Here is a 72,089-nt window from a genome sequence, read left to right on the forward strand (position 1 = left end):
ACCTAATTAGGGCTATTACAAAGAAATAAAAATTAATGAGCCACTATTATATGACCCTTACTGCATTTATATCGCAGCTTGTTCGCAAAGGAAATGGTCTGCTCAAGCCCTTAGCCTTGACAGCATCTGGGAGTCAGCAGCCGCTAACTGAGATGTGTAGCTCAGCCGAGGAGACGCGCAGACCCCGAGTACGCTCTCAGTAGAGCCTGCAGCGAGACCACAGCGAGAAAGCGCACCAAGAGTTTCTGCTGTGCCGGTAGCAATAGCGAAGCAACTGACAGGCGGCCTTGGCCAGTTTTGGGTGTAGTGGCTGGACACTGAGCTGAAGCATTTCAGAACAACATTAGTTCATGCAAAGGACTGCATGTCCTCCGAGCAAGGCAACTTTCTCTGCAACAGATGTCTTTTGTGGGTGGGTACCAGGCTGCGCATTTGCACTTTAAAGGCATTCTGGAGCAGTTAGATCATCACTGTGTGGCTGCCTGCAGGAAGGAAACTGGTGTCTGCCGTGGTCGTGAACTCACTCCCTCTTGCGGGTTGATCCAAATGTCACCCACACAGCAGACCACAGCTAATGCACTTCCAGTGCAAAAAGCAGAGAGCAGGCAGAGCTCCGTGTATCACTGGCATAAGACATGGTCTGTCCCATTTGTTGGCAAGACCACTAACTTTGGACTGATGTTTTAATTTCTTCTGAATGGAGAAGTCTTTTCTTTAACTGCTTTTACTACTCACTATGTTGCATTTCTTTATGATATGAATTGAGCTATATATTTAGACAATTGTTAGAAAACTAATTCCAGAAGAATTTTTAGTGACTTTCAGTTTCCAAACCAATGTCAGATTTCTAGCATTTCAGTCATTTTACAATTGCTAAAGCCAAGCATGGGTGAGTTTTGCCTTTCACAGTTTCGGCTGTCAGGCTTCTTATTTCTGCTATAATCTTAATCAAAAACGTTTTGGTCTGATTTTTATCGGAGCAGCTCAAGATTTCTTTGGGTCTTGTGTTCATATTTTAAAATGGGTATAGGAGGTGAGTATATTTTTCCTGTTCCATTATTGATCTAAATTTGTAAAATCACAGCTTTCCTGTCACACTTTTTGCACTCAAATTCTAAGATAATAGACCCAGACACTTCCCATCCAAGGCTTCACCCCCTGGCTTCAAGGGTCTGCAACACACCACCACAGCGTTCAAGCGGGAATACTTTACTCTCAGCTTTCTACCCACCTTCTCTGGACTCTTAGGCTAGGCTGTTATCTTCATTACACCTCTGTAAATCGGGAGCAACACCACTGATGCAAGCTGTTGCTGCTGGTTTAAGTGTGATTGAAACAGAGCCTTGTTGGTGACTTGTTCTGCACGCTTGCTGAAACCCCACAACAGCAAAGTACTCAGCTGGCATTAGATGTTCAGCCTCAAACAAGCCTAAGGAGAGGTTAATCACCAAATAATATTCTTGTTCTGGGAAATGTTCCAGCATAAGCTGTTAGTAAAGGTTTGTGCTGGTCCAGTTATGCCCTTACTTGAGTTTATGCTGAAGATTCTCCTTACTCCGCTCACTGTCTGTCTGGCTCTCTCACAGTTCTTGTCTTCTTTTCCCCGCCTCAGTCTCACACCTTCTGGCACCTGAAGAGTCAGTGCCCCAGGACAGCTTAAACTGTTCCAGCCACAAGTGGGAGAAGCCCCCGTGCTTTGGGGGAGGCCCAGGAGGGAGGGGCAGCCGGCAGAGCAAGCCCCTTCTCGGGGGTTTGCGAGGCTGTTTGTGGCTGTTGCTGTAGCAATGGTGAAATGCTAACGAGGGAGCAGGGGACAGTCAGCTGTGTCTCTGGACTTAATAATATGATTTCATGTAGGACATCAAGCAAGAATTCAATAACTCAGCAACTCAGCTTTAGGAGTCTAAAGGAAACCAGATGAAGCCATGGAATTTTTTTTACAATATCCAGATTCTTTCTGCAAATCACCTAGTTTTAGAAGTATTCATCCTCCCCGAGTCCTCTGAGGATCAGAATCTAATAAATGTGCATATTTGCATGATTTTTAGTTTAGGCTCGGCATGAGAGCTCTGGACGCCCTTTATTCGCAGAACAAACACTGTCTTATGAGCCAAGTGAGATTCACTTAATCAGTCTCAGCTTTTAACCCAGCTTGCCAAGATTCTTCCCAGTAGCTATGGCATGCAATAATCTTCACCCATTTATTCAGTGACGCGCACACACACCTCAAATACACACACACCGCAACTCAGAGATCCCGATCTCATGATTGCTGGCTTTCACTTCAGCAGATTGGTTACCAGACCTCGAAAACCCATTTCATACAGCCAGGCAAATGCTGTAATATATTTATTTTAAAATTTAAATACTTATCGTAGTTCATGATGACTTGCTTTTAATATACCGTGTTCTTTTTTGTTTGCTTTTCTCAAATATCAAGGAGAATGTGTATTAATACAGAGTGAAGTATCCACCTGAATGACCTCAGACTTTCACTTAATGCATTTTTAAAGTTGATACCTATGTGAATTTTAATCTGTGAGCTGTAAAGTATAACATAACAGTCATATAAACAGTTTGGAATTTCAATTTTGGCTTGCTATACATGTTCCCATCTAGATTAAAAATATATATGATCTATGTAACAGAATTTGTAATTACTATGCAGGTCTAATTTCAATTTTCCATACATATTTCATGAGTAAGCTCCAAGTCAGGATTATTTGGTGAAGATGGTCACGGAGCTACTGAACAACAAAGGCAGGCAGGCAGCCACCTGCGGAAAACACATCCATGGGAAACATGGTGGCATTTGTCAGTTGAACTGATATTTATAAATCCTTCTGTCACCTGTAGCGAGGGGAGAATATGGTACATCCTTCCAATGGCCAGATGGTTACTCCACATATTATCAGTCAGGATGAGATCTGCATTAATGTAAGCAGAAGATTAAAATTTTGTGATTCCTCCAGATGAGAGAACATTTTAAATCTAAACCAAATGCTGCCGTGTTGGCAAGGCAGAGCTTACAGCCCTTCTGACACCAGCGCTGGGCTGGATCCAGAGGCAGAAGGACCCTTCTCCTCCCAAACCCCTGCAGTATTTCGTGAGGGAGACGCACTCTGCGCATGCCGTCGCACATGAGTCATGCCAGACTGGTCTCAGCCCCGGGACGCGTCGGCAGCGATGGCACACGGGCACAGCACGGCGGGCACTGCGGCTGCCGAGTGGCAGCGAGTCACCCGAGAGCAGCAGGCAGAGGGTCCCAAAGGCACCGCGTTTGGCACCCAGGGCTGTGCCGGCTAGGAGCTGGCAGGTCCCGCCTGGCGCTCGGCGTTTGTGAGCCGGGAGTGAGCAGCCTCAGCGCATGCGTACGAGCCGCGTCCAGCTCTGCGGGGACCTGGGGACACGGGCTTGCTACAGGTTGCTGGTGTGGTGGCAGGAGGCCTGGCGTGCACAGGAGCGACTGGCGTCCTAGTAGTCTAGAGCTCATACAGGTGATTAAGTCAGGCTTATTGTTTAAGTTAGCATTTTTGACTGGAGGCACTTAAAACCTATGAGACGACTGTGTCTTGCCAGATCCCAGGTTTCTGTTATTAATCTCTGCAATTGCCTTACATTTACTTCCGTGGGTAAGAGATGTCCCCAAGGCATGAGTATAGACAGTATTCTGGAGCATAAAGTTGAAGAGCTTGAATTTCCTGCCCCTCATAGGCTCTTAGGGCTCAAATATGGGTGTTTCTCCTGTGTCTCAGGCAGTTGAGGAATTCAGCATTAGGGTCCAGGCTACGGTCCCTGTTCAGTTTAGTGCCATCTGTGAAGCTCCATTAATTTCTGCATTTTACTACATAGATTGATATAAGATAAAGCCAGAAGTAAACAAATGATTTTTTGTTGATATGGGTACGATGGGAAGTAGGGTGGGTTATTCCATCTCAGTCAAGACTCTGGACTTAAAGCACTGCTGGTTCTCGGTAGGTCGTCTAGTTTCATCCATGCTGAAGCTGTTTTCTCTCCCAGCCATTATCATGTAACTAAATCTGGAAATAACAAATGACACAGGGACGGGCTGACAGCTTGGATTAGGCTTATTCTTAGGGTTAGGGATCTGGAATGAAAGAGTTGATGACTTTAGTTTTTAGATGACCCTTGTTTGGCCCATGCCAATGATAACCCGGTCACCTGCTGGTTGCTTTAGTTCTTGTGTCCCAGGGTTCAAATATAATCACTTAAGTGCAGTGCTAGAGTTAATACCAGGGCCCAGTTTTGTGGGATCTGTAGATGTCAGTGTATGATTTGTTGTACGACTGACTGGGACAGAATTAGGCACAAAGTAGCATGAATAATAAGTTTTCATCTGCTCCAAGGCTAGGAGTCAATAAGATAGGACCATACTGGGATTAGTATTATGGTTAATGTTGAGGTTCATGTTTGGAGGTGCTGAAGATCTGACTTTGTTATTGGTTCTTACAGGCTCCCCTGTTTATCTTGAGAAATGTGTGACTGACTGACTGATGGTTCATCCTCAAGGGACTGCCTGTTGCTGAGGAGCCTGCTTGGGTGCAGCTGTGGTCCATGTCTTTGACCACACAGGCCAGACCTTTTCCGGACCTTTTCCAGCATTGCTATCCTCTTTTCAAGATCTGCAGTGGACCAGAAGCTCATGCAGCATTCAAAGACACAAATGAGCAAAAGGTTGGTACAGTTACATTTTCTGACCTCTGTTCCTTCCCTAGTTGTCCCTAACATGGCATTCGGTTGTTGAGCATCCCTCCCTCAGCTGGTAATGCCTCTCAGAAATGGTAAGTGTCAGTCTATAATTAGGGAGTCTGTAATCCATAGATTAGTGGCTCCATGTTCTAAAGTCTCCATCTGTTGTACACACTGAAATCATTATATCTCTAGTCTCAGTCTCAGTCCTACTCCAGACTTCTAAAATGGTTTTCACAGGATTTTCTTTCTTGTGCAAAGCAGCTTGTTCATGGCTGTCACTTGGTGGCCAGGCACTAGAGCAGACATTGCACAATGGCCTCTTGTCAGCATGGCACAAGCTGTGGGATGCTCCTCTGTCCGGGCAGGAACGGGGCTTTGGAATGCATTTTTCTGCTATGTTCAGATATTCAGCCCCCCTCGACACAGAGCAGATGGCACATTGCCAGTTACTAGGGCTTTTACTATGTTTAGACAATCTCCCAAACAATGGAAAAATAATGCCATCCAAATGGGCTGCAGAGACAACACAGAACCTTTTAACGTACAGTCTTACTTCCTTTTACACAAGCCATGAGTACTGGCCATGCCTGTCCCTGACAGATGCACAGTCTGTAACACAGCCCGATTCTTTATTCACCAAATTCCTGTTTAATAATAAAAGACTGGACAAAATGGGCGTGCATCAAGGGTAGCCCAAACAGCTGCAGCCTGATTGTGGCTACCGTCATGCTAGGGTACTTTCTACCTGGGGCAGGGGGCTTGAAGTGCTGTCACGTACTGGGGACCGACTCACACAAGGCTCGCCTTCTCTTGACCATAGTATGGATAGTCTGTGACTCCTTGGCATTGTCCCATCCTTTTATTGTCTTGTAGCTGGAGGCACCTTGCAGCTGTCCCAGAGAAGCACCCAGAGAGTTCTGGACCCAAAATCTGGTGTCACAGTTCTTGTTATTGTCATAAAAATGATCTCTTGGATGGCCATACTCCCATGCATGCACAGGAGATGGCAAAATTGGGCATAACAGACGTTGACATCTAGGCTTACCATTCTGAGTTGTATGAGTTCAGGATGCTGGTTTCATTGCACCGTATCTTCATTCCTTCAGCAAAGTACTCCTGATTTACATCAGCAGAAGTTCAGGCTTGGAGCTTACGTGGTGGCTTTCCTATATCCCTACTGATCTGGGTCCAATAAGCAGCACCCTTCCTGAAATATATTTCTAATTTTATTACAAATTTTTAAAAGAGTACATGAGTCTCCTAGTCTGATGGCTAGGTAGCTGCACACCAATAGCCTTACTGTGCTTCATTTGGTAGAGTGGATATTTTGTACTGGCACAGGAGCTGTACTCCACTGCCTTATCTGGGCAGGATCTGCAAAGCCTTTCTGAGCCAGCCACACTGCTCCTGTCATGTAACAGCAGGAGGTTGCTGACAGCCATCTAGGGGGAAACACAGTTTGCAGAATTTCTGCAGCATCCATGGCCAGCTAGCACACTACTGGTATTTAAATGAAAAAGTCCAGTGAAGCAAAGCAGCCATTCTCAGCCAAGCAGGGTGCGATGCTCATGTGGAATCTGGGGAAATTCTGGGGTACAGAGCTACTTTTCTAGCCCTCTGACACCACACTTGTTCCTCTAATGAGTTTCAGCCGTGAGCTCAAGCAGCCAACTGAAAGGCTTACAAATGAATCCATTTTCTGTGTAGGTTCAATCATGAACCTATACAGAGTTGTCAGAACTGTAGATAAAAATAGTGGTAGTGATGAGGATCTTTGTTGTATGCATATATGCATTAGGAACAGCAAAGACCGAGTAGACCATATCCAGGAAACTAGTTGGAACCCTTCTACTCTCATTGGCATCGGAGTGACTGCCTTCTGGTGGATGAAATGGTGTTCCCCTTGTGTGTGAGTGGTACGACATTGAGCAGTATGGCCCATTCTTTCCCAAATACATCACGGTTCGTTTCAGTAATGACATTCTGGGCATAGGAGACTCTCCAGAGAAGCAATCGCTAAAGCCACACACCACAGACAGCATTTCTCTGACTTTCGGTTCTACAACTCGCAGTACCCCCTTGGAGGACTCTCCAGGATCTTACTTCACTGCGGACGCAGTAGAACAGTACAGACAGGAAACTTTTTCCAAATTTTTAACAAACAACAGCTAGTTTGTACGCATGCTTTCTTCTGTCAACTTTGTCCTTTAGCTAAAAAGTCCTTCTCTTTTTCAGCGTTTATCTACCTTGATATACTGACAGTGCAGACCCATGCCCTCACCATGTTGGTTTCATTAGACAAAACAAGCTAATCTTATTCCACAGGTCGTGTAGCGCACATCTATTGTATATGCCATATTCCCCTTGATTTAATTTTGAATTAGTGCATTTTAATATTAAATACCCTTTCCATTTTTTCTAGCCAGAGGAGGTGAGTCTGCTTGGCTCAAGTTCTTTGCTTCATTCATTATTTGAAGATTATTGTGCAAGGGTGTTGGAGATAAATACTTTTGAACTCTGTAATAGTAGAGATCTAAATCTAGATCAGAATTTCTGTGTCTTGGACCTGTTTAATGTGTTTCAGTCTTCTAAGAACACTTTAAAGATACAAGCTGCAGTGGATCTTGGGAAAGATAATGAATGGTTTGGGGTTTTTTTAAATAAAGAGTACATTCATGTCCTGGGCTATTCTGTGGCAATATAATATTCTTTAGCTTAGATTTGTTGGGGATTTGAGTGTAAAAAGATGGGTAGGTGTAAATACCTGGCTACGACTTTGCACTTTCAAAATGTGCTTTCCCTTTCCCCTCTAAGACCTTCCTTGGCAATTTCCTTACAAAAGCTCTATTTTGTAGTGCAGACAGTGCTGCCTTTCACCTCTGGGATTATGGGCTTCCTGAGCAGGGTTGCCTAGTATTTTGTCCCTCTGACAACAAATGAAGCACTGCTGTTCACTGCTGCCCCGATTCCAGTCATGAAGATTCTTCAAAATGAAACCATCAGCAGAAGTGGGACAAGTCCTGTCTGTTCTCCTGAACAAGAGAAGTCTGGGAAAATCCACGAGCATGCTGCAGCCAGGAGTTATCCTTGAACTTCCTCCCATGAATTCCTGCTCCTGGTGCGTGCTGGCATGGCAGTACTGTGGCCAGCTGCAGGATACCTTCATCACAGCAGTTCAACCCCTTTACGTGGCTGCTGGGCCATCAACACTTGCAAAAGAGGAGTTTCAGAGGAAATGCAGATCAGTGAATGACCGTGGCGTGTTTCAGAGAGGAGCTAAATGGCTGTATTGATGTGTGGCAACCGGCATGCCTGCTCTAAGGCACTGCATTCTTCACAATGCCCTTCTCTGGTAAAGTGGACAAGGCTTAAACAGGGAGGTGAAGCCCCCACATGCTGAAAAGGCAAGAAGCTAGTCATTCAGAACGGGGATGCTGTAAAAGTAGGGACCTGGTAGGGGCTGGGAATGCTGGGTGTTAGAAGGGGCCCTAGTGTGGCGACGTAAACTAGACTGCCTTGGGGTTCCCAGTGCTTCTTGTAGCCTGGGCTTTGACTGCTTCTCTTTTTCTTCATGTTCCTGCTGGCAAAGCTGAAGTAAAATTGCCTGGGAAGGAATTTTTTTCCTTGCTGAGTTGTCTGGTCTGATTTTGCAGGCTAGGCTTTAAAAACGGCAAATGTTTGCTCTGAAGAAGACAGCAGAAGGACTTGGCCGAGGCACCCCTTGGAAACGTCAGAGGAGACATTTCTTGCTCCTCCCGGGTGCTTTGTTGATGTGCAAAAATGTAAGGTAATGTTTCAGAAGCTTGTAAATGTTCAGCAACTGCAGTTCATTGATTTCCTCTGGAAGTTAAGTACTCATGAAAAATCATAAACCTTATTTCCGAAATCATAACCCTTATAAGGGTTAAAATGTAATGGAAGAAAACAGAGTTTTCTACTTTGTGGTTCTTCTGTCTCCCAAAGAAGATCACTTTCCATTAGCCTTGTAGGTAACAACAGAAAACGGCTCACTATATATTTTGAATGGAAGTTTTATTTTACTCGCCAGTCTAGACCTTTTGAGTAATAATCCACAAAGCAAGAACAGAAGCTTGAATTTCAGAGTAATTTTCTTTTCTCCTGACAGACCTGCCTCAAATTTTCTAGAGTTCTGCTTAGCTGGCTGGCTATCTCCACTCCACCCAGTGCTTACAGGAGACTCTGTAACAGCAACATCATTCTTTTTCACACATGGGAGTCATACTGTAATCAATATGACCATTTAAATTTAATTTTAAGCTGAGAAATTGCACAGATTTTTTTTTTTTGGGGGGGGAGGATTTCCAAAGAGTCTAAAGCCTTTCAAAGAGCATGACTTAAAATGTAAAATATACATATTTAGTGCTTGGGAATAACAGTGGAAAATATTACTAGCACCTGAGGATGGCAAAGTCTGGCAAAAAAATAGACTTGTTTCTGTTTTCCATTGCTACTGTTAGTGGTTTGGCTTTTTCTACTTCGATGAGCTTCTACAAAAGTGTTTTTCCAAAGCAGCGTGCTTGTATTTTATGGAAACTGGCCTTTCAGCTCTATTTGTGCCAGTCTGCATTGTTTTTCCCACAGATTTCTGTGTCAGTAGCGGGCGAGGGTTCTGCGGAGTGTGAACGCCTCCTGCAAGATCCAAAGAAGCATGGCCAGCAGGTCGAGGGAAGTGATGCTCCCTCACTACTCCATTCTGGGAAGACCCCAGCTGGAGTACTGCATCCAGCTCTGGGACCCCCAACGGAAGAAGGACATGGCTGTCTTGGAGCGGGTCCAGAGGAGGGACACAGTGATGATCAAAGGGCTGCAGCACCTCTCCTACGAAGAAAGGTGGAGGGAGTTGCATGTTGTTCAGCCTGGAGAAGAGGAGGCTCTGGGGAGACCTTATTGCAGCCTGGCAGTATCTGAAGGGGGCTTACGAAAAAGCTTGAGAGGGACTTTTTACACAGGGCATTTCATGTGATAGGACAAGGGGTAATGGCTTTAGACTGGAAGAGAGTAGACTTAGACTAGATATAAGGAAGATACTCTTTACTGTGAAGGTGGTGAGGCCCTGGCACAGGTCACCCACAGCAGTTGGGGCTGCCCCATCCCTGGAAGTGTTCAAGGCCAGGCTGGATGGTGCTTTGCGCTACCGGCCTAGAGGAAGATGTCCCTGCCCACGGCAGGGGGTTGGACTAGATGATCTTTACGGTCCCTTCCAACCCAAACCGTGCTGTGATTCGATGATTCTACGAAGAGGCAGCCCGAGCCCAGGCCGCACTCAACCGGCGGGCGCAACGGCGGCGTCAAGCCGGCCCTGCGGCAACAAGCCCGAGCTCCGAGGGACGGCCTCGGACTCTGCCCCGCCCCGCCCGGTGCGGCCCCGCCCGGCGCAGCCCCGCGCCAGGGCTGACCGTCCACCCAGGCGTCCCGGCGTGCACAAGGCTGGCGGCGAGGGCGAGCGCTCCGGTCGAGGAGTCGGAGGGCCGCGGGAGGCGACAGGCCCCGGGCAGACCGCTGCGGCGGCACGTGACCGGAGGGCGGAGCCCCGCCGCGGCGGCGGTAGAGGGCGGTGCTGCCCCCTGGCGGCCCCGCCGGTCGGAGTCCCCCGGCCCGGCCTGACGCTAGACCGGCCCCCTCCGCAGAACGGCCGGACCCCGGTACGGCCCATCCCGCGCACGGCCCATCCCGCGCACGGCCCACCTGGGCCGTGTCCCTCCGAAGCGCGGTCGGGGCAGCAGCTAGGGAGGGGCCGTTCGCAATGCCAAGCGAGGCGTCTGCCTCAGAACCAGCGGCGTCCTTCCCGCGCAGAAAAGCGCGTTTGCTGCCGCGGCTTCCCACCTGCCTCGGCCTCTGTGGGAGCTGGCGGCTCAAGCTCCAGTCGCAGCCTCCGGTGTAGAGGCGCCCAGCTTGGCACCGTGTGGCAGTGCTGGTGAGCGCAGAGCCAGAGACAGGAGTCGTCTCTGCCGCGCGGCGGGTCCCTCCTCAGGAGGCAGTTTGGCGGCCGGTCCCCGCGCCCCGTGCGCGCGCCCACGCCGAGGGGCACGTAGCGCGCTGGGCGCGTGCTGGCCTTCCCGGTGCCGGCGAGCTCGAGTCCACGCGCGTGCTGCGAGAGCGGGAGCGGCGGGCCGGGGGGTGCTGTCACGGCGCGGACCCTGCCGAGCCGCGCGACCGCTGCGCGGGCGCCGAGGGGCCGCGGGGACTGCTGCGGCTTTTGCTCCCCTCCTGTAGAATGCAGGCACTACTTAGTAGTATACAGAGTGCAGCGGCTTTAAAACAAATGTGTAAGCCCACGTTGCAGACAGTTGCTTCCGGCTGTGCTTGTGCAGCGTCCCTGCAGCAGTTAACTGAGCCTGAGCCTTGTTTTACGGTGAGAAATGCATAAAGGCACGTATCGGCACTGAAGAGCACTGGGAGACTGAATACAGTGAGATTCTGCGGCCTTTTTTGTTTTTTTCAAACTGGGGCAAGAGTCTAATACGGGTCCCCCCATACACTCTTCTCCCCTATCTAGCAGAAAGAAGTCAGCTTTTTTCTGCTGCACAGGCCTAGCAAAAAGGCAGTAAATTCAAACTTGGGCCCATGCTGGGAAAGCGGACTGTCTTCCCCTTATCAACTAATTACGTCAGGATGTCCACTAAGTCTTTTTAACAGCTTTATGTCCCAGAGTGTGCTATGTTCTGGTACAGCCTCTCCAGTCTTCCTCTCCAGGGGCTGCAAGCACGTCAGAGGGAGAGAGCAGGCAAGGAAGGTGTGTCTCTGTCGGTCCGCTTTAATGTGACTCCTCTCAACAGATTCCAGACAGACACTGAATATCTCCGTGAATGTAAAGTGAGATATTTTTTTAAAAAATGCTGCTGTTTTATTTTTTATACAAACTAAAACACCAGAGGTCATTGAATCCTATATTAAATACATAAATTAAAAAATAACCATTCATAAAACTTTACATACAATAAGGATTCTCTTCTACACGTTAATACATATGGTACAGATACATGTCCAGTGTTTATCAAAGGGTCATTCTGCCAAGTCATTTACAATTCTGTTCTGCAATAGACACCAAAAAATTTGGAACAAAAAGTATATATAAAAACACACAGGTGCTGATGTGAGGGAGGGCAGGGGAAAAGGAAAAACCCTTTGAATCACCAGCAATGGTGTGGCTGTTTGTTGAACCTTGCCCTAGTGAGAAGGAGAGCCTGGCCTATTCAGTCCTCGTTGGATGCCATGGAACGGAAAGCTTTGGGGGTTCATAGCACGTTTCCCACTGAGATGAGGGAAGGGAGTGGGAAAATAAAGCACATCTACAAGAAAGTCTACATGGTCTTCCAGGCACATCAAGAAGAGAAGATGGAGCTGTGAGCCAGGTTGGTAATACTGCGAGAAGCCCTCTTTCCTTCTGCAACCCCAATTGCCTGAATTAATCTCACCTAACTAGACCTTCATCTGAAGTGCTTAAATTGAAGGAATAGTGTTCAAAATCTCCTGACTTGGTCAGTGGAGAAAAAGCAGCAAGTCAGATTTTAGTCATGCTGACTTGCACTACATTATGTGGCTCATCTACTGCTTTGATGGTATGAATAGCCTGGAGTGCTGGTACTCCTGCTACAGCCTAGGACAGATGGATGGGAGGAATCCAGGGCTATATTTTCTGTCTTCAAAGGCTGCAATAAATTAATTTTTACTTTGCTGGCTGGTTTGGGAGAGGGGAGGTTGGCTGCAAGTGACTATGCTGAGGGAGGATTCTCAATACTTTGCCTCAATGAATGTCAGGAACAGCAGAAAGCCCCGGATAAACAGCTTCAGGACAGAGAAGGGAGAGACCCCAGAAAAACAGATCAAAAAGCTAGCTGCCCATGAGATGTAAAACTAAACCACGAGGAGTGTACCAGTTGTGGCAGCTAAACAAGCCTAGATTCAGTTCCCCATACCGAGATTGGAAGTATACTTTCATAAGCTATAGCAATGATTTACTATATACAATAGGGAATAGATATATGCATATATATGTACATATACATATATACTATATATAATACATGTATATATATATACACAAACATGAAACTCATTTTGATCTAGCTAACAGCAGAAAGTTTGTATTACTTACATGACCAAGTGTGTTTTAGGCATGGGTTATGTTACGCTGCAAGGAGAGTAAAGCAACTGTTGTTCAGCCCTCTGGAGGGTGTTAAAAGTTTGCAGACCAAGATAAGGTGTGGACTGTACCACCCCACCCTAAGCCCTTGGAAATAGAGCACCTGCATGCACGTGTATACGTAAGAGTAAGGGAGGGGAAATTAGGCAAAAGATAAATGAAAGAAGATGCGCACAACACAGCTCAGAGGCCCTCAGCGATGAGGCCAGTCACAAGATCAGTCAAGTATGTTCTGAAATTAGATACTTCTATCTGTGCCTTGAACCTTTCCTAGGACTGCCTGAAACAAACATTTCTAGTTGTCCTTTTTTTTTTTTTTTTTTTTTAACCAAAGCAGGGGTGGAAGTTATTGCACCATCACGGAAAACAGGTACTTCAATGTTTTAATTGCTGTCCCTAATCCTAGGGAAAACAAGTTTCCAGCCTGTATTTACTTGCAGGACGCTGCAGCCAAGTGGTATGAGATGCACTGGTGCTGCAAGAAGGGAAAAAAGTGTGAGAGAGTGAAGAGGGAATAACCAGAGAGGAAAACCCCCTTTTTGTAGCTAACAAGATCTTGTAAAGTTGCTTAGTGATCTAAAGGAGTGACAGGTGTGGGATGAGGCTCTCAAAGGGTCTGACTCCAGAGCTTCAGGACTGAACTGCTAGCAGCACTCTCAAAAAGCACATGTAGGTTCAGGCCAACCTTATCCACAGAAAAAGAATATGAACAAAAAGTATGCAACATACCTGTATTCATTTAATGTATCTGCCTACAAGCCTGTTTTTAAAAAAATGAACCAACAAACATACAGCTGGTGCAGAATTCAATAAACTCCTTGACTGAAACAGACTGCTTCAAGAAGATATGATTGTTCTGTAACTTAAATTATTTTTTAGGAGCAGGAAAAAAAAATCACTTGCTAATAGTTTCTAACCTTTGATGGAAGGCTTAACACAATCTCAGGGCATGCAAGAAATGAGGATGTTAGGAGTCTTTGTGGAGAAACGAAGCCCAGCATTGCAATCCAGTTGGGTGAATGGACATTAATGATTAAAAGCTATTCTGGCCAAAAAATATCTGAGGAGCAGGCTTCCTTGATACTAGAGGAACTTCATCCCTGCTATGGCCAAGGAACTGCTTTTGACCTGCTGAGTCGCTGTGGCAAGTTACTTCACTGCTTTGTGCCTCAATTGCTTCATCTGTAAAAATAAACAAGCAAATAAAGGACAGACTATTTGTAAAGCACTTTTAAAGCTTCTGATGGACAGTGTCTGTGCGTAAGATGTTGGTACATCTGTGAGCCCTGTTTTGAAGGTTTAAGTAATGCACAGGCTGCATTCTGGCCCTTAGTTTTCTATTTTGTAATACAGCCATCCATTCCTGCCAGTTAAAATTAAGGCTCCATTGTGGAGGACACAGCTCAGATAAGGAGCGTGCCACAGGAACCTGAAGTCTAAACAGGCACAACTCCATTTCCAGGGAGAGGAACAGAGAAGTTCAGAGGCACAGAGAAGTGCACTGTTATGCCTAGCTCATACAGCACATCGGTGAGAGAAGGGATGGCGGGTGCAGCTGGCTGCTCTGTCCCCAGCAGGCACAGGACCTTCGCAATGTGTGCTGCAGGTGTGACACTCCTCAGGGTTCGTTGCTTACTGACTATAGGGAGCATGGACCTGCGACGCCTCAGGGAGACACTAGGACCAGGTTCCAGGCTTTGTGACTAGAGAGGTAAGTAATGCTTTGAAATGCAAACCACTTCTAGTTATTATTAACTGTGGAAAAATCTAAACAGACTAGTGATAATTCTTCTTACTTCTAATAAGGATGTGTTCACACAGCTTTTCCCCATTTTTGGTTTATGTGTCATTGATCAGGAAGGCAGCTAACAAAGTCGGTTTGACAAGCCAAACCAAAACATTTGTTTCAAGCTGGGACAAAATAGTTTGGAAGTTGATGCTTTGTGGATCATACCACATGGACAAGGGGGTTGGCTTTTTTCCCCTCTGTCTTCCAACAGATTTCCTTTTTTCTCAGAAACTACTCTGTAGGTCCAATACTGTGGTCCTCAGTGTATTATTCAAATAGTAAAACCAAGTATGGTCATTATTATCTCAATGGCAGTCTATAAAGAGTGTGAAAAGTATCTGACAATAGACAAGCTGTTCCTCATGGAGGGAGGGTGAAGAGAGGTAAGGCTACAACTCTGTCAGAAATCCTCCTTAAACCAGACATCCTCTTCTTCCCTTCCTTTCCCGAGCAGAGTGGTGCTTTGTTATGATTGCAAGCAGAAAATGTGGTGCCCTGTCCTGCCCATCCTGCAATAAGCCGGACTGCATTTTTCCTTTCTTCCCCCTACATTGCAGCTGTCATTGTTCCTGAGGTTAAAACCAAAGATGGAGAGGAGTCGTCCCTGCAATGAGAAAGCCAGACAGTTCAAACTGAATGCTTTGTTGCCAGCATCTCGCCACAGCTCGTAAGGGTTTCTCCTGTTCTGTCCTGTTAACTTTTAATCCATTTGTGGGATGACAGCGTCACATTTAAACGACTGCCCTGCACAGCAGGGATAGATTTTTCTGTTGTAGCTTTGGTTCCATGCCCAAGACACACTGACTTGATCAGCCGAAAGTTGTTCCTTCCCATTAAGTTCTTCCTAAGTGATGTAGGTTCACAGTTTATTTTTCTTCCTCTTTTGTAATTTCAACGTACAGAATTCCATTAGATGCAGCATATGTCATAACTTTAGACAGGAACTGTCAAGTAACAAATCTTGAGTGATGGCTTTAAAATACAAGGTGGTTGCAGTCTTGGCTACAGGTTGTTCATTTTTATACTTTTTAAAATAGGTGTAAACAATGTTCTCTTCATCGGGGGGGTGGAAGCATTTGCCTTTATAAGGACTTATCTGTGTGGTCGGGCACTCTAAAAATAAAAAGAAGAACATCTGTATCAGATAGATAGAGGAACTTATCGCCTACTTATCCCAGCTGCCAAGAAAGTTGAAAGTTGAAAAGGTCCGTTCTTACAGGTATCAGTATTAATCTGTTTCTGTTTGTCCATATGAAAGGCATTTGTAAAAATTCTGGGTATTTTGCCAAGCCTGTCCATTTAACCCTACAAAGTACAGCCGACTGGTCCATGAAAGTCCCCATGGGCATCTTCAGATGAATAGTTATGCACCAGTGTAACTCTTCAACCAAAGCTGCCTAAAATTCACCAGTAATGGGAGACATGACAGCAGGTGATATGCTTGTGGTGTCAGGGCAACCTGAGAACTTTGGCTAATGCAGCAATGAGGCAAACACAGACCGCTCCTGTTCCGAGGAAGCCTGTGGAAAAGAATCACGGTTCTCAGGTTTGAAACCAGGGAAAAAAGGGCATATTTTGTCTTTGTTGTCTCAGCATTCAAGCCTACATGGTAAAAGCCCCTGAGTGCAAAATCCATGCATACCAGACTTCATTATGTGACCACAAATAAGTGGATGTGTATATTCACAAGCACAGAAAAAATTGCAGGTAGGAAAATCCCACATAAATACAGATTAGAGAGCTTCTGGTCTGGATACTATATATTACTGCACATCGTTTCATTCATGCTTGTCCTTCCTTATCTGAAAAGTACAGCAGTGAGTGCTATGCTTGCTCTGAGAAAGAAACCAGAAAGTATCATCTGTAATTGCACTGTAGTTTGCTCTCAGATAGTTAAAAGGGCGGTAAAGGATAAACTTTACTGACAATCAGCAAGGCATGAACAAAACCAAAGACCTTTCATGAACAAATGGCTCCCTAGGTACATTTCAAGGATACGTTGTGCTTTTTTGTTTGTTTTATCAAGGATGTGTTTGAAGTCTCCTATGATAAGATTAACAAAGTTAACTTGCATCCAGTGGAAGTAAAACAATTTTGCAAAGATCCCCCTGATGGTATGTATCAGGGGGATCAGTAGTTCCAAGAACCAAAAATGCTGACAACACGCTCCCCACGCCATGCTCACCCTTGCTGAGTTACTTCAAATGTCAGAGTCACCTGGGTAGGCAGGTGATTGTTAAAGTGAATCGGAAATACAAATCAATGTTAGTTATTCTGATTCTATGTATTCCAGATTCTGATTCTATGTATTCCAGCCTCAGAAAACAGAACCTTGCTAAAATCCCTCTCAATCTCACCAACACCGTTTGCAAATTGTTTCTGTCTCGAGATTCCCCCTCAGGTATTGAGGGGTTGAGGATCCTGTGGAGGGAAATAGAAGAGGTGAAGACTGGGATCAGGCAGGGGATGAGGAGCTAACAGGAGCTTACCATTGCCTTGTTTTTGAGGAATTGCTACAAGACTTGATGCTTTGCACTTGTAGAGTGACTTGCGTTGGTAAAACACTCTACAGATAATCATGCTTGCTGTGATGCTGGGCCTGCTGCAGCTGTCTTTACAGTTCAAGGGAGTTCACAGCAATGCAGATCCTCTGGAAAAGTATCGAGTTTATATATCCTCCCACACACCTCACCCTTAAGATGTTTCCATTTTCATAGTCAATGTCCCATTCTCTACATCACTATACCTCCACCACTGTCATGGCTACTTCCTCTGCCATTCAGCTCATAGTAATCCATCTTCTTGTTCCCTACCTGACATTCATAGCCAAATACGCAAAAGCAGGATGTGAAAATGGCAGAAGAATCATTCCTCTCCTGGGTGGTCCTAGGAGTAGCAGGCTCTCCAGGGCTGTAAACCCCATTTCAGCTCTCTGATGCTTCTCGTTCTCTCTATGGGGAGTAGAGACACAAGTCATTCGAACTAGACCCTCGTGCACTCCTGGGCCAGCCTCTATGGAGCACCAGTGAATCCAGTGAGTGAAACTTTTCTCATGTTGGCACTGTAGTTAGAGCAGCCTTCCTGGAATTCAGTGAAGTTACACCAAAGGGATTTACACCTGCCAAACCTTAGATGTTGTTTAAAACAAGCAGAAAACTTATTGAAGGAGATTGGGCTGGGCAAGGGGAGGAAGTGAAATCTTGACATGGTCCCCAAGGGAACTATACAAACCCCAGCAATGAAATCAGCCTTGATGCTGCTCTGTTCCATTGCAGCCATGGCAGTCCTGCCAGCCCTACAGCGTGCAGGAAAATGCTTACGTTTCGCTTGACTATTAGTCCTACTGAATGAATGTGCCAGTGAGGAGAGCATCAAGTTAGTGGAGAGCTTGTGCTAGATGTGACCCAGCTGCCACATGCAGGTAGAAGAATGACTGCAAGTGAATAATAATAAATCTGCTAGAATTTTAGGAGGAATGTAGAGTTCTGATGTTGAACACCTCATTAGCTTTTCTAAACAGCCAATACCTGCGCTCACGTTAGGGCAAAAGGGCATAAATGTTATCAGCAAATGTGGAGGTTTTGTTGTATATTTTTTTAAGGTCCCAATTCTTCTCCTTTTATATGTGCAGTTCTCCCCTTCCTGCTTTGAGAAGGGGGAAGGAATGGCTCCTCTGCAACAAAGAATTCAGTCTGCCTTTGAATACATTGCAGAGCTAATTGTAAGGCTGTTAAAACACGTTTTTTCTTAGCATGCAGACACTGAAATGTTACAGGGCACTTGACAGATTTTCACAGGCTCCAAGACAGAGAGTTAATCAGCACTTCTGGAATTCTGATGTCAGAATAACTGAGGGTTTTTTTCTATTTTGGGAAATGCTTATTTCAAAAGATACTGGTATATACCTGCAATTCCTGAAAAGCCAAGCGACTCATCCATGTTATGTCTGTAATTCCCAGTGCGCCTTCCTTTCTCTTCCGCACTGGCATACCAAAACCATGCATACAGCCTTAGGAAGCATACATTGACATTTTTGTCCTGGGACTAGGGATTTCCTATTCTAAGTTCAGTTAAAGGTGGATTACATTTTTCATGTGAATCATCTTGTTCTTTTCTAATGAAAAATGTCCTATCTATAAACAAAAATTATTTTTATGCATTTTTGTGGATCTTTTTGGCATTTGCATCTACCACCGAGTTGATTATTTTAAACTTGTGAAAAAAAATCTTTTTAAAACTAAAAAACATTTAAAAAATCAGGAAGAAAACATTTCCTCATGAGTTCTAATATTAATGAAAATTTTAATTTGTATTTCTCAGGATGCATGCTCTACCGCAAAGACTTTACTGGGTGCTCCATCTTGAAAGAGATAGGATTAGGAAAAACTGTTCACTAGTTTAATGTCGTGAGTGTATTTTAATCAAGGTGACCTAAACTGAGCAAGTGATATCTTTTCAGGCACATTTTCAAAGACATAAGGACACCGCCCCAACCCCCCCCACTTTCTTCTTTTTCTTCCAACCAGAAGATACCAGCATTGCTGATACCAGCATTGGTAAAACTAGGATGTATGAACTTCTTACCAATTCTGTAGCTGTACCAGAAGAGGCAAATACTCAATAGAAAACCAATTCCATACCCACCCATACAGGTGGAAAATATAGGTGCAAACTGTATATACAGGAAATTTTGAACCTCTTATTGCCCCAGTTTTTCTCATATGCTTCATAAGGACTTTATCGTAGCTGTGATAGAAACGGAAAAAAGGACAACAGTATAGGCAAATGGGGAAAACTCCTGTAAGACAGGTTCTTGCAAATGTCACTATCAGTTCCTGTGAGTTTTCAAGGTGCACCTTAAATCCAAGATTCCTTTTTTTTGACTCTCAGAGGGAGTTGGCTGCTTGTTCTGGACAGTAAAAAGACAAAGTCATATAAAATTATTTGCTACTACTGTGTACTGTGAAATTTTGGCTTTAAAATTAGCTCATACATAATTTGGCCGTTTCAGAAGTTTCTGATTTTTTTCCCCCACTATGAATACACAAGAAACTGTAAAATTAAATTTTCACCAGTCATGGCCACTCAAAACATCTCACAGCTGCTGTGCTGTGTCATGGTTCCCAGAAATACTGCAGCAGGAACATTAGTGAGTACACAGTCATAACTTAATCTGTTTAATGTTCACTGGATCAAGGCAGTATGTTTTAAATACCAGCAAATCTATAATGATATTTGCCATTGTTTACAAGAGCCGCGATACTGATCTGTCCACATTCCTCTGATTCTTTCCTATGGTTCATTCCCCATTCAGCCCAACCTCTACATTGCTGCTTAGTCCATGAAAACATTCATTTTGCAGTCTGGCCAGCCAAAGAGACAGTGGATTCCAGTTGATGTGGGTAATTCCAAGAGCTGTCTCTGCATCAGCACAAAACTGTGAAAGAAATCTTTGATCTAGCTGAAATGAAGCACAAAGTAGGGGTTTTACCTCAGAGGGAAAAGGAAAACCCACCAAACTGGACCCATGCCACTTAGTTATAATCAATACTTTGACTTGCACCTGGAAACAAAGGCTGAGCTAGTACAAATGTGGAAGGGCATGGCAAACATCTTTCACACATATATTCTCAGCTTGCCTCAAGTGCAGGGCAGAAGAATTTATTCATCGACGTGGCTCAAGCCACAGCCAAGACATACAGTGAGAAATTTAATGGCATGGGTCTGTCCTCAAATCACAAAATTTTGATCTGTCATTACATGTTCTTGAGTCTTTAACATAACATTAACTAGGCTATGTTCTACTTCTGTTATCCTGGATCAGAAGAAAGAACTTCCCAGGCCACAGCATCCTGGTTCTGAAAGTGTCCAGGCACAGAGGGAAAAATATGAAGGCCACGCACATTATAGTTCCCCGATTTATTTCCCCATTTTCACATTGCTTTTTAAACTCTGAACTTTCAGCTGCTAAGCATACAGTGGCAAAGACTTCTTTACATCCTACATCATTAACTGTAACTTTTTGTTTACCTTATACTTATTACATTATAATTGCTTGCACTGGAGGAGACAGTGAATAGAAATCTATCCCTCCATTCTGTGACAAATTTTCTAGATCTCTTCATACCTCCTTTTAACAGTGTCTCTCTCTCTGAGCCAGAAAAATCCTTCTGTCTCTCTGTCTCCCCTCTTCCCATCTCTCAGCAGCTGATCATTCTTCCTTGCCCTTCTTTGTATCTCTACTACTGATGGGCACTGAGCTCTACATGTTATAACCTTCTGATCTATTTCCTGAGTGTCAGTTCAGAGCCCACCACAGCGTGTATATGGTTGAGATTTATAACTGTTTTCTGTCTGCATCACTTTGCAAACATCAACAGTGAATTTCACCTGCAATTCTCTTGGCTATGTGATACTGTAAAATTCTCGTCAGCTTTTATATTTACAATTCTGAATAGCATAGTATCACCAGCAAGCTTTGGCAATGTCACATACAAGTATGTTGGATGGTGTTGGTCTGACTGCAAGTCCCTGTGTCAACTCAGCAGTGTGACGACCCTCCATTGTGAACTATTACAAATTGACAGCAACCTGCTGAATTCTGACTCCAGACATACACAAGAACACACAAGGATGTGATCCTCAGGTCTGTGCAAGAAGTGCTAGCTTTAAGGAAATAAATAAAATAGTCTTACCTTTCCAAGAGGCACGTTGACATCAAGGCCAAAGAATAAAGGCAAGAGAGAAGAACAAGAATAGAAATAGAAACTGCAGAAGAAAAAGAAGATTGCGTAAAAACTAAAGGTTGTGGCATTGTAAGCGTCAGGATTATTTTTGCACTCTGTAGGACAATTAGAATAACTATGCATTCAGAAAACACTGTATTTCCCTAGTTACTTCTGTAAGTAGCATACCACCTCCCAGGCTTAGAAAACAGATCCCATTAATTTTGGTGATGAATTACAATTGGCACCATATTGAAAGCCTGAGGTATAACTGTAGCTATGAACCACCATGGTTTGACAGCAATCACAAAGCTGGATATCAGAAATAGCATGGGTAATATTTTAAAGTGTGTTAAAAAACACTGCCTGCAATCCATGCTGGAAATACCCTGGGAATATATATATATATATATGCGCATATATATACACATACACACACATGCATAATATCAAACCCTAATCATTAAATGTTTAAAAATCAATTTTTGGTTGTCTCATTTTAATAATGAATGCATTCTCTTCTGCGATGTGAACTTTTGTGAGTCAAAAGCTCTTTTGAAAATTGGCATTAAAAAAGTCTCCTATTTAAGGTGTCCATTTGACCATGGCATAAGTTTTGCTTTTTTTTTTTTTTTTTATTTTCATCACAGATTATCACCTGTTATTTTTCCAAGTTATATATTAGAAAGACAGACACTGAGTCCTTGTATCACAAAAATATTGGCAGAAAAGTGCAAAGAATTATGTGCATTGTTTTGCATTATGCCCACTTGTTTCACCTGAGGAGCATACATATAAATTGAAAGGGCTCATTAGCACTACTGTCATTGTACTAATATAGCCATTATTTCAAATTATAGTTTACACATGGACACTGATATTTACTAATATAAGTATATTGGCAAGGCTACCACTGGAGATGCATCGTACACCAGTCTGGCATTTCTAGAAAAGACATTATTGGTAGCAGTATGCTGTGCCCATGCTATGATCTTTTTTCAACAATCCTATCTAACCTATCTACAGGTAGCAAAACTCAATGTGATAGAGTTGGCCTTATTCACCCCAAAAATGCAGTACTTATTTTTAGAGAGAGAGAGAGAGAGAGAGAGAATGTGTGTGCGCGCACGCACGTGTGTGTGTGTGTATATATATATGTAGCATATATAAAGAATGCGCCTATACAATTCTTCGACAGTTCAGTTTGAGAGCAAAATTCTGGTACTGAATTTATATTGCATAGTCAATTACAAACTTCAATAAAGAGGATAGCATCAGAACCTGAGTTCTCTAGTCCCATCAGAAAAGAACAATCTTCAAATCTTCACTCAGTTTTGTTCAGTCCTTCCTGCTTGCTAGCCTCACCTTGCCTTTAAGGGAAGTATTGCCTATCTATCAACACAGCATTTAACAGCCAAGTAAAGGCTGCATCATGTGGTACAGTATCATTCACCATAATTAAAAGTGTTTGGCATTTATTTCCTAAAATAGAATGTTGCAGAAGAGACTCTAAGATTAGAGTCTGTATACACCAAAACACAAATTGAAAAGAAAGCATAGTAGAACACCAACAGGTCCAGCTGATTCAGCTGAACAAAAAGATCATGTAGTTCAAGAGAACTAGGTTATTACTTTCAAAAAAGTTGATGAGCATGCTTCAGAAGCGTAACAGAACCAACCTTTTCCTCCAGATCCTTAATTTGTCTCTTTTGGATGTCAGTTTTATCTTCTAAGTCTCGGATCCTCTGGAAATCAGAAAAGAAAGCATCTAGACTAAATTCTCAGTAAATTTGATCCGCTGAACAAGTAGCTTAATGTTCCAAGTGCCAAAAGCCTAGACATTAACAAATCCATTTCTTTGGGAGGGATAATCTTGTTTAGTACCATGACTCCATCCACTAACCCTGCCTAACCACAACTTTACCATGTGTACAACTGCTCAAAATATGCTACTGCGTATATGTGACTGTATCCTCAAATGCTGGGAATTATTATCAATAGTGTATCTGTTTCATATTATCGATTTTATACAAATCCTGTGGTAAACAGATGGAAAGCATAAGATCATGGCTATACTCTTTAGAATTATATCATGATTCATTAAGATTTCTCACAGTTTGATGTGTTGAAAGAAGGATTAAAGTGTTATTATTAGATCTGAAACTGTGACTGTATACAGTACTATGAAAACATTGATTCTTATAGACAAGGTGTATTTTTTTAGCAGAGTTAGGTACTTCTAGAGAAATGATGTAACGTATTACACTTTTGGCCCCTTGGGAAGACAGATCCCACAGAACAGGTCACAGAACTACTAAGTATGAAAAACATATTAAGTATGAAAAATGAGGTCTTGAAGCTCGGTATCTTTTCTCTATTATTCACGCCATGAGACAGCTGGCCAGCAAACAGCAGAGATCCAAAGGGGCAAACCAGGAGACACCTGGCAGCCCTGGCACCTGGAGAGCAGACGGCACCCCTGTGACCGTCCTCCTAATTGTCTGGAGATGAGATGACTAGCTTACGGCAGCTTTCAAATGCTACCTCTGCCTTTCCTTGTCTCAGCTTTTCCCAACCCCATCTGCAACTAAGGCTGGCTAACAGCTGTTCAAAGCCAGAACTGCTGTGGCAGTGTTAATCAAGGCAGTGGTCATGGCTGAAATCAAGAAGCTCCTTGTGCCACAAAGGCTTGGTAAGAAGTAAGGGTGGACCAGTCTCAGGTCTCCAACTCAGGATCAGGCAGGACTGTGAAAACTAAGTCTTCCTGTGAACCAGAAACCCTAACCACTGGGCATATGCGTTCTCTCTTATTCCCAGAAAGATTTGAGTAAGTTTAGTTTCATTGTGCAGTTGTCACATTAATCAGCATGCTGTGGCTGTTTGTCATTTTGGTCTGGGACTTCACAGCTTGCAAAGCAGCAAACACTGAATGTGAAATGTAGTACTATATCTCTGCAGTGAAACGTAACAAATTCCCACTTTGTGGGGACAGAGCAGAAGTGTCTGGAAAAAAAGAGAGTTCTCCTGTGTAACATGCACCAGAAGCATTCATACAGTTCCTCTTGTGCTCAGTCCAATAACTAGAGATGACCGTTTTTATTACAAAGCTAGATTCATGTGGATAGAATTCTGGATGAAAACTGTTTGGCTTGGAATTTTAAGACTCAAAATATGCCAAAACAATTGTCCACAAGCTAATATCACATGTGTTTCTGTGCACAGTAAAAACACAAAGTATGAAACAACTCAAAAAATGAGATGCCAGGCTCCCTCATGACCTGGAGCTTGCCTAAATTTGACCTCAGCTTATGTTCTTATACAGCAAAGCTGAGTAGATATGTATGTGCATGGTTCTTTTTTTCTTACCTGATGAGCCTGCTGGAGCAGCTCCATCCTCTCCTGAAGAATCTGGCAATCATATTCTCTGCTTTTCCTCAGCATCTGACGTCTTAGCTTTTCTACTGCTGTCCTCAGCTCTTCCTGCTGTTTTTCAGTGAGTAGTTCCCCAAACTTTATCACCGTTTCTTGCTGCAAAGCATTGTACAAGGTGGCTTCAAGCTCCTGGATCCTCTGGTTGATGCAATACCAAAAGCCAATTAGAGATGAAACATTGTTTAAAACACAGTGGGAACTGGGGGGTTGGTGGCAGATTCAGGTGCCTGCATGAGAGGTGGTCCCTGTACTCAAGTGTGCAAAAATGTGGAGAACTCATAAAATGGTTCAGTGTTTTGACAAAAGGATATGAACTTTTATTTTTAAGATATTTTAATATTAATTTTCACTGAAATCCCTCACTTTGGCTTTTTTTTTTTAAAGCAGTTACAGAGATGATTAGGAGTTGGATAGAATTTTCATACCTATAAGTGGAAAGATTAGTATTTCACCAATTCTAAAATTTTGACACATTGTGCTAAAAAACAAAAGAGAAAAGATTGAAGGTCACTGTCGAACTACTTTGCTCCTAATCCTTCAATCAATGAGCATTCTCTTCGTTCTCTTGACGAACCAAACTTGCACAGCCAGTTACGAGACCTATGTATCAGAATTTGATATAGCAGTGTTTACAGCAGGAACTCTTGCTTTTTGTGGCACATTGTCTTCTTGCTATGTGCAAAACTGCCAAGATTCCACATCTGAGCTCCAGTTGGTTCTACTTACTCCAGTTGGACAAGCTGACATTAATAAGCAATATATACCTTTAACTGACAAAAGAGTTTCAGACTTCAGGAGACCTGCCTTTTTGTGACATGAAAAAGCTTGGTGTCGTGTCGAAGCGGTGCAGATTGCATGGTAGTACATTAGAAGAATGGGAAAAAACCCAAATAAATAAAAAAAGATATTAAGAAAAAAGCAAAAACCACTCTTCCTGATCCAACAGGAGTCTGTGTCCTGTTGCAGTGCTGGCCAATATGTGCTGTAGAATTTCCTTTGTACATACCATGTATGCTTGGTCAAGAGCTTGCTTCCTGTAGTCTAATTCTTCCTCCAAATAACCTTTTATTTTGCAAAATTGCTCCTACAATGAAAGATCATTTGGACAGAAAAATGAATTAAGTTACTCAAAACACTTTGGGAAGTTTTATTAAATCAACTACAGATATCTGACTCAGGCAGGACTAGAAGACTGATCTTCAGCTGACAATTTGCAGAGTTATTAATATCTGACTCAGCTAGAAAAGAAGGAAGGGAAAATGGCTGTGGATTGCTTTTGTATAATACATCTGATCTAAGTGTAACTAAATCCATCATATCTCTGTTGACTTCAGTGATACCACTTGGCATTTCAGTAGTGTAATTTAGGGATTTCTGTGTGATTTTTCTAAAGATACCTCCTCTGCCATCATGAACAACTCCTTTTGTGCTTTCTCTTATTTTGGAAGAAGTGTGGAAGTGCAATAAGCTAAACAGGAACATTTACGTTCACAGTATTTGGGTGAAGCTGTTGTGCTTTAACTTCTCAGCCTACCTTAAGCTGAATTGACTCTACAGACATATCACAGGAACAGAATGTAAACCACTACAGCTATCCAACTCTTGTAGTTATGCTTGTTCATCTTGTAGGTTACTTCCATTAACTAGAATTAGAATAGAGTAAGGTACTAACTTTACTGGTGCTATAGCAACTTCATTTCAGCTGTAAATGTTTTGCCCTTAGGGTGGTATGGGCTTAAATTGTAATGAAAGAAAACAGTGTGATAATTCATTTGTTTCCTACATACTGGTATTGAATAAAATGTGATACAACAGCTGATGTTTAGACTGTAAATCTTACGAGACAAAGAGTGCAGTCATTTACATCACTGAAAATCACTAAGCAACATCTGAGCCCTCTATTTATTAATAAAGTCATCCTCATGGAAAGAGAGAAAGTTTTCAAACCTTCACTATTTCTGTTTCTATGTTATTCTGCTGTTGCATGTGAACCAGACTAGTAATAACTTTATGGAATCACCAATAATCAGAGAAAGCCTGCATAGTTAATTTGCCAAAAGACCTTTTTAGTTGTCTTTTGGCACACCAATTAAATGTGACACACAGAGTGTCTTGCCCCTAAAATGCGTATTAAGGGAAGTTTGCTTACCATATCACTTTCCAATTCCATCATCTTCTGATGCAGAGCAGCTTCAGCTCCCTCAATCTGCTGGATCCACTGGAGGGAACACAATGAGAGCTGTAACCTGCTGTGTTTTCTAGGCACATGGGCAGTGGCAAGTGGGACTTCTACAGCATCTTGTTAGTCTATTTTTAGTAACCTGTTGCTAGTTCTGGGCCTGTCTTGAGGCTGTTTTCCCATGACAGCGGCAGCCACAATGTCTGTAGGTAGCACTTGACAGAGAAGAGGATCACCATTTCCAGATCACTGGAAGATGGAAAAGCACACTTCCTTGGATGGACAGGGAACCCGTTTCATCCCATGGATAAGGGCCCACGATGGGGCTTTAGCATCTCAAAAATAGCTTAGCTGGGTAGATGGCAATTCTCTTTGCAGAGGAGGAATTGTTGAGTAGAGTCCTTGGAAGCTGTCATGTTGACAAAATTGTGTGCTGCATTTGAGCCATAGAAAGCAATTTTAACCAACCCTCATTTTCTTTTTTATTTCCAAAACAAGGAACCTAGACACATATTTTCAGTGGAAATTTTGCATACAAATCCCTTCAGAAGCTTTGGAAATCTCAGGACTAGCAGTCCCAGGCTATAACTAATTATGGCTTAAATATCTGATGGCTTCTCATTCAGTTTACAATTGCAAGTTTCATTTAGCATTCTTTATGTATTTGCAATTGTTCTGACTTCACAGCTGGGGCCAGCTGAGTTTGATATTTTTGCTGCTTTAAGCAAGGTGTTTGGGACTGTGCTGGCAGAGTTTACTTTATCTGAGAAATCACAGAATCTTTAAGGTTGGAAAAGACCTTCAAGATCATCAAGTCCAACCTCAACCCAACACCACCATGCCCCCTAAACCATGTCCCAAAGAGCCACCTCCACATGTTTTTTGAACACCTCCAGTGATGGTGACTCCACCACCTCCCTGGGCAGCCTATTCCAATTCTTGACCACTTGGTGAAGAAATTTTTCCTAATATCTATCTAAACCTCCCGTGGCGCAACTTGAGGCCATTTCCTCTCATCCTATCGCTGGTTACTTGGGAGAAGAGACCAACACCCACGTCGCCACAACTCCCTTTCAGGTAGTTGTAGAGTGCAATAAGGTCTCCCTTCAGCCTCCTCTTCTCCAGACTAAACAACCCCAGTTCCCTCAGCTGCTCCTCATAAGACTTGTGCTCCACACAGTATTCGAGGTGCGGCCTCACCAGTGCCGAGTACAGGGGCACAATCACTTCCCTACTCCTGCTGGCCACACTATTGCTGATACAGGCCAGGACACTGTTGACCTTCTTGGACACCTGGGCACACACTGGCTCATGTTCAGCTGGCTGTTGACCAGCACCCCCAGGTTCTTTTCCGCTTGCAGCTCTCCAGCCACTCCTCCCCAAGCCTGTAGCATTGCCTGGGGTTGTTGTGACCCGCAGGACCCAGCACTTGGCCTTGTTAAACCTCATAAAATTGACCTCAGGCCATCGATCCAGCCTGTCCAGATCCCTCTGCAGAGCCCTCCTACCCTCCAGCAGATCAACACTCCCACCCAACTTGGTGTCATCTGCAAACTTACTGAGGGAGCACTCGATCCCCTCATCCAGGTCATCAATAAAGATATTGAACAAGACTGGACCCAGAACCGAGCCCTGGGGAACACCACTTGCGACTGGCCACCAGCTGGATTTAACACCATTCACCACGACTCTCTGGGCTCGGCCATCCAGCCAGTTGTTTACCCAGCAAAGAGTAAACCCGTCCAAGCCACGAGCTGCCAGTTTCTCCAGGAGAATGCTGTGGGAGACGCTGTCAAAGGCTTTACTAAAGTCCAGGTAGACAACATCCACAGCCTTTCCCTCATCCACTAGGCGGGTCACCTGGTCATAGAAGGAGGATCACTTCCTACACTAGAAAGTTTGACAATATTGACAACTAGAACAGAGGAGAAAATTTCCAGGTTTAGATGAGGCCTTAGTTAACGCATGAGAAAAGCAAGCACACAATTTACCTTTTCTGCCAAAGACAATACAGTGGAAGCCTGAATTATGGCCACTTGTTCTTCATTTCTTAAATTCTGTGAAGAGAAAGAGAGGGAAGAAGAAAATTGGCAGCAGTGTTCTGCATGAATAAAGATAATCCAGGCTACAGACTAGTTCTACAGTTTTCAGAGCATCCCTGTAGTACTGGCTATCCTATTCACGTCAAAACATTCAGAGTCTTGTTAATGTACTAAAAAGAACACTGCTTTTGCCTTTCTGCATGATATGGACTAACTATATGTTTTCATTCCATTGCATCTTATAAGAAATGTAAACTAAAATTAGACCCATTTGTCTGCCTTCATGCTACTTCTACAAAGCTGAATTTCCATTATAACTTTTGTAAAAATAATGCTGATTTACACCAGCACATGAATAGACAATCATGATCCTTCATTTTTATTTCTTATACACTTTCTTAAAACATATCTAATATTGGCCAGGGATACAGGAGGATCTCTTTTACATGGATGACTAAAGTGGGCAGCAATGCCCACTTAGAAAACCACAGGGGACTTGATAATTTTTGCCTATTTATGAAACTGTTTGCAGAGGAATCCTAGTCCTGATGAAGACCTGGTTGGCTCAGACTGCCAAACTAATTTATGTGCTTTCCTGAATGACTGAAGTGCAGTCAGGCCCAGTTCCAAATACCAGTGGTCTTTGGACCTTCTTCCCAGTCTGCTAAACCAGATGTTAAAGCTGCTACTTCATTACTAGTTCTCTGACTATTGAAATCTCACAAATCCTTACAGAAATAAACAATCCTTAAATGAATTGTTCTGCTATTACATAACTTAACATGTATCTTGGAAAATAGTCTTGATAATTATAGATTTCGCTTACTCTACTGTACAAAATGCAGCTTGTAAAGGGAAAATATCTCCCACTTTAACTTACCCCATTATCACCTAAGATGTCTAACTGCTTTATGAGGTCTGGGATGCTGACATCCTGCAAAGAGAGAATAAGATAAAGGTATGGCATGCACATTTTAGCACAGCTGCGATATTCGTCTCTCCTACAAACCATGTTGAAACCAAACATTTTGTTTTAACCCATGGAAGTGCATCACACACTGATTTCAGTTGCCTTTGAGCCAGGTTTTATCATTATGGTGAAAATTACGAGTCCAATACAATTATGTCAGTCATTACACACTCTTACATTAGACTGAGTTTAAATGATTAAAGTTTAGTGGAGTTATTAGCAGAGATGAACGTAATAGTTTATGTGGGCAGCATCCACCAGTCCTGTAGTTAGACGTGCTGCCTTATAAAACTGACCTACCTTAACCCCTTCCTTCATGCAGTAGATCTGTAGAGCACTCACACCATCTGAGAATGGGTGAATCTGGAGATTAAATGGTGGGGACCGCCTCTCTCTTTCCTGAAAATAAATTGAAAAGATGCCAGAGAACGTATTAGAATGAAGGAGATGCACACAGAACTCATTAAATGCTACTGTTTATATCATGCTTTGCAAAGCCAAGCTCTTAATTTTAAAAGTAAAAAAAAGAAACATTTAGACCTAGTCTGAAAAACAGTGTGCCAAGTGGGATAGGATCCTAAAGCCAAGCTGATTATTTCACAGGTGATTATTTATTTGATGAATTATGTCAATTTGCAAATCTGCAGAAAGGCTGTCACCTGGCTAAGACTCAAGTGATTTGCTTAATAAAGTGTTGAACAACTATATATTGTAAATATTCCCTTTAGAAACAGGTATTTGACTTAAGACTACTAGGATACTTAGATTATACATTTGCTCATCCTGGTATGTTGTATGTTCTAATATCTGTGGAAAGTAATAAGTTCAAAAAAGTTGATGAACTTAGCTATGTACACACCTTCATTGCATAAAATGTACAAATATTTTTAAAAGTTTTAAAAGACCCAAGACAAAAATAAAAATTTGAAGATGTTATTTCTCATCCCTTTCAGGTATTCAGGCAAGCACAGAAGTGAAGATCAAATTTCACTTTCAAATACATTTTTTGTTTATGAACATTTCATTAACAGCAATTCACTTATCAGTCCAGTTCCATGTCATATGGAAACACAGCTGTCAGGTAAAACTGTGGGAAGATCTATAAATAAGGGACAAATCTGTCACAGCCCTGATCATGAGAGGCAGGAAAGGTTCTGTGTTACCTACAAGCTCTGAATGGCAAGTATATAAGGCCTCGGACAGCAACTGGAAAGAACATCTGAGAAATAAACCAGCTTATCCTGGAGAAAAGGACCAGCTGGAAGTTTTTGTCGGCTCATGCTCGTAACAAGAATCTGTAATGAGGGGCAGTCTGCGAAGAGGGAAATCAAGGTCTGACCCAGCCCTCTGGCCAGCTGCAGAGGCTCCTGGAGCTCCTCCATCGATCTGCAATGTCACCTGAGGGACCTTTCTTACCTAACACAGGTCATGAGGAGAGCCGCTCAACAGGGAATGTGTCCTGTGCCTGCAAAAGTGACAGTGCTTGCAAGTGGGCAGATAGGCTGTCGCTATTCATTATGCCAGGGCCTACAGCCTCCAGACATAAATTAGGACAACTCCAGGCCAAGCACTATACGCACAGAGGCAGGCACTGTTGGCTTTTCACACATGCCAGCATTGGCAAGAACGATGATAAAGGCTGTAGGAGCATGACCATGTTCACCCTGTATAAAATGTGTCTTATCTCCACAACAGTGGCAGGAAGCTGAGGCACAGAGAGATTAAATCTAAACATGCCTCAGCTGTTGCAAACCCTTGTCCAGGGAACCTGCATTTCTTGGGCACCATGGCTCTGTACCCTAGACATCCTCAGGTGCTCACAGCAGGGCGGCTGAACAAAGCACAAGCCAGTCCACACCAGCAGCACTGGGGATCTGCAGACATCCCAGCAGTGCCGGAGTGCCCTGCAGGCTGTCGCAGGCCTGGCTTCAGCTCCCTCTGCTGCAGGAGCTGACACGCACGTTTCTCCTCTGCAACGAAGCGTGCTCTATTTGCCCAGTACAGATTGGTTTGGGTAGGACAGCCCCCTTTCCCCTCACAGCCAAGTCCTCACAGAGAAAAGAAGTAAAAATTCGCTGGGGCAGAGGGGACAAGGTACAACCCTTTTATCCCATAGGTGTGGTACTGGAAGACAACAGCTTTCTGATACTTTCTCTTACAACTGCTTATGCAATTTCATTGATCATTGCTGAATTAAACTTCAAACAGTTCCAGTCCTTCAAGCACAGGGCTAGAGAGGTGCACTTCTCATAGCAGCACTCTCAATGAAACTTGAACTCCTGTCTCATCACCCTTGCTGAAAGAGGGGAAAAGAACAAAGCCAGTATAGTTTATAGATCAGCAGTAAGATTTTCACAGGGGAAAAATAGGTCTTTGAAGACCATGAAGAGGGAACTGTATCTGCATCTCTGACTTCTTAGAGGAACACTCTACTCTTCAGCTATTAGAGATAAAAGTATGCTCAACATTTCTTTCTCCTCCAAGACCTGCTCAGGTTCATAAAAACAAACAAACAAACCAACAAACCCTGGATGCCTATTCTCAAGAGAAATCTTAGCTGTGAAACAGGATGCAGCCCTGAGCAAAGTACACAAGGATGGGGTTTAAGCCTTGCTTATTTGGTTAATTTAAATGTAATTAATTTCTGTTAGTTTTATTAGATTCTGGCCAGCACTGGACATCTGTACTCCACACCAGCAATAAGAACAAAGCATGTTGACAACAGATTGCTCCAAAGTACTAGAAAAAATATACTCGCAGGTGTGGTAACTAAGAGCCACACTGACATTAATCAGCTAAACTTATCTATGCACACTAGGCACCCACCTCAGACTGGTGAACCGGTCAAGTATGGAGCTTACTATTTCCGGGATATGAGCGCTGACACATTCCTACAGCTTACAATTAAAAATGCTGGCCCTGTTTTGTTACTCTGATATAACAAGGCAACAAATGTACAACATTTACAATGCTGGTGTAAACACTTGATTAAAGTTGCGTGTCCAATGCAAGTGCACTAGTTTAATTTGCTACCAGCTCTACTGTAACGAGCTCATCCATCACCTCCAGCTCAAGGTTGCGGAACTCCAGCAGCTCATTCTGGTCTCGGGCATCCTGCAGCTCCTGTTGCAGACGGTTGTTTTCTCCTTCCAGTTTCTCTATCTAATAGAAATATGTAAATTCAGGATCTGTGTGACTGTTACAAGAAACATGGAATATTTGGTGAGTAGTAGTTCAGGTAGCATAGGCAGTGCAAAATCCAAACTCTAGAGATGATTCACTACTTGCTGTTTTATCTCAGTGAGTCTTTAGTTTACAGGTGAACTTCTGCTCATCAACCTCATAAACATAATAAAATGCTTAGGCTGGAGGTTCTCCTAAAACAATCCAATCCTAGTGAAGATCAGCAGGGAAGTTAACTCTACAGAGATATCAGGTTAGCTATTAATTAGTCTACGTTAGCTATAAAAGACACTGCTCTCATGGTAAAGCACTGGAATAGATTAGGGAGGGATGTGGAAATATCATTGTTGGAGGACTCTGAGCAGGGTGGATAAATGTCCAGGGATGACACAGAAACAGCTGCAGCTGCCTTGGAGAAGAGTTTGGGCTAGATTAGAGATTCCCAGTGTATAGTACATGAAGTACAGATGGCATGCAGGAAGAGCTCTCTTTGTGGAAGCAGTTACTGAGCAGCTATCCCACTCCATGCAAGTGCTTGGGTGCACAGCACAGCAAGCAACCCCACAAGAGTAGTTCTGTCAATTAGCAGATAGACTTAAATACCACCCATTGGCCAACTGTCTATAGCTTACTTGTTGTGGACAACTCTACCACTAGCTCCTCAGCCTGCTCTCTTCTGCAAGTCTCCAGCCAGTGCCAGGATGTATATTTTGCAGTCAGATTTTCTGAGTAGGGCTGAAACAAGGACAGCTAGGGACCATGGTAAGACTGAGGTCAAATGAGCCCCCCTAGGTCAGTTTGTCTGGATGGGGAAGGATGGCACAGGTCTGGAAACTTATTAGGTGTGTTTATGGAAGGGCAGAAACACAGGCTAATAAACAGCTCAATGTCCAGATTGAGATCAGTGACAAGTGGTGTCCTTCAGGGGACCAGTATTGGGACCAGTACTGTTTCATATCTTCATCAATGACATAGTGGGAACAAGTGAACTCTCAGCAAGTTTGCAGACAACACCAAGCTGACTGGTGTGGTTGACATGCCTGAGGAACAGGATGCCATCCAGAGGGACCTGGACAAGCTCGAGGCATGGGCCTGTGTGCACCTCATGAGGTTTAACAAGGCCAAGTGCAGGGTCCTGCACCTGGGTCGGGGCAAGCCCCAGTATCAATACAGGCTGGAGGATGAAGGGATGGAGAGCAGCCCTGCCAAGAAGGACTTGAGGGTACTGGTGGATGAAAAGCTGGACATGAGCTCGCAATGTGCACTCGCAGCCCAGAGGTGGGGGCTATATCCTGGGCTCCATCAAAAGAAGTGTGGCCAGCAGGGCGAGGGAGGTGATTCTGCCCCTCTACTCTGCTCTGGTGAGACCCCACCTGGAGTACTGTGTCCAGCTCTGGAGCCCTCAGCACAGGAAAGGCATGGACCTGTTGGAGAGGGTCCAGAGGAGGGCCACAAAAATGGTGAGAGGGATGGAACACCTCTCCTATAAGGACAGGCTGAGAGAGTTTGGGTTGTCCAGCCTCAAGAAGAGAAGGCTCTGGGGAGACCTTATTGCAGCCTTCCACGACTTAAAGGGGGCCTATAAGAAATAAGGGGACAGACTTTTTAGTGGAGCCTGTTGCAACAGGACAAGGAGTAATGGTTTTAAACTAAAAGAGGGCAGATTTAGACTACATAGAAGGAAGAAATTTTTCACAATGAGGGTGGGGAAACACTGGCACAGGTTGCCCAGGTAGGTAGTAGATGCCCCATCCCTGGGAACATTCCAGGTCAGGTTGGATGAGGCTCTAAGCTACCTGATCTAGTTGAAGATGTCCATGCTCATTGCAGGGAGGTTGGACTAGATGACCTTTAAAGGTCCCTTCCAACCCAAACTATTCTATGATTATATAAAATCTCATCTGAAGAGGTGAAAGAAGGCAGGAGACCTGGTGTTGGGAGCTATGGCCTCTTGCTGATGGCAGTCATACATATGGCCACTGCTGTTACTGTTGGTGATATGGAAGCAATGTTGAGGTCTTTTGTATCCTTATATTCCATGATTAAAAATATATACATACATACAAATATAGATACACACACAAACAGGTGCTATTCCTAAATGTGCCAAGGGACTGACCAGTACAAGTTTCACTGGACCTAGAAATGACTTTAAGGCCTTAAAAATATACAGAATACACAGGGACTAGGAATATGAAAGGGTCCTGGTGCTAGAAAGTGTCTGTATGTCTACTGCTGTTTCACATCCAGAAGCTAAACTCAAAATATCCTGCCAATGCAGCAGCAGACTCTTCAGTGAAATGCTACTGGAATAAAGTTTTGTACCTCAGAGCCAGAACAATGAAGGGAGCTTCCAGCTCTCAGGCTGGAGCTTACCAGCAGAGCTGGTGCATCAGCAACTGCCAGCAACAACAGTGCCTAAGCAGAGATGGAGAGGGCTTGTCTTTCCATATGTTACCCTGTCCATATTAATCTTTGCTGTTATATCCTTATACTACACCTGTAAGCACCAGACTGCATGTCCAAAAAGCGTATTACAGGATCCAGATTACCCTTCAGAGCGAACACACAAAACTTGGGAACATACCTTGTCTAAAAGCTCTTGGTTCCTCTTAATGAATAGCTGTTTGTCTTCCACCCAGTGCGAGTCCTGTTGGATGAAGCAGTACTATTACAGAATAATCAAACTCCATGAGAATGGGCACGTTTATTGAAAACTTGAGCCACAACAGTCAAGCTTTAAAATCCTACAGGAATGGACTGTCGTTTACAGCATAAGAACATATTAGTCTACCAAGCTGTAGCAAGGCTTCTGAACTCCCTAGAACTGCCTGTTTACTAAACAGCGACACTACATCTCATGGAAGTCTATACTGAAATTGTGCTAGGTATTTTGTAAGCAGAACAGGTAAGATCCAAAATAGGAAAAGAAAATACACAAGAAGTGCTTACCTGCCCTTTCTGTGCCAAAGTTTTCTCCAGATCTTCTATTTTGGCTTTATATCTCTGGACTTCAGCTTGGAGCTGCTCCTGAGCCTGTTGAAGTCAGGCACAGCATTAAACAGCAACAAAACCAGCAATGTGACTGGTATTAAAAAGAAACCAAACACAGCAGAGTCTGGATTTATGCTGTTGCTTCCACCAAGTGAGTAACAGTTACAAAAATTCTGGCTCAGCAATGTTTTGTGCCATCCCTCAGATTGGCTGTCCTGGTTTCAGCCATGATAGAGCTGGTTTTCTTCACAGAAGCCAGTGTGAGACTGTGTTTTGGATTTGGGATGAGGAACTGTTGATAATGTGCTGATGTTTTGGGTTGTTGCTGAGCAGTCAAGGACAGTCCAGCTTCTTGTGCTGGCCTGCCAGCAAGCAGGCTGGGGGTGCACGGGGAGCTGGGAGGGGACACAGCTGGGACAGCTGACCCAGACTGGCCAAAGAGATATTCCCTACCATCCGACGTCATGCCCAGTACATAAACTGGAGTTGGCCGGGGGGCGGAAATCGCTGCTCGGGGATGGGCTGTCGATCACGGGGTGGTGAGCAATTTCTGTATTGGGCCTCACTTGTTCTTGTACATTCCTTTGTTGGTATTATCATTATTGTTCCCTTCTTTCTTTCTGTCCTATTAAACCGTGTTTATCTCAACCCACGAGGTTTTTCCTAATTCTCTCCCCCGTCCCACTGTGGGAGGGGGAGTGAGCGAGCGGCTGCGTGGTGCTTAGTTGCCAGCTGGGGCTAAACCACGACATTGGCATACAGATGATACAAGGGAACAGAGGGGTAGATCAGGCCCCTCTCCCCACCCAAGCCTATTATTACCATGTGTTGCATTACAGTAGCGAAACCCAAGCTCAGGTATTAGGGTGATGGGCTTTGCTCAAAGATCCTTGTCAGGGGCAGTCACTGAATTGAAGAAAAGTGCTTAGTAGAGGAGTGTGGCAAAAGGTAGTGGAAAGACACAATTATAGATGCCCTGGGGGGGTCTTCAAGACCTGACTCAACTAAGTGCTAAACAGACTGGTGCGATCTCACAACTGACACTGCTTTGAGCAGGAGTTTGGGCTGGAGACTGCCTGAGGTCCCTTCCAGCCTGAATGATTCTATGATTTTATTAGGAGGGCAACAGTTTTAACCTTGGAAGGTTTACTGTAGTCTGCATCAGATTCAAATCTGAATGTAATTTGCATGTCTCTGTTAGAAACATTCAGGTGAATATTCCTAAAGTTGTTGCAATACATGCCTTTGTGAAAACCCACAGGCTTCCATTTACCTTTAAAACCAGCCTTTTCACATCTTAGCAAAAGATGAGAAAATCCTTGTGATTCTGTGCCAAACTGCAGAATTGCCTGCTTTGGCATGGCTGCCTAACTGCAGGGTTTTCAAGTTCAGGTGGAGGACAGTCCCTTGCAAACTGAGTGATTGTGTCCATTCTTAATTGTTGCTGTCTTTGAACATACTCAGCAAATGAGTGAAATGGACATCTCAGTTGTATGGATGTTGTGTGCAACTCCATTCCCTTGTATGTCACTTTGAGGGGTTTGTATGTCCTGATAGCAATGAAATGCTTTTACCCTCAATCAAATACTGACCTTGGCTTCTCTTTCAGCATCTATGATACCTCCTGTCTGCTCCTGCAGTAGTGCATATGCTCTCTGCAGGGCCTGATACTCCTTTGTCAGCTGTCGAAACCGCAGCTCTGATTCTTCTGCTGCTAAACTCTGAAGGATGAGAAAGGACATGTCTGAGAACCAGACAGTAGAGCATTGCCAAAGCAAAGAACGTAAGTGTGATTTGTTAAGCACAATAGTTGGTTTACAGGTCTTGATTCAAATAGCTTTTTTAGTGAGCTTGCTGTGATATGAGTTAATAAGAATGTGGAATTTATACAGCATTTATAGGTCTTTAAGCTAAAAGAAATGTAAGTTTATTTTCTTGAAGAGAGAGAGGAAAAAAATACGTGATTGCAATGAAGTCATAGCTGTAGACTCTATCAACTAGATTTTGAAAGAACCTCTCAGCATTTCAGTATATCACTAACCAAAATTGAGGCCAAACTTAATGAAGAAGTTATCACTCAATATGCACTATAAAAACCTAAGTGTTTTTGAGAGCCTGGCCACTTGTTTTGGAAGCAAAGTCTCTGGAAAACCTGTCCTTGGTTATGGAAAGAGTCAGATCTTACCTCATCCAGATCATCATCAGGGGTTGCTGGTGTTCTGTCTGTTCTATACGATGCCACAGAGGATGTTTCAGAGTCCATGGAATCATCATCGTACCCAAAAACTGTATCCACCACATGTCTCTAAAGAAGGGAAAAACATGATTTCTGAAACTCCTTAGAAACAGGTAGCATGAGTCTCTGAGGGGTGGGGGGCGGGGAAGGTTAGTTCAAAATCACATTGCTGATTACTTAAAAAAGGAAAGACATGAAAAAAGAGCAGCGGGCTACCCCTGCAATTACCATCTCCAAACAAACCCAACAGGAGCCATATTGAAGATTAGGTCTTGTGCTGGTGGAGAATGAGTTTGCTGATTAATTTTTCTGAGCTGAGGATCTGTCTCAGTGTAAGACTTGGAAAACATAATGGGAGCAGCAACAGCCTAAAGGAAAAGTCTCTGCCCTTGCAGGAAGGCAAGAGAATTGTTTGTTAACCCCAAAACTGTTCAGAAGACATTTATCAATATGCAGACTGGTGTGCAAAGATAACACCATAAAGAGCTGGAAATGTGTGCAGAACAGGGAACCTTCTAAATCTTGAATCACACAAAAAACATGTACCAAAGATACTAATAACCTTTTGCATGTGCTATCTTGCTATTTTTTTTCGTTCATACTTTTCCAAGTGAAGACAATAGCCATATTCTCCCATGTTATAATCTCTAGATTAGAAATAAAGTTGACTGATGAAAACACTTTTTAGTCCTTGTCTCCCAGTTATGTCTGCTGTGTACTGCTTCAAAACCCATATGTGATGACACATCTAGGCCCCATTTTGCTGAAAGTAAAACTGAAAATAGCTACACACCCTTAACTGAATTTCAAAGTGGACTTAAAAAGCTCTCCCAAAGTAACTAAGGTGTTTATAAACCCAATCACTAAAGCAGATTGTTATAGTCCACAAATCTCTCATTAATCAGATTGTTAAAACGTGTCTTCCTATAGAGCCTACTAGTATTTTTATGAGCTACAAGAAATTTTTCCTCTTACCTTAATTGGCTTTGAGCTCCTTTTATGCTTTCTGCGACGAATTAGTTTCTCCCTGTCCTGGAAAATAAGATTAAAAATTTACTCTTTCTTCTCTTGTTTGCAGCTGTAGAAGGCCAAATCTACAGAGGAAATAAATTATCGGGCTTCCACCGTGTCTCTGTTCATACATTCAAACAGGAATCTGATTCCAAGTGGAAGTGAGGATTCATATCCAAATCTGTATGTATGCCAGCTGAAAACCACTTGAAGAAGGGAAGATGGGATATCTGAAAAAAAAACCACCCTTGTGCAGTTGCCTTGACAGGCTGTCAAATGACAGGTGCTTATGGATTTCCTGTTAAAAATCACTGGGAGGCCTGTTGCAGGGGACTGGTTTGGGCTTTGTATGAGAGGCTGTCTGCCTTCCCTGCAGAGGAGATGCTGCCTCTGTCTCAAAGTCACTAAATGATCATAGAATCATAGAATCTTTGGGTTGGAACGGACCTTTAAAGATCATCTAGTTCAAACCCCTTGCAATGAGCATGGACATCTTCAACTAGATCAGGTAGCTTAGAGCCTCATCCAACCTGACCTAGAACGTTCCCATGGATGGGGCATCTACCACCTACCTGGGCAACCTGTGCCAGTGTTTCCCCACCCTCATTGTGAAAAATTTCTTCCTTCTATGTAGTCTAAATCTGCCCTCTTTTAGTTTAAAACCATTACTCCTTGTTCTGTTGCAACAGACCCTGCTAAGAAGTCTATCCCCATCTTTCTTATAGGCTCCGTTTAAGTCCTGGAAGGCTGCAATAAGTAGTGCTGATCTTGCCACTCCTAGCAATGATGTCTTAGAAGAGGCAACAGCCTCTTTTGGAGTCTCTTTCTCCTTCCCCTCAACATCATAATGCAAAGTGAACTGAAAAAGGGGTTGTCAGTATTAAATGAACTAGTGAACCACTGTCTAGCAGCACACACTTTTCCAGCACATGATATTGCACTGTGTGCCTGCCTCTTGTTAAGGAAACTTTTTCATGGTAGCTTAATTATAATGGTAAAACAGCTTGGCACAGCTTGGCTTGTGAATATGTAGGTATCTTCCCAAGCTCCACACTTCTTAGTCTGTGTTCATTTCTAGAGCTCAATTCACACACAAGAGTTATACTTTTGAGTTGTAAGGTCTGATGCCCCACTAGAAATTCAGTTAAACTTCATCCACGCACACCTACATCTAAAAATTTGCAGGTGTTAAAAGTAACATAAGATATTAACCCTCAGACCTCAGTTATAAGAAGAAATACTATCAGTGGTGAACTGTACACAGGAATCATTCCTAATTTCCTTGTGCTCTAGACATACCCTTGTTAACTCATCAATTATGTTCTGTTGTTCTATGACCTGAAGCTTTAAGAATTCAGTTTCTTGTTCCTCGTTAGCCTGATCCAGGTCATTGAGAGATCTTAATTTCTTTAGAGGAGGATGTGATGTCATTTTTTCTCTCTGTGGTAAAAAGAAACAACAGATAAAATAAGATTCACCAATTAAAAGACAAAAAGACCACCTTTCAGTTAAAAATTAGACATTATCTTTCATTTAAACTGTACAGCCTAAGTAACTCCAGCTACACCATTTTTATAACTTCTTTAATACCTGTCAGCACTTCTTAACAATAAAGCAGCACAGCAAGGCTGAGTTCCTCAACCAGAACAACAAAGCTTTATCTATTTACTTATTGTGTGGCAATATAGCCTCTACAGCAGCCGTTAAAGGTCATATACCATAGCTCTTCCTTTGCCATGCACCAAGATGCCCTAACACATGGCAAATATAGTTGAACCCCCTACCTGTCCAGAGGGTATGCAAATAGTATCTACTCCTATAACCCCATGCCCTTACTGATACCCAACATATGACCATATACAGTGAGGAAACGGACATGCTTTAGTCATGTGAAAGACATGCATCCAGTCAGAAGCAAAAAAAGGCAAGAAACGTGGTACCACATCTATTTTAACTAGAAGTTCACGTCCTGACTGCTCCTGAGCATATGTGGGAGAAGAGATGGGTACAGCCCATGACAATTACTCTAGCCACCTACAGCTTGCTAACTTCCATAATTTGGGCATCTATACTGTAAAGAGCAGATGTCAGGGAGCTAAGTTAGAACATATGTGCTGTGTGCACATACATGCCCTAGTGGTGCTGCCCACTGACATCTAATGCATGCAGATTCCCAAGTCCCTTCTCTTTGCTGTAGGAGAGCCCAAGGGGCTGTTATCTGTGCTACCACAGCTGTGAAAGAAGAATTCTGACCCATGACACCTGCAATAAGTTTATCTGTCTTCTGGACATGGGTGAATTGCAGTCTTAAAGTGGTGTTAACCTTGTAACACTAAAGCCTTTTTTCTGTAAGACAAGAAAGTGAATCTGATCATCTCATCCTAATCAGCAGGAAAGCTGCATCCATTGCAGAACAGTCAGCCTGCTCAAGATGAGGGCAGTAGCTATTGCAAGCCAGAGACAAGACACACAAACACACTTAGCAAGGGAAGTCTTCTCAGCCTGCCAGCTTACATCTGGCAAACCAGAACTAGCACCTCCTTTTTTTTTTTTCATTAATGTGAAAGCAACATTGGTGCACGCATAGGGACTGGATTCTGACTGATACTCAGGGCAATTCTGTTTGAAGGATCTACAGACATAACTGCTTTGACCTTGCTTCGTATAGCCCTGATATGTGAAATTTATAACCCTAGCCAAATTTGTAACATCACCATTCTCCCATTCCCATATCCATCTGCCATGCATATGTTTTATAGATTGTATGTGCTCAGTGGCAGACCAGAACCATACTTCGCCATCATAGGCTCTAACAAGAACATGTACATTCAAAGATGAACATCATGCTGGCTGTAATCATTGCTCTTAACAGCTTGTTTTTTGAGTTCCAGATGCAAAATAGCCCAGGGGGATATGACTCGATACAACTATTTTTTTTCTTTTTCTTTAAAACAATTGAAACTCAAAATTCTACGTTCTGGGATAGTATTAATGACTATGATTATGCATTCACTTAACTATATTGCACATATATGCATAATACACAATGTTATAGTATGTAAGTCTATTATATAGCCATACTTAGGTCTCTATATCTCATCAATAGTATTACACGCTATATACAACACGTTTTCTCTATGTATATACATGCATACACTATGCAGATGTGGCCACCATAACATAGATGATACAGTAATCCTCATTTTGGTCTTCAGTACCAACCATTTCTATATTTTCTTTAGTGACTGCTTTCAGTTTGTCTTCCATGCGCTGCAAAGACTGCATAAGTTCATCATTTCTCTTCGTGAGGCACTTGTTCTTTTCCAGAAGAGGTTTACATTGTTTCTCAGCTTCTCGGACACGCTTCAACTGGATTGATAATAGCAATTAATAATTGTAAATAATCCAAATAGATTTTTTTTCTCCCTCCTTTGTTCTCCCTGTAGGACTACTGTCCCAGTAAAATGGAAATGATGCTTACAGCTTCCATAACTTACTTATCTATAAATCTGAAAGCATAATTCTGCATACCTGTTTCCAAAATATGGCTATGGGAAAACTCAGACATAGTTTGAGCACTATGTAAGCACTGCAAAGCTGCTACAAAGGTCTGAAATGACCTGTGCTTTATCTGCAAGAAACCCACTGATTTTCTCATTGAAAGACAGATTTGCATAGGTACCAACTCAGTTTGGATCACAGCAATAACAACCTCGTTGTAAGTCTGGTTTTTAATGCCACACAGTGAAATACTTGTGCACATGCACAATGAACTTTGTTTTAATGAAGAAATCACATAACATTTAAACAACAAATCCCGTAAGATAGCAAGGTATCTTAGGGCATGCTTGGAAGTTCCAGTACTGGTACAACTAGAGTTTTAACCAAGATCTCTTCCTCTGAAAAATTAGTTACATCCAGTAATACTGAGAGGTTTATAGATATAATTTCTTTTTCTAAGGGAGAACAAGGAAGATGGCATGTGGCTGTGGAAAGACATCGTCTTTGTGTCCAGATGATCTACCTAACAAAGGCACTGTCCCAGTTCTGTGTTACTGTTCATCACTGAGAGGTTCCTGCCCCTTGCAGTTCTGCTGAGGAAAGGACTGTGAGAGTTTTCTAATGGCTATTAAGGACAGTTAACCACATTTACTTACATCATCACATCATCTTACCGAGCTATTTAAACTAACCCAGAGATTTTGTCTGAATCAGGTTAGCAAGTACCTGAAGATCCCTTCTGCTAACAGGAAAGGGAGAAGCAACTAGGAAGTGGTTACATCTTTGATCAGCACAGTTGTGGGCAAAACAACCATTGGTCCTACCCTAAGAATGAGGTTAGTTGTTGCTGGTCCAACTGTATCTTAAAGTGTAGGGTATTTCCAGGAGTACTCCTGGTCACATTTAACAAAATGTGTTCATTGTAGTCACATTGTGCAAGATACAGCTTCGAAGCCTTTTAAAATTATTTTTTTCCTTGTTAAAAAATAGCCTGAATATTTAATGACATGCAACAGCTAAGCAAGCTGACTCATCAGACTCCAAGCTATTCAGTATCAAAGAAATTTGGGGGTTGAGAGCTTCTCAATAACTGAACAAATTTATAATTTGCAATCTTGATAAGACATTATTTTGCAAATATTACATTAAGAACATTGAGGAGATCCAAGCCAGTTAAATTGATATGAAAGGAGTGCATTAGGACTTCTATCTCAGGAATAAAAAAAAAATAAAAATCAAGAGTTGAATTTCACCACCCTCATCCTTAATCACAGAAGTACAAATACGGAGAGATTAAAAAGCCAGAGTGCTGACTTCAACACACGGGTGTCACCATCTAGGAATAAATCAGATACAGGGATCCATTCACTGTTGTCCATTTTCCTAGATCTGATACTTAACTGTTCTCAATCTGGTCAAATACTGGACTACAGACTTTATTTCATTTACAGGTTAAGTCTCACCATACACTGTTGTATGCTGAAAAGGTCAAGGAGGAAACATAAGCATTCATATAGAAACCTAGAAGACTCTCTGCTTCAACTTCTGTTGTGATTTTGTACCCCTGTAACTTCAATGAAATTACTGTTTAATTCTAGGATAAAAAAAAGTCATCCTCAGACTCCTGAGTGACTAGCCTGAGGGATGGAAAAGGCATATTCATCACTGGCTGTCATCCTTGGATCCTCCTCTCTTTGCCTTTCTCTATGGCTCCTGACCTCCTCAGGCTGATAGCGCAAAGTTCACACACCAGTTCGTTTCGTTCATCAACGAGCAAGGTGTTCCTGTCTTCCAGCTTCCGAATTGTGGCATTCAACTCTGCTATCCTCTTCTGGTTTCTGCGCAAGTCCTGTTCATTGGCAACAACATAATACAATTAGTGATTCTTTTCAAAATACATGCTTGAAAGAAGAATCCTCAAAAGCTACACACCAGTCAACTTAAGCTGTCATCATTAACAAGTTATATTTATGGATTTTTACAATGTTGAACATGCTGCCAAAAAAAAGAAATATTTTGGAAGAAAGTATCTGGTTTGGGGCATACTTTAAGATTGAAATTTGTCAGTTGTTAAAAAAAAAAAAAAAAAAAAAGAGAAAGCAACCAAACAGATGTTGACATCTATTTACAACTGGGAAGAAGAGACAAAAAGCTAGAAGATTCTAATTTTTATTGCCTTTTCCTATACACTGCTTCTATTTGCTGAGCCACTATGTCAGGCAAAAAAGTATAGACGCCCTTTTCGGTATCAATTGCATTTACTTTCTTATTCCACATTTGTATATGTGTAAATATGTGTATATATACACATTTGTTGTGTAAACATCATATATTTTGTCACACAACCAGTGAGTTGCATGCTTTGTAAATGATAGCAAGCAAGGGCTGTATATGTCAAGAATAAGACAGAGAAACAGGAGGATCTCCTAAGAGTCTCCTGGATTCCCCCACCAGACTTCTCCCTGCACATCCTCCCAATTCTATCTGTTTTTGAGGATGCATGCTATCCAGGTAGTTATGTTCACGGAATGATTCTTTCAAAGGGGCACTAAGTATTTAAGTTGTTTTATATTTGTAAATAGAGCGACTGAGAAAACAGACTTCTAAACTTTGTCCCACTAGCATTCTCTCTGAAGAATCTATGGACATAACTTCTCTGTGGTAAGAGTGGGAATGTTTTCCCAGGGCCTGAGAAAAACGTTTAAGCAAGAGAAACACGGCCATGTTTCTCTTTTGCTGGGGCCAGTAAAACCTGCATACAGGGCTGCTGCAGTGCTCTGAACCATCTCCGGCCCTTCCAGGGATTTCTCTCTTGGGACTGCTCATGTTACACTCTGCCTCTTTCACCAAGAAGAGTTGTTCATCCAGGGCTTCCTTCTGCAGCTGCAGCTTTTGCACATAGCCTGTCTGTGTCTCCAGTTCTTTCTCCAAGGAAAATATGATCCTGTCTTTAGCCTTGATCTCGTCCATCTGAATGAGAGAAACACCAGAACAATGATATTACTATGTAAAGTCAACAGCATTTCAGCCTTCTCTAATCTAGTAGTACGTGGTTTACTTAATAGTGGTGTTTACCACTTAAATCTGCTATATCATACTGCACCAGGCTTGTAAAAAAAGACACTGAGGTTTCAGCCTGTCTTGGTTTAGCCCACCTCTGGGCCAAACTCTAGCAATTGCTCTATCCCCCGAAAACCCTCTCTCAGCCGAGAAAGGGAAATTGGGGGAAAAAAGGGTTCAGATGGGTTGAAATAGAAACAGATTTAATAAAATGATAAAACTAATACTAAAGCACTATAAAGTACGCAGACTTATACTCAGCCCAGACAGTGGTCACAAGCTGCATACTCCCAGCAGCGAACGCTGACTGGCAGACACTGCGAGCGGCACAGCTCCAGCGCAGGGAGAGCAGCCTCGGGAGCAGAGTGACGGGTGAGACCCTCCAGGGATGGCAGCCATGGAGGCAGAGAGCTGCTCCCGGAAGACTCCCCAGTTTATAGTGAGCGCAACATTTATGGTATAGAATACTTCTGCTGTCAAAATTCAGAGGGCAGGTGAGAAGAATCCACCACTACTAGTCTGTATTATGTTATTGAGCATTTTGGCAACACAAGAATATACCTCCAGTACACAGGCAGCCTGGGTCAGCTGCCTTGGCCTCCGTTCCTCCCAGCTTTAGCACCTGGCTATCTCAAGACTGCTAGAGGCCTTGATCACTATGGACACCTGCACACCATGGCTGGCCATGAACTAAAACAAAGTGTCTTATCAACTTTTTTCTCACAGTAGCAGGTACAGCAGTCTTCTCAGAAATGCAGCTTTCCTGAACAGAACACTGATTTTATGATTCTATCCCAGCAAAACCAGGACGCAGCCAGAAGTGAGTGGCTGTGAAAAGTTAGGATCAATTGGAAAAGTGGAGATTTCTTACCACCATACAGAGAACAGTAATTTGAAAAGGATGGGTTCAGTAAAACAGAAATTCATTTGACATAAAAAGTTAGCACATTCCTAGACAAGCAATTTGCTACTGTCTCACACGTCCTTGCATTCATTAAGATCATTTTTGTTTTCTTCTTTTTATGCTCCTTTCTAGGATGACCACAGATTTACTTCAGTATCAGCTGAAGTCTTGCAGCAGAGTAGGGAAAATTGGGGTTTGGGAGTTGGGAGCTGATAGGAAGGCTAAAACCAGGACCCAGCCAGAGTCATCACAGTCTGGTCACCCCAGGGACAAGGAGAACTGGTATGAAAGGGGCAGAGGTATGGAAATTCTTGCATAGCCATGTTTGTGGCTGGTGCTACTGCTTAGGAGAAACAAGCCACAAAGTCATGACTTAGAGGTGCTGAACTGGTGCTGCTGAACCCCCTATGTGCCGTACATTGTCACAGAGGCAGATTCACCAGCCTTAACACAGAATGAAGCCCAGGAACTGAGCATGGTGTGATGTGCTAATGGATAACTGGATGAAGAGTTCAGACTTTCACATTGCATTTTGGCCAGTTATTTATACTAATGAAAAATAAGTATAAACTCTGACAAACCCAAAACAGTTTAAACTAGCTCCTGCTCATGTAAATGGAGGTACATTAGCTGAGACAGTAGAGGTTACAGTCAGATTCTCACAAACAGAAGATCTGTGCAGACCCAGTATTTCTTAAAGCTGACTGCCACGTTATTAACCTTCTACTGAGTGCAAATTCAAGGCTATTCATTTTATTGCTACTTCATTTCTGCCTAATATCCCAGGACTATCTAAGACAAAAAGAAGTGCCTCTTATTTCACCTCACAGCAACTTTAAGAATGATGGTTGAGAGAAAAATTTTAGATTAAAACTTAGAATAAGATCAGCCCATACAAGGCTTTCAACCATGAAAATTGGTACAAAGCTGCTAACGTCATGGAGCTCAAGAAAATCTGATGAACCAGAATTTGAAAATCACTCTGGCAAAAAAGTACTATTTTCTGGGAATTATATAAATTATTCCCTGAAAACAAAAGTTACATCTATGCTAAATTTTGCCTGAAGCTGCCAAAGATACTTTCCAGTCTTGCAGCTTTCTAAGCTTGCTGAAATCCTCCGCAAAGGGTTTTTCAAATGAGTTCGACTAGATTCTGATCTCCATTAACTAGATGTCACTCTGATGTGATTTCCGCCACACTGATAGCAATACACTGGATTTGGAAACCACTTCTACAAGTCAGATAAAAATAATTCTGGATTTGTTCAAGGTTCTTCTGTGAGTAAATAGCCTTCAAAAAGCCTTTCATCAGTTGCTAACGATAAAATCATACCATATATACGCGGAACCCGAGTTGATCTTAATGTTACTAAATGGCTCAGTTTTATCCTCAATTTCACTATTGTTCCTTTTTATAGTAAAACCCTGAACACAGATCCTCAATTTCAGATGAGAAAAAAAGTAGTTTGTCTTCATGACTACACAGAACTGCAAATGAGGATCAAAGTAACAAGAAGTGTCAAAATTCAGAAGGCAGGTGAGAAGAATCCACCACTACTAGTCTGTATTATGTTATTGAGCTTTTTGGCAACACAAGAATATACCTCCAGTACACAGCTTTGAATTGGGAGGGGGAGGGGGGAAGGAAAAAAAAAAAAAAAATCACTCTTTACAGTTTAAGTTTAAATTAGCATTTCTTTTACTCATGCCAAACTTTCCACCATTGCAAGCAGGTCCAGTTCCCCGGATGATAGGGAAACATGGCAACTTGCACCATCATTATGTGGGTCTCATTTTGTTCATTTTCCTGAGTCACTACTGAAGGCTATGCCGCAGCTAAAACTAAACTAAAAGATAACTCCCCTCCTGCCATGGTTTAATGTGTTTAGGATACCATCACAAGGGCTAGAAAAACTAACAAACTGCAAATGCAGATGCAAACTCTCTTTTTCTAACAGTTTGCATTACACATATATTAGCATCTCAGCAAGCCAAATCCTTACGAACTAGGCCAATCACTCTTATTTTAAGGTGTTAGCTGCCATCACAGTGGTTGCTCTAGCCAACCCACCATGATCTATTTACTGCTGAGAAATGACGAGAAGTTTTTAATACTTTTGCAAATGTTGCAGAGTTCCGTTATTCACAAAAGCTAAGAGGCGCAAGAGGCAAGCTCACTACAGAGTAAGAGAACACATGAATTGTTTTGGTTACTGACCAGGCGGCGAATATCCCTTTCACTCTCCCATTTGATCTTGGAAATTGCTTCCTGGTGGGACTGATGCTCACTCCGAAGATCTCCCGCCTTGATCTTATCAGCTTGGATCATGTTGTTAAGGGCCTCATCTACCTGCTTTTTGGCAGACTTCAGTTCAGTAATTTCCTGCAGAAGCTTAAGGCGCTCAGAGTCAAACTGTTTTCTGGCCTCTTCACGAGCCTCAATAGTCAGCGCTGTCCTTACTTTATCGCTGCTCCCATCCCGCAGCGCACACAGCGCTGACTTGAGGCGCTGGATTTCACTGTCTCGGACTTTCACCATCCGCGTCATCTCCTGCTCATGCTGTTTGATGAGGTTCTCCCTCACAGCCTGCAGCTCCTTCATTTTCTCCTCATGAAGTTTGGCTTTTAGCTCCGTGATCTGCACAGTCTGCTTGCGCTGCTCCACCTCACGGATACGCTTAGTTTCTTGAGTCTTCTCTCTTTCAAGTTTAGCAACCTACATTGAGATAAAATGAACGTCACCTGCTACCAACATAATGTTAACAAAACAAGCCCACCCAGACACACACACAGAGCCATGTCAAATTGAGGAAGACCCTGCTGCAGACCCTAGATGATCCTCCACCCTTCTACAACAAAATATGGGCCAATTCCTTTCTCCACCCTTCTACAACAAAATATGGGCCAACTCCTGGGGCATTCACATAGATTTTACACTGTCTTTACTCAAGCCAAAACAACCCTGTCTTCTCCAGGTGTTTTGCCTCACACAGTGACATTACACGGACTTTCAATATTTCCTTAGGAAATAAGACTCCATGTGTATCAGAGAATCACAGAATCACTAAGGTTGGAAAGGACCTTCAAGATCATCAAGTCCAACCATTAATCCAGCGCCACCATGTCCCCTAAACCATGTCCTGAAGTGTCACATCCACACGTTTTTTGAACACTTCTGTGAGTAAATAGCCTTCAAAAAGCTTGGTGACTTCACCACCTCCCTGGGCAGCCTGTTCCAACGCTTGACCATCCTCTCAGTGAAGAAATTTTTCCCAATATCCAATCTAAATGTCCCCTGGTGCAACTTGAGGCCATTTCCTCTTGTCCTATCACTAGTTAGTTGGGAGAAGAGACCATAATATATGCAGAGCTGATTGACTTTTTTTTTTTCTCCCATGCTATCCCCATCTTATTTCAGATATACCTTTCCCAAAATAAGCCATTAGAAAAGTTTGAAAGAGTACTTTTCAGTTTCTATTACCAAAGTCATTCTGACAAGTAACAGACTCTAAAAATGAGAGGCATCTTCCTCAGAAGGCTCCATGGAAAATAAATCTGAAAGATTCTCCTAGAACTCCCTCCACAAGGCTCTAGGATGCACAAAAGCTTTTCATAGCAAAGTATTCAATACACATGTGTTTTAGAGGTGGTCTGCACTTGCAACTGCCACTGACTTCTCTGGAAGACTTCAGAGGCTACTGATGCAGTAACTATATATAATAATATATGTCATACACAGGCAGAAGGTTTTGCAGCCAGGGACTCAATCACATCTGTACAATTCATGTGAGATGTTAAAATGCCTTTACTACACAGATCATTTCTGAAAAGAAAGCCACACATAACCTTGGCCCCCCAGCCCTCCAAGTCCTTAGGACAGGTTTTGGGTTTGCCTTCACTCCTTTGTCATTCTAGGTTTATCCTTGACTTTGAATACTCATGACTGAAAATGAGCCTGATGCCCGCTTTCTTTCTTGTAACACATCTGTTCCTGTTTATTAAAAAAGGAGTTGAATGCACTGCAAAACAAGGTGCAATTATTGTAAGCGATCCATTCTGGAATGGCACAGAAAGTTACATCTAAACTTTCAACAAAGTAGTTTGGGTATCCACAATGGCACAATGCAGATCCAGCCAGAGCCTAAATACAACCCCAGCTAAGCTCTGGGATGCCTGGTTTTATGGCTATTAGTTTCCAGGCTGCCTAGTTTATTGAACTGAAAGGCCATCAGATGTTAGGCTGACTTGTATATGTACCATTCTGATGGGAAGAAAGGGAAAGTGAATGAGGGCCTTGTGGGAAAAAGATTATTACATTTGAAGTAATGGAAGAGAGACCTGTTCAATAAAAGACCACAATGGCCCAGAGGTTTCTACCCTCTTTGGATTCATTGGTAGAGTGACCTTATTGCTAGCAGAGACAGGAAGAGTCCAAAGATCGCACAAAGGGGTCAAACAAATAGGAAGAACACTTTCTTAAAGCTCCTTCTGATGTGCATGACTGCCCATCCTATTTCTAACCTGATTTTACAGATGAGGTTGTACCAAGATGCCCAGTCTGAACCTGCATACATCTAGAGAAAAAGGAGGAAAGAGCTAAAATCTGAATTCCAGATTAAAATAAAATTTGATATCTGCTCCTCTCAATCTAAACTGCAGAACAATTCAGAAGTCTGTTCTACTCCCTGAGACTGTAGTTTTTAGTCCCCCACTACTCCATGATGACAATTCCTTTAATACCCTGAGCACGCAGTCTGATTTAGTCACAGGAATGGACAAGAGCACCTATGGATGGGTATACTGAGAGATACTGAAGTGCACAAGCAATTTCATGATTTTCTTCATGTTCTGCTCCCCTCCTTTCCAGTGTTACTCTAGCACATTTAAAAATGTATTTCAGATAAGCTTTCTTTTTTATTTTCAAGATTTTCCTACTCTTGTAACTCTCATGATTTTGGGCTATCCTTGAAGTGATGTCTAGTAACAAAAATCTGCACTGCCAACTTCCGTATTATAATTCCACAGCTGCAGTGATAACAAAAGCTGCAAGACTCAGAATATCATGGAAAGCATTACAGAAGCTCGCTGGGCCATCAGTTTTCTGGCAGCCAGCCTGTGGCTCCTTAAAAGAATAACTAAGCCCTGCCTGTGTGCAACACATGAATGCCAAAGCTTGCAGGGAAAACAAAAGGATCAAAAAAATTTTTGCTTTCCAAGACTGTCATCCACCACCTATGAAAGAAAAGGATGCAGAATGAGTTTGAAAGAGTGACGATGTCCACTTTGTTGCGGCTTGCAAATCTTGTTTATTTTAAAAGGTTGCAAATTAATGGCTATAAATCTCCCTGGTAGGTGAAGGGAGAATGCCCTCAGAGATCCTCAGAACATCAGATAACATGGAACTGGCTATTCTTGCTTTCATTTAGCTTCTCCTAAATTATACAAATCAATTTCCACTATACTGGCTAACAGTTGTCTGAGATTACCAGTATGATTAACTTTGATATATTGGCATGAATGTCTGTCCCTAAAAGAAAGAAGTTATGAAAACGACCTCTTAGAGGCTGAAGGATTTGTGGTTATTCAGGTTTGGAAGCTACAGGCAAGCCACTCTCTCTTTATTTGCCCAGGATATATGCTTATTTCCAAAGGAATCAAAGAGACAGTTTGATGGACTTCAATTGTATTCAATTTGGAAAAACAATATATCACTAGGCATCATCCTTTGAAAATGTGGCTACCACCAGACTGCAGCCGGGGGATGCCTGGCTGCAGTTGGCACTGCCTCCAGTCCACTTCATAAGAATTCACCAGGAACTATTAAACAGACATTTGTTATCTTCACTGCTCGTAAAGAACACGCTGCTAAACCTGAAGACTACTTCCTGTGTTCAGGGAACTTTAGCATTTACCATGTAAGGGTTTATTGCACAAAAGCTGTACTCTGACTATAAAACACAGACATATTGTGCTTGCCACTAGAAGCATCTCTAAATTAAGAGGGAGCAACACCGTGGAAAGCAAAAAGTACACTTCTTTGCAAAGCTACCTCAGTACCACCTGTGGGAAAACTGATGCTGCTTGCAAGGATTTTAATAGAACAGGGGCAGGGTACGTGCAGAGTAGGTGTAAAACAACAGACAGTATTTTATGCTTGGATAACACCCAGCCCATTACCTTTTCAAAGGTTACAAAAGCTGTAGTAGTGTGAAGTGATATTATGTGTTGCACAAGGGCTGTCCTTGCATTGACAATGCAGGAAAAGAGAGTGGAAAGTTCAGCAGAAGATGTAGGCAAGAGTTGAAGCTGCAATGCACAGCCCTGAGGTTGTACCAAAGGCTTCTAAAGTATATGGAAGGCACCTCAAACCTTCACAGGTAGGTCTATACTATCGGGCCATGGCTATACCCTGCATGCATGATACTCAGCTGGCTTTAGAGTAACTTTACATATCTGAGACTAACTCTGGCAGACCATTGGTACCTGAACAAGCTTTAAACAATGCATACGTGTGTATACAATACAGTTTGGAGGCACTGCAGATGGATTACAAGGGTTGATATGGATTGGCATGCTATACATTTAAGGAATACTTCACTCAACTTTGAAATAAGGGCATGTCTTGTTGAAATATCAGCCATTCAAAAACCAGCAACACTACGCAGTTTCTAAACACTGAGTGGACAGGATGAAACTCACTAGCTGAAATATGGCCAAAGATGTTACAAAAGACATACTGCTCCATTTGAGGGCTAGAGGCTTCTTAAATTTGTACCTTCTTTTCAATGGAAGCAATAGGACATCCACAGTAAGAAAATGTTGTATGTGGGGAAAGAAACAGACCACTGTTACAGGAAAGAGTTGCATTGCATCTGTTGATTTCTGTGATATTATGTTTTCCATGTGTTTCTCTCCTTTAGTGCAGACACTGTTATTTACAGCCAAACCCTCACTCACCTTAGATTTCTCCTGATGCAGCTCGATTTGAATGTCTGTTAGCTTGGTCCTGAGTTCCTCATTGGCAGCCTGTAGGGCAACAATCAGTGCCTCAGGCTTTTCGCCCTTGCTACGTCCTTTTTTTGACATGGTTTCTTATCAGTGAGAGTCCAAGTGCTTAATTATTTCAAATACAGACCGCCATCTTTTTCCGTTCCTTTCAGTGCCAGTTAGTTCAGCACCTACTGCACGACATTCCTTAAGGTCCTGGACTCAGCTGCTTTGGAAGGCCTGTGAGAAATAAGACATACTATTATTTGTCAGTGGACACAGCAGCATAAGACCTCATATGGTTACAGAACACAAGAGATAGCTCACTTCTCCAAAAACTGCAGTCTTTGTCTGAAAACCTGCAAGGGAGATCCCAGCACAATCAGGCTTCTGTATGCAAGTCTGGCGTACTAGTGGAGATTCCATACATGCCCTTTTCCTGTTCTCAGAAAAGGGCACCATGGAATGAAGATAGGATTTTGTTTACCGTAAGGATTAGTGCTGTTGAGAGTACAGGACTAGAAAGGACAGGTCATTTAATCCAAGCTTTGCAGTCTGAGGTAACCACAAAGCAGCCACTTTAGTGTCAAGAATCTACCAACAGCATCTTCTTCTTACCCTTCCCAACCACTGATCCCGCCCAAGATCCTATGCCAAACTCAAAGACTTTTCACAACACACCTACAATCTGCCACAGGAAGAGAGTGGAAGTGCTGAAGTCCTCACCAGCATTCTGGGTCTCAGAACCACATAAAAGTGAATGACAAGCATAGGTACACATTCTGTCTACCTGGCCTGCAAAGAATGGATGTGATGGAGCTGGGAATAATGTCACCAGGAGTTGAGTATGGTGTGCAGCTTTCCTGATGAATGAAAAGAAAATCTGTACAGCATATGGATGAAGCAGATGTCAAGGATGGCAGAATGATTGATGAATGTACAACTGCTCTTCAGCAGTCAGTGTAAACAGTGCATCCTAAAGGGAACCCAATCTTACTCCTGCTGAAGTCACTGCAGACTGCCATCTGCCTTTTCTGCACTGTCTCTGAGAAACAAAGAAAATCTTTCAATTTGCCCAAATTAAATGGATGTCAAAAACGGGAATAAGCCCTCCTCAATCTTCTGATAGCTTCTTAAATTGAAAATAGATGCAGGTAACTCCCTGAGTCTTGATGCACCTCTGAAGCTCCTGCACACCTTGGAAGATACCAGATGGCAAGTTCTTCAGCACAGCACACGCACCACCCCATATCAGTTTACTTAACAGAGGAGAATTTAAGCTGGGTTAGCAGAGCTGAACGAAGCACTTCTTGGAATTAATTGCCATTAATACCTGAAGTCCCAGCTCATGGGACTGGCTGCAGGTCTGTTCAAGAATTATCTAGTAACGGGAATGACTGCACAGGAAGTCTAATAGTCACAGGTTACCTTATCACTTCCCCACCTTAGCTTCCATTGAAAGGAAGCCTGCATAGTTAGGAAGAGAACCACAGCATATTCTTACTGTGTCCCTTGATCCAGACACCAAGCTATGGGGCACATTTGCTCCACAGGCTGAATGTGGATTTCAGTGCCCAATACTTGAGCCTTAAACTTTTTCCCATTTTTTGCTTTAATAAAAGCATTTGGCAACTGTCTCAAAATGCTTCAGATGCCAAGATGATTTGCACGGGTGTAGCTAGAGAATAATTGCCCTGAAGTAATGGAAGAGATGCCAGTTATACCAAAGGAATTAGACAAAAAAAAATTACCTCCTGCAGGAAAATTTTACACGTAGACCCAACAAGAAATTTACTCAGTTATTTAGGGTACTGCTCCACAGCCAAATCAAAAAGTACAATGGTGATTTTCAGCCATTTTCTTACACCACCCAGTACAAGGGATGTGTGGAATAAGTTTTACCGGTGCAAAATCATGGGACAGGTACACAGTATACAAAAATAATTCTTACATTGCTAAGTTTTCACCTCTGTCTGGTAGGTAGACAAACCATCTCTTTCCCAAATCACAGCAAAATAGGGTTTGGTTAGACTGATTACAATTAATCCAAGGACTGTCACTGGTTTTAATGTAAAAAGGACGAGATGAGTCACAGACACATCAGCTCATCCTCCTTCTCTTGGAAACTGGTGAAATACTGCTTCCAGGAATTCACCTGTCCTACATCAACACAATGGTACCCACATCCACAGCAAGAGAACAAATAAAGTTGCATCAGGGGAAGTTCAGACTGGACATTAGGAAGCATTTCTTTACCAAGAGGGTGGTCAAACACTGGAACAGGCTTCCTAGAGAGGTGGTCAGTGCCCCATGTCTGTTAGTGTTTTAATAGGCATTGGGACAGTGCCTGTTAATAACATGCTTTAACTTTTGGTCAGCCCTGAAGGGGTCAGGCAGTTGGACTAGATGGTCGTTGTAGGTCCCTTCCAACTGAAATATTCTATTCTATTCTAACACAAAGGATAACAGACCAGATCAGCCCTGCAAATTTAGTCTACTGATTTGAATGAGTATCCCATTAAGACATAGGAAGGTATGTAATTGTAATTGTATGTTATTACTCTATTTTACATAGACCAGCTCTAAATAGGTGGAGTGAGGTTGGTCAAAAAAACGTACCCCTGAAACTGCTTTTTCACTGGAACTTCCATTTAATTTGAGTAAATTCATATTTTAGGCAAGAATTTTCTTCTTTCTGTGGAATTCTTTTTTCATCATTGAAAGTGTTGCAATATTCAAATGCCCAAACTTGCATCTTTTCACCTACCATTCTTTCAGAGGGAAGGGCTCGGTGAGTTTGTCAGTTCTCCATCAGATTGCTTTTAATGCATAAAGCTTGAATTTTATGCCAAAGCATTTCTAAATATCTGCTTTACCAACATTTGCTCACAGATCCTTGCAGAATGCAGTGAGGGAATAACCTTTCAGCACCCTGCAATACCACATAGTCCCCGCAGGGTGCTAATTATATTACTGAAGAGCACTGACCCTGCAGTCCGCTGTGGAAATCTAGGCAAGTTAGGAGGCTAATTTCACCAGCTGCCATGTCCTTACTACACTGAGCACTCTCAATTCCAAAGGAGGGAAAGGAACCAATGAGATGTACTGATTCTCAGCAGTACACATGATCAAATCCTAGATTTTAAGTCTGAGAAGAAACATTTTATTTCCCTAGATAAATAAATTCCCTTGATTGCAGTGGCATGCAGCCTTTGGTATATAGACCTCTCTATGAAGTACATAAGGCACAGTGCTGATGCCATTAGACATATCAACTCAAGGAAATCAAAACCACCATAGCATTCCCAGATTGTGGGAATAACATGATCCTAATAACTGTTTCAAAACTTGGTAGTCTATTTGGCAATGCAACTATTTAGACATTGCAAGAAGCATCTGTCACATGTCTGTAAGCAAAAAGACCAGCAGAATTATTTATGATGAATGACTGCCAAGTACAATAGCAGCTGGACTGTCTTCTATCAGCTTTGCCCTCTACCAGCACGTGTCAGTATAATCTGTAGGAATTATTGTTGGAGCCCTTGAAGCCATGAAAACCTCTGGTTAAGCAAAAGAGGTCTTGAAAAAAAAATTTTTTTTAAATCCTATCTGCAGATTTCTATCCAAGATGGCAGGATTAAACCCATTCCTAAAGTATAATAAATTCAGTCTGGAGCTCACAAGGAAAGAGTCTATTTTGCCCCCCCCCCGAAAATCCATCCAGTAAATTTTGAAGTAACAGCTGTACACGTTTCTTTTGAGATGCATCTTGAATGAAAATCTAAATGAATTCACTGAAGACTTTGCCACACTTTCTATGAGAAGTAGTAACACATTGCTATAGGCTGTGGAGTATTTATCAGCAAGAGATCATGGCTACACTTGAACTTAATAAGAACTGCTACTGTATGAAAAGGCACGTCTGAATCTCAAGGTTTGTCGGTGGTTTGGGGTTTTTTTTCGGGGGGGGGAGAGAGTTTTTTGGTTTTGTTTTGCTGGGGTTTTTTTAAGATCAATTCAAGCTTAACTGCATGATATAAACAGGTATAAGACGTTTATTTATATTCACATTCCCAGAGGTCTGAAGCAAGTATCAGTCTCAAAGTATGACAAGCATTCAGTGTAGAGGTAATGGTGTGCTGGTTCCCATAGCAGAACAAGCCATAAAAACCATAAATGCCTCAAGGAAAGCACTCTGTAATCTTTAAGACTGAATGTAAAAAGACAAGTACAACTGAATGAGCAATCCCACTAGAAGTGTCTTCCTATCTAGTCTCCTTAATCTTCTGTTTTCCTTCCTTCCTACAAATTTCACCCATTGCTATTACTTTTCTTTTGGCTTCCATGCTTTCCTTTTTAAATTCTTTTTTTTGTTCTATTTGCTGTTTGTTCTAGTTCTTTCTTTTCCATGGAATTCTAGGTTACCTTCTTGTTAATATCTAGGTTTGGTAATATGCTAGCAGAACTATAGAGGAAAACTACACCTACACATGCTCCCAGATAATACCATTATCCTTTATCTGAAGTGGCAAAGGAATCTGCTCTGAACATTGCTCCCAACGATAATCTATGGCTAGTCCATTTTTCTACCTTTCTCCTCTAGTCATTGGTTGCTTTGTTTTCTCCACGCAAATTAACAGTTTATTTACAAAAACAGGCTTTGCATATTATAGAAATGGAGAAATACCTTTCTCTGTCTTTACAAAAACACGCAGGGATAAAAACACCTCAGAAGGAAGAAATGAGCACCTCACCACCACAGCCTTTACCCTATTGAATCACAGTGTTCTGGGCCCTCAGATGGGTGGAAATACTAAAGCATTACAAAGCCCTGTGCCTCTTCTTCAGGGATGTTTGGGATCAGCTAATAATTTTCATCAGTAGCTTTCATGCTTTTATTCTCTGCTAAATTGCCCCTGCACGATATTGTCTAGAGCACAAAAACAGTCACGGATGTCTAGCACCTTGACTATGAAGTATACGGGTCTCTGTATGGAGACATGAAGCCTCCACAGGTTACACCTAGATCTCAAAAGCAAGGACAAGTCCAATCCCTCTCCTATCACTCTCCAAGGACGAGGACAAGGCTGAGGTACTTAATGCCTTCTTCGCCTCAGTCTTTAATAGCCACTCCAGGTATCCACAGGATATTCAGCCCCCTGAGCTGGAAGACGGGGATGGAGAGCACAATGTACTCCTCATAATCCAGGAGGAAGCAGTCAAGGACATGCTAAGCCACCTGGACACCCACAAGTCTATGGGGCCTGATGGGATCCACCCAAGAGTACTGAGAGAGCTGGCGGAGGAGCTTGCCAAGCCACTCTCCATCGTTTATCAGCAGTCCTGGTTAACAGGGGAGGTCCCAGAAGACTGGAGGCTTGCCGATGTGACACCCGTCTACAAGAAAGGCCGGAAGGAGGATCCTGGGAACTACAGGCCTGTCAGCCTGACCTCTGTTCCAGGGAAGATTATGGAGCGGTTGGTTTTGAGAGTGCTCACAGGGCATCTGCAGAACAGCCAAAGGATCAGGCCCAGCCAGCATGGGTTCATGAAAGGCAGGTCCTGCTTGACCAACCTGATCTCCTTCTATGACCAGGTGACCCGCCTAGTGGATGAGGGAAAGGCTGTGGACGTTGTCTACCTGGACTTTAGTAAAGCCTTTGACAGCGTCTCCCACAGCATTCTCCTGGAGAAACTGGCGGCTCGAGGCTTAGACGGATTTACTCTTCTCTGGGTGAGGAACTGGCTGGATGGCCGAGCCCAGAGAGTTGTGGTGAATGGCGTTAAATCCGGCTGGCGGCTGGTCACGAGTGGTGTTCCCCAGGGCTCGGTTCTGGGACCAGTCTTGTTCAATATCTTTATAGATGATCTGGATGAGGGAATTGAGTGCTCCCTCAGTAAGTTTGCAGATGACACCAAGCTGAGTGGGAGTGTTGATCTGCTGGAGGGTAGGAGGGCTCTGCAGAGGGATCTGGACAGGCTGGATCGATGGGCAGAGGCCAACTGTATGAGGTTTAATAAGGCCAAGTGCAGGGTCCTGCACTTTGGCCACAACAACCCCAGGCAATGCTACAGGCTTGGGGAGGAGTGGCTGGAGAGCAGCCCGGCGGAAAGGGACCTGGGGGTGCTGGTTGACAGCCGGCTGAATATGAGCCGGCAGTGTGCCCAGGTGGCCAAGAAGGCCAACAGCGTCCTGGCCTGTATCAGGAATAGTGTGGCCAGCAGGAGCAGGGAAGTGATTGTGCCCCTGTACTCGGCACTGGTGAGGCCGCACCTTGAATACTGTGTTCAGTTTTGGGCCCCTCACTACAAGAAGGATGTTGAGGTGCTGGAGCGTGTCCAGAGAAGGGCAACGAAGCTGGTGAGGGGTCTGGAGCACATGTCTTATGAGGAGCGGCTGAGGGAACTGGGGGTGTTTAGTCTGGAGAAGAGGAGGCTGAGGGGAGACCTTATCGCTCTCTACAACTACCTGAAAGGGGGTTGTGGCGATGAGGGTGTTGGTCTCTTCTCCCAAGTAACTAGTGACAGGACAAGAGGAAATGGCCTCAAGTTGCGCCAGGGGAGGTTTAGATTGGATATTAGGAAAAATTTCTTCACTGAGAGGGTGGTCAGGCATTGGAACAGGCTGCCCAGGGAGGTGGTGGAGTCGCCATCCCTGGAAGTGTTCAAAGAACGTGTGGATGTGGCGCTTCAGGACATGGTTTAGGGGACATGGTGGTTCTGGATTAATGGTTGGACTTGATGATCTTAAAGGTCCTTTCCAACCTAGTGATTCTGTGATTCTGTGATTTGCCTATTGATTACACCCTAAAACCTAATTTCAGGATGGGGTGAAAAAAGCAGGGGAATGCAGCTAGCTTTTTTCTTGCTCTTGCCACGTGTATCCTGCCACTGAGGCCTTGAGAATGATTGCTCCATTCCAAATTTCTTTTTAAACCAGGCATCCCTTTCCCAGGAAAGCCCAGTTAACCACTCTTTGGGTGAGCAATTCCTTAACACAAGACACAGATGTGCCCTGTCGACACATGGGTCGTCAATCAGAATTCTTGTCAGATTAAGAGGTGGCTCTGGGATGGCTGCTGGGAGCTGAACCCTGCCGGGTTTGGCCAAGAGAACCCAAACGCACCTTAGTCGGGCAGCCATGCCCATAGCCAGTCACACCTCAGATTTGCCCCTGCTACTGCAAGTCAGAGCAGGACCTGAATATACCACAGGCTGCTTCCCCCAAGCTCACACTGAGAGGCTAGCATGATCATAGGCTAAACGGTCTTCAGCCTCCAAGGTGGTGAGGCTGACCAGGACAGGTTAGTAGGGGCAGGATTCATCTGGTAACATAGCTTTCCTGAGCTTGTCCCCTGAAGCTGCCTTTGCAGTCAGTTCAGAGACATGCTTGCTTGTTCACATCAGGATAAGGTAAGCCATATCCCTCATCTAAAAGGATCCAGAACAAAACATCCCACTAAAGATACCTGAAAGTTTGTGATGGGGTAGAGTTTAGCAGCCTGTATGAAAGCCTCCCCACTGTATTTTTCAAGGCTAGAAGCTGATGCACTCAGACACGTTTCACTGGGTGCCCTTATTAGTGTAACCACCAGGCAGGCTCAGCCCCAAACAGGGGCACTGAACTGAGTCTTACATCCAAGGTAGTCCAGAGGGGAATATGGGGGAAATGCTCCATGTTTCTACTGTGATTTCTACAGTTACGTGGAAAATGCTTTCTAAAAAAAAAAAGAAAAAAAAAAATCAGTAGAAAGCCCTCTTGCTGCCTTCCCCTGTAAATATGTAAAAATCACTATTATCATACTGAATGTTAACTTGACAAATTGGGGTCAGGCTATTTCAAAACAATCTGTCTTTAGGGAAGGCCTTTGTCATGAGAGTTGAAGGCTCAGAACGGTCTCCTTTCTCTGTCTTGGTTTGCAATGAACAAGACAAGTTGCAGAAAATGCCTTCCCAGTCTCACTGGAATAACAGCACAATCACAAGAGAAACAACATACCCTTTGTGGGGGAGGTTCAGCCGAGTATAGAGGCATGAGCACGTACCAATCAAACAGCCATAGGCATATATGCTCCAGTTTGCACATGTGACAGGCGAGCCCATTATTTATATTACAGAAATTGCCTGGGGCCTTGTCAGGAAAATAGCTGAGGCCGTTGTTCTCCTACAGCATTGCAACAGTTCGCTGCTTGACTCTCGCCATTTGTAGTAAGAATCGTAGCCATTTTATCTTGTTTTACTCTAACAAAGTGCATTGGAGGAATCTAGCCAGATAATTTTTCTCTTCTGAACCATGGGTTTGTTTTTTCCATTAATTACGTACAAGATCCACTTGAAATGGGATGCCCAAATTGTGTGTGCAAAATGAACTTCATGTAGGGGACAAACATACTGCACATGGTGGACATGACTTGGCTCTGGGTCTTGACACAGACTTAGAAAAGAAATACGCATAATGTAAATTTTGCTCCTGCTCCAGTAAACACACTATATATATATACACACACACACACACCCCTTATACACCTTTTATGTGTGGCTAGACATACAGACCTATGTTCAAGTGCATCTAATGACATAACTTCAGACTATGCCTTTTCCATGTAGCAGTTACTTGCTTGTTTTTCTTTGCCTATGAATTTAAAAATATTGCCAACAGTGAAAACCTACATCAGCTCAAAGGAGCCTTTAAAACAGTAGTTCCAAACTGCTTCTAGCCCCAGGAAAATAATCTTGGGCATATTATCCTCTGTGGGACCAGGACATCCTTTACTCTCTCTGTTGACCTCAGGGTTAAACTATCATGTCCACAGGCAATACAGGAGGGTTTCACTGGCAACTTGTGACTCAGAAGAACTGGATCAGCCTAACAAGCCATTTAGAAAAAACCCCAAAATATGTTGCACTCCCATCTCTCTTGCCTACAGCTGTTTTTCAAAACGAGATAAACAATCCGTAAAACATGATCTCAGAGAAGCCAAAAATCATAACAAAGGAAGCATATAACCAATCCCATTTTTAATCTATCAGCACAAAGCTAACTTTCCACTGGTACAGAATGAAACAAAAGAAATGAGATTTTAACAGAGAGATACCTCTGGGACATACAGTTTCCTTCTCCTCTCAGTTGAAAAAGACCTGCTGCTGTATTTTAGGAATTCCTTGGGATGCCAAGAAAAAAACCAACCTTTTGTCTTATGGGGAATCAATTTCAAATAAAAAGTGACGAGACACCAGGCCCAGCAATCCCTCTGCCCACTCATGTGCTCCTCCTCCCCCTCAGTGCCCCGAGGCAGCTGGTTGAGGATGGGGGACACAGGAGGATGGTGGTAGACATGCAGGTTGTTAACTGCAAATCACATACACCCGAGCATCCAGCCACGAGAACATGGGCTCTGGCATTCAGCATTTCCAAAACAAGAAAGCTCACACTCAAGAGCACTGCAGCCTTCCCACATGGCCAATGGAAAGAAGCTATCCACAAGCCCATACAGACACACCTTTGGAGGTCTAGGCCCCTTCGTTTTCTGTCTCTCAGCTGCTTCCTCTCAGCCACCCACCTCACTGTCTTTAATCGACTCTCCAAAATACTGTGCTTGGAAAGCCACGCAGTGCCCAATGACCTCTGCAGTCTCTCACGCTGGTGGAGTCATACCTTCTGCCACGGGAGCCCAGCTTGCTGCTAAGCATGAGAGACACAGCCAGCCACAGCTGTACCACAGGCTGCAAATTGCCACATGCAGTCACAAGTCACTATGCTGACCGTTTGATCACAGGAGCCAGGTTCCAAAAATTACTTGTTTCCAGGCACCTTTCCTGCATCAGAAACAGATGGTTCTCAAAATAACAGGTGATTTCGTCTAAAAATTTTGTCACATCTTAGGGTAAGCATGCTGGAACATGAAGGTTCACAGGCAACAGCCTTACTGTGGCACAGCAGGTTACGCACCACCAGCAGAGCTGAGGCAAGTTGGTTTTTTGCAGCTGTGTGCAATTTCTAGGTCATCTCCACACAGCACAGAGAGAGGAGAAATAAGGTCTCAGCATACTTAGACAAATGCAGCAAATTGGAATTGATCTGGGTGGTACGGGAGGAAGAACTGTTGAAGTCTCCAGATCCAAGACAGCCTAGAGGAGGCCCTGCAGAGTGTGTTCCTCGGGCCCATTTTAGCACTGGAAGCCACGTCTTAGTTTTGGTCACTCCAAAGTTTCTGTTTAGATCAAGGGCTGTAGGGGTGAGCTCCCCTGAAACCCAGTTGGAATGCTTACTTAAAGGTCAAAGAGCACAGGTTTTTATACCTATATTTAGCAAGCAGGTACAAATGCAAGCCTGAACAGTAATTTTTTAGAAAAGCAGTAAAATGGCAGTTTCCAAAGAATTTAGGGAATCAATCAAAATCCCTTTAAAACATATCCTAAAGCACAACCCCTCCTGACAGCAAAGTGCCTCGAGCTACATTTGACTCACTCCTTAGTAAATGTTGGGCTATTTGGCCTCCACACACAAAACCCGTAAGTCTCAACACAGGAACAACCTTGGCTATGAATGAACAAAAACACATGATGCACCTCCTGAGGAACAAGGAAACCTACATTCATTCAAAGTGGTAGGGATCACAGTGCAGGCGTCTAGCAAAGGCAAAACTAAAATGAAACACATGCTCATAATACCTTTTGCAAGGGCAGAGAAATCAGCTCATCCCAATGACTCTTTCATTGTCTGTTCTTCAAACACACAATAGAAACGGACCCAAAAAACAGACTAAGAATGCCTCCTCCTGTATATTTTGTGCCCAAAAATTCAGTGGAATTTAGGCCTATAACTCTTTCAGGCTTTATGAAAATTCCAGTTGTAATATTTCCCTTTAGATAAATAAAGTCATCATTGGTTGAAGAAACTTTTTTTCTCATTAGTGGGGGGGAAATAGCATTTAAATTCCCATCCATCAGAAGCGCTGCTTGCTCTGACAGGCAACAACAGCGTATAACCCACTTTTCAGTATATCTTTTGTTCTCCCCTCTGTGCCTGATCTACAAAGAACAGAAGTCTCCCAAAACTGCCATCTGTGGGAATACACGACCAAATTTATATAGTGTGCCAAAATATTCACAAAGGGTTCTCAGAAGTGCCTGAGCTCAAAATCCCATGTGAAGTGGGAACACTTACCTCATGTTTACCGCATCAGTCCCATCTTCACTCTTAATGGTCTAAGTAGCTTTAAAATATATAGTCAGGTCCTGCATCCCTGCGTTTACACTTTAACATCTCAAGTTTCAGAACTGGAAACATCCAGTTCAGGTCCTAGCAATAACTAAGACAGTAGCAACAGGTTACTACCACGTCCTCTTGTTTGGCAGCTTCTTTTTTTTCCAAGTCCACATCTGAGAGGAGTTTTAGCAGTAATCATAGTTCATGAGCTGGATGCTCAAGTAAGAAAAATGCATTGCTTTTGACGATCTAGTACCATCTATCCTGTCGGATTCTGCCCCTGGGAAGGAATAATGCCAGACAAGTATAAACTGGGAGAAGAGTGGCTGGAGAGCAGCCCTGCAGAAAGGGTTCTGAGGGTGCTGGTCGGCCGCAGGCTCAACAGGAGCCAGCAGTGTGTCCTGGCAGCCAAGCGGGCAAACCACATCCTGGGATGCATCAAACAGCACGACCAGCTGGTCAAGAGATGGGATTATCCCGCTGCATTCAGCATTGGTGTGGCCTCACCAGTTCTGGGCCCCTCAATTTAAAAAAGAAGTGAAGGTCCTCGAATGCGTCCAGAGGGGGGCAAGAAAGCTGGTGACAAGTCTGGAAAAGATGTCCTGTGAGGAGTGGCTGAGGACTCTGGGTTTCTCTAGTTGGAGAAAAGGAGACTGAGGGGCAACCTCATGGCTCTCTACAGCTTCCTGAGGAGGAGATGTGGAGAGGGAGGTGCTGATCTCTTCTCCCTGGGATCCAGGGACAGGACGCGTGGGAACGGTTCAAAGCTGCATTAGGGGAGGTTCTGACTGGACATTAGGAAGCATTTCTTCACCAAGAGGGTGTTCAAACACTGGAACAGGCTTCCTAGAGAGGTGGTCAATGCCCCATGCCTGTCAGTGTTTAAGAGGCACTTGGACAGTGCTCCTAGTAACACGCTTTAATTTTTCATTGGGCAGTTGGACTGGACAATCATTGTATTGGACAATTCAGTTCCAACTGAACTATTTATAGTTCCAGAAAGCCTCTAGGCTATTGAGCTTCCAAATAAACTGTGCTTTTTAGCTACAGAATAAGGTAAGATACTGGCCACTAAATCTAAGGCATAGACAATGCAAGATGTTAATCACAAGGATTTATTTTTAGGATGTAGTATCTTACAGTTTGCCACAGGGCAAGAAATGAGTGCCTATGCCTTTAGGAGGGTAAGATTCTAGTTTACAAATGATGCAAGGAATGGCAGTATCACACCGTAATATAACCATTAGGGTTTTAACATTTGTCTGTCAACCATACAAAATAAAATTCCGGACATTAGACAAACATCATCATCCCTGTGTTCACTTTCATTTGATAGCATTATTATTCCCATCTGTGGCTGCTAGCAGAAAGAATGTTTGGAGATCTGGTTTGCAATGTTGGAAAAGATCTAGTTTATCTGTTTGGAGATGGGCAAAGAGCTGAAAAATGAAGACTGCAAAGAAGGGGGTAGCGCATACTACAGTGTCAGTGCTGCAGCTTTGTAGGAACAACCATCAGTTCTCTGATGCTAGATTCCAGGCAAGCGTTCCTGCATTATTGTCCAGCTGCACATTAGTTTTCATTTTCTACTTTCTTACAAGTACAAAACAAACAGAAACATACTCTCCTGTGCTCAAATAAAAGTAAAGAGACATCCAAATATAAAAGCCTGTTTTAACTCAACGAAAACTTGCATGCATCAGTAGGAGGAAGGGAAAGAAAGGAACTTCATTTCCCTGTGTTTTAACCCAAAAGGGAATTCTGAGGCTGTTTCAGTGAACCTGACCAAACACTCACTCGAAGGTACAGCATTTCTTGTGGCCCTTTACTCATCCCTGTTCTTCTCTAGAGTTCTACAATGACAGCATCAGGACATTATGACAGCTTAATACCAAGGCTGATAGAGGAAGGTCACTTGCAAATTGTAGACCACATTCCCTGGCATGGTCCAGCTGTGGAGCGCTGTTTGTATAATGGAGAGTAACAGCAGACCTTGTTTAGCAAGAAAATCAAATGGGATTTACCATCAATATCACAAAGCAAAGCAGGCAAAATACAGTTAACAAGTCTCCTTTCAATATGTGTAGATGGATATGACCTACGAATTCAAATCTGCATTTCAGAACAAAAGGTCTTATTTCAGTAATAATATTTCAGTTCAAAACCAGAGCAGGGATCTCACACACTAATGAAAAAATAAGATGTGGTCCCTGCCCCCGTGATCTTACAACTTGTTCAAAAATCCTATTGCAATGACCGTGAACAAAGTACTTTCCAAAAGACAAAAAAACTACCCTTTTTCTAACCCCGGATGCTGCTGTTCACTCTGACTGTACAGCATGCACGTGTGCAACAGTCACCACAGTCATTTAGTCAGCAGGCCTCATTACAGAAAAATATGCGTATAGCTATACATTTATAGCAAGAAGAAAGACTTTGCTAATTATGCAACAGTTGCCTCATATGAGGGCCACCAAATACAAGAGGTATCTGAAATACCAAACTCAGAGAAACACTTTTGTGAAATAACTTTAGAGAGAACCATTGAAAAACTGTTGGACTGAGGTCTCTACTTTCCTTCCCTGTAACAATAAGTTCCAATCAAATACTTTTCCACTTGTCTACCAAACTGCACTTAAATCTTACTTGAAATATGAAAAAGTGCCTTCAGTTGAAAACTACTTTACCAGTATATCTGTACAATGCTAGAGTAAAAGGGAACTTTACCATTGACTGCAACAGGAGCAGAAAGTAGGAGACCAGTATGCTTCCCAGCGTAAGTGAATTCATAAGACATACTTACAGCTGAGCCTGGGGACTTAGGAAAAAAATAATAAAACAGGATTCTATTTACTCTTAGAATCTTAATCAGCCATACTGCCTTTCATCTTGATGAATTAATAAATTAATGTACTGATTTTTTTTTTTTTCTCTTTGAGCAATGCCACATGCGTACTAGAATGCTGTAGCGACGGGTGGGTGGTGAGAGGCTGAGAATTCATAGCTCTGGTTTGACGAAGAACATTTCAGCAGTGTTAACCAGCATTCAGATTATTCATAATAACACATCTTCACTTCCTCTCCCAAGAGAGATCCAGAGAAGCATCATTTAGGCCAATTAAAGTTTAAATATGAAATTAGGCTTAAAGTAAAACATAATTGAACTGCCCCCTTTGTTGTATAGGTATCATCTGCTCTAGATGTATATTGAAGATGGGCACAAGTACCAAACTCTCACCTCTGCCGAGTAACCTCTCCAACGGATGCTTGGGCCCTTTTCACTCCAACTTTCTTTACCACAGACTTGAATGCTAGAAGACATACTGTAATTATAAATATGTCTGGCATACTAGATTTGGATTCAAATGAAAATAACTTGGAACAAAGTAGACAAAACTCTGTGCAGGGCAAGCTAGAAATAAGAATAGCAAATATTCACTAACAGGTGTTACATTCTTTAAGGGAGATGAGTATCATTGTACCACAATTGAAAGTGGTCGTTTATCAGACCCAGCCATAGGAGTCCTAAAACATCTTGGGTTACTATACTGCAGCAAGTTTGCAGACACCACCAAGCTGAGTGGTGCAGTTGACACAGCTGAGGGACAGGATGCCATCCAGAAGGACCTGGACAAGCTCGAGGCATGGGCCTGTGTGCACCTCATGAGGTTTAACAAGGCCAAGTGCAGGGTCCTGCACCTGGGTCGGGGCAAGCCCCAGTATCAATACAGGCTGGAGGATGAAGGGATGGAGAGCAGCCCTGCCGAGGAGGACTTGGGGGTACTGGTGGATGAAAAGCTGGACATGAGTTGGCAATGTGTGCTTGCAGCCCAGAGGTGGGGGCTATATCCTGGGCTCCATCAAAAGAAGTGTGGCCAGCAGGGCGAGGGAGGTGATTCTGCCCCTCTACTCCGCTCTGGTGAGACCCCACCTGGAGTACTGTGTCCAGCTCTGGAGCCCTCAGCACAGGAAAGACATGGACCTGTTGGAGAGAGTCCAGAGGAGGGCCACAAAAATGGTGAGAGGGATGGAGCACCTCTCCTATGAGGACAGGCTGAGAGAGTTGGGGCTGTTCAGCCTGGAGCAGAGAAGGCTCCGGGGAGACCTTATTGGACCTTATTGCAGCCTTCCACAACTTAAAGGGGGCCTATAAGAAAGATGGGGACAGACTTTTCAGCTGGGCCTGTAGCGACAGGACAAGGAGTAACGGTTTTAAACTAAAAGAGGGCAGATTTAGACTAGACAGAAGGAAGAAAATTTTCACAATGAGGGTGGTGAAACCCTGGCACAGGTTGCCCAGAGAGGTGGTAGATGCCCCATCCCTGGAAACACTCAAGGTCAGGTTGGACGGGGCTCTAAGCAACCTGATCTAGTTGAAGATGCCCCTGCCCATTGCAGGGGGTTGGACTAGATGACTTTTAAAGGTCTCTTCCAGCCAAAACTATCCTCTGACTCTATAATTGTGTAAAGAATAGACAAGACATGATTGTGAAAAGAACAGACTCGGCCATCTCCTCTCAAACATAGAAATTCCTTTTTCCAGATAGGAAAAAGGGATCTGAGCTAAGAGATCTATGAAGTATCTTTGAATTCAAAACAAAATAAGTGAAATGAATGCTGCTCTTACGAAGTTAAGTGTAACTTTGACTGAACAGCTAGTGTAGGCTATAGCTGGTACACAGCGGCTGAACTTTACTTTTGAGAAATTCGGTTTCTGCTTGCATGATAAAAGTTTATCAAGGAAAACAAAACAACAACCAATCATAATTTACATTTTAAAGAAGTATTTGTTTTAAATAAAAGCATATATCTACACACAAAATATATAATGAAGTATTTTGGATAATTGCATCACCCTGGGTTTCTGTTTTGTGAGGCACATCAGGCTGTTTTAGGCATATTGTACTGATTTCCGGAGTTAAAACATGGTATGTGCAACACTGCCTTATCAAAAAGCAGCAGGTCAAAACATTGCAGAATAGAATAAATTCTGCTGAGGCATAGTTTTACGATCTCATTCCACATGGTGGAATTTCAAATATTTAACACATTTCCTGCCTTTCCAGTGCAGAAGATAAATCATGCCAATTATTTTACCACTTCTGTAATAAAATAAAGTGTTGGGATTTTTGTGTGACGTGTTAGCCATATTGCCAACTATCATATTTGGTCCCACTTACTAGTAGGATAAAATGTATGCATAATTGTGAGGAAATGTTATTCATGGACTTTGAGCCCCACACAGCAATGTGCCCACTATAATTTTATCATATCCCATGATGCTAAGATGCAACAGCAGTAATGAGATGGGAAAGGTATGTGGTTTTAAACTGAAAGAGTGTTGGTTTAGATTGGACATTTTAAAAAAAAAAAAAAGTCTTCCTTAACACAATGGGCATGGTGAGAGTCTGGAACAGGTTGCCCAGAGAAGTTGTAGATGCCCCGTCATTGGAAGTGTTCAAGGTCAGGTGGATGGAGCTTTAAACAACTTGATCTAGTGAAAGATGTCCCTGCCCACGGCAGCAGGGTTGGAACTAGGTGATCTTTAAAGGTCCCTCCACCAACCCAAACCATTCTATGACCTGAAGATAGTGGCTTTTTTCTGGCTAGATGTTAAAAGATTCCCTGAAGTTTTCATGTTTCCTAGAACACTCTTCGGTAGCACTCCATTTTTCACTAGTGGAATCACTGAGTTTGCAGACTTCTAATTTGGGCAGTAGTTTGGTACTTCCCATATATACATAGAGGATTTGATGCCTTTTTCTTTAGCACTACACAGATAATTTCTGTCAAGTCTTAAGTGACTGAGGACAATGTTTTACTAGAACTGGATCAAATGGTTCAGTCACTGGCCAATACCTTGACTGTTCCCTGTCATCCATACCTCCTTTTTCCAGGTCCTTGAAAATGATGATTATAATAATGAACACATTAAAAACTATTATTTTACTTTCTGTCTCTCCTACGTGCAAAGGAGGTCATAGAATATTTTTTCTTTTTTTTTTTTTTTTCCTAAATGGCATCTCCACCTTAAGCCTATGCACATCCCTGAAATTATTCTGGCATAGCAAAGGTCTGTGTTATGATTCAAAGTTCTTTTTAGTGATCAAAATCTTCACTAACAAATATAAAACTACCCTTCATGGAGGAAATTTTCATTATTAGCCGTCTAGGAGACTTATTGGACATCTCATATGTACTCTTTACACAGTTATGAAACAGATAGATGGCCGCTGTTTGCCAGAGAAACACTGTCTTCATGCAGCCACTTTTAAAGACCCAATGGAAAATATATGGCCCTTTCGGCAAGCTGTGTCCTCCAAGAGGTTTAAGTGGCAAATGGTGTTTTTAAAAACATATCTGCCCATACAGAAATCAAAAATAAGTAGCTTCAGCAGCCACTAACTGTGCTTCCTTGGCATCTCTCAATGGTTAATGTATCTCAGAAATGAGCATAGCATAAATGTGTCAATGGTAAGTGTCCTCCTCCTAGGACTTTTCAGAGGCCCATGCATCCATGGGAGGTAGAAATGTATTCCCAATTGATGAGAAAGTGCACCCAGCTACCATGAGGGCAAAAGAAGGTTAGACATCTGTATACCTTTGCACATGTAAAAAAATTGAGCAGTTCTTCAATGTATGATAGCTCCTTTTAGATAGGAGGTATTCTTAACCACTTTTGGAAGCCATAGTTTAGATACAGGCAATGGCATGGGTACAATAAGCAAAGAGACAAGTCATGCTAAGCACAGATTAGGCTAGAATTAGGAACACAAAATGTTGACCAAGAGACAAGCATGTATTTATGCATTAAAAAATCACATGGAAGTCCACTGTCATTAGAGTATTTACTGACATGCAGTAGAAAAAGTAAAATATTTTGTCATATCACTAGAAGTAATGAGAAATATTAGGCATGTACTTGTGTTTCCAAATTTAAAAGTTCTATGCTGTATTTTCTTGGCCAACATTATCGACTTCTTTATCCCC

At 42.9% G+C, this 72,089-nt stretch overlaps 1 protein-coding gene across 2 annotated transcripts; it reads right to left on the bottom strand.

Annotated features, from left to right (window-relative positions):
* Positions 1-21,383: 21,383 nt before the first annotated feature.
* On the bottom strand, positions 21,384-53,989 carry JAKMIP2 (janus kinase and microtubule interacting protein 2; the record flags this gene model as incomplete). 2 transcript variants are annotated; one of them, XM_082006446.1, is made up of 20 exons in its annotated part: positions 21,384-21,434; positions 23,071-23,136; positions 24,758-24,961; positions 25,830-25,907; positions 26,973-27,041; positions 28,994-29,059; positions 29,925-29,978; positions 30,315-30,413; positions 33,078-33,176; positions 35,785-35,847; positions 36,150-36,233; positions 37,784-37,912; positions 38,377-38,496; positions 39,403-39,459; positions 40,738-40,878; positions 42,661-42,807; positions 44,690-44,788; positions 45,700-45,909; positions 49,122-49,619; positions 53,861-53,989. In XM_082006446.1, the coding sequence occupies 20 exons, from the start codon at positions 53,987-53,989 to the stop codon at positions 21,384-21,386; spliced, it is 2,463 nt and encodes an 820-aa protein (XP_081862572.1). The 2 variants fall into 2 exon arrangements, with proteins under 2 accessions (XP_081862572.1, XP_081862573.1); XM_082006447.1 differs by lacking the exon at positions 35,785-35,847.
* Between the last annotated feature and the right edge of the window lie 18,100 nt (positions 53,990-72,089).

Source organism: Phaethon aethereus, assembly GCF_964289735.1.
Source record: "Phaethon aethereus genome assembly, chromosome: 14".
Classification (NCBI taxonomy): domain Eukaryota; kingdom Metazoa; phylum Chordata; class Aves; order Phaethontiformes; family Phaethontidae; genus Phaethon; species Phaethon aethereus.